Source organism: Battus philenor, unplaced genomic scaffold (genome assembly GCF_028537555.1).
Source record: "Battus philenor isolate CCGP_79_NKW_IND1 unplaced genomic scaffold, ilBatPhil1.0.hap1 SCAF_22, whole genome shotgun sequence".
Classification (NCBI taxonomy): domain Eukaryota; kingdom Metazoa; phylum Arthropoda; class Insecta; order Lepidoptera; family Papilionidae; genus Battus; species Battus philenor.
The window spans coordinates 1,195,490-1,267,578 of NW_027181685.1; the positions used below are offsets into that span (position 1 = coordinate 1,195,490).

The 72,089-nt window shown below is 35.1% G+C and overlaps 1 protein-coding gene and 1 non-coding gene across 2 annotated transcripts; one reads left to right on the forward strand and one right to left on the reverse strand.

The window, feature by feature from the left end:
* Nucleotides 1-12,287: 12,287 nt before the first annotated feature.
* sol (small optic lobes) lies at nucleotides 12,288-45,905 on the reverse strand. The gene is made up of 21 exons (XM_068766865.1): nucleotides 45,571-45,905; nucleotides 40,995-41,126; nucleotides 37,359-37,414; nucleotides 34,933-36,187; nucleotides 33,443-33,601; nucleotides 33,080-33,210; nucleotides 32,026-32,149; nucleotides 31,504-31,625; nucleotides 30,602-30,692; nucleotides 29,318-29,460; nucleotides 27,574-27,686; nucleotides 25,985-26,165; nucleotides 24,524-24,723; nucleotides 23,201-23,297; nucleotides 21,794-21,978; nucleotides 21,023-21,294; nucleotides 18,763-18,927; nucleotides 17,429-17,540; nucleotides 15,208-15,480; nucleotides 13,749-13,891; nucleotides 12,288-13,307 (listed from the first exon to the last, which is right to left on the reverse strand). Exons 1-21 carry the CDS (start codon nucleotides 45,807-45,809, stop codon nucleotides 13,118-13,120), a joined length of 4,383 nt encoding a protein of 1,460 aa, XP_068622966.1. The 5' UTR covers nucleotides 45,810-45,905; the 3' UTR covers nucleotides 12,288-13,117.
* Nucleotides 45,906-47,161: 1,256 nt separating this feature from the next.
* LOC137923875 (U12 minor spliceosomal RNA) lies at nucleotides 47,162-47,309 on the forward strand. The gene has a single exon (XR_011107582.1). It is a non-coding gene; the product is annotated as a U12 minor spliceosomal RNA (small nuclear RNA).
* The last annotated feature ends 24,780 nt before the right edge of the window (nucleotides 47,310-72,089 follow it).

Here is a 72,089-nt window from a genome sequence, read left to right on the forward strand (position 1 = left end):
TATGAGAAATATATCAATTGTCTAACACAGAGTTCCCCAAACTTTTTTGTGTCGTAGACCCCTTGCCATGTTTTTCCGTGTTGGGTAGACCCCCTACTTACCTGATATTGATTTCCTGTAAATTTCTAACTGTAGTGAAGTTTAGTGTTAAAAACTTAAAGTAAAAACACATGTTAATTTATACATTTATTAATTGAATTTAAATTAAAACTACTCAAAATACTACTTCTTGGTACTTTTATAAATAATGTAAATGTTTTGATATTATAGGATAGTATGATGTAAGTAAATAGGTACTATCAGTGTATGTGGACCCCTATTTTCATTTCATGGACCCCCAAATTTTTTTCGCTGACGTAGTCCCCTTGCAGGTTGTCATAGACCCCTAGGGATCGATATAGACCACTTTGGGAATCACTGATCTAATCAATTGTATTTACGAAACATTTTTTGGAGACAGTGGAGTGCTGTAAGGTTTTTAGTAGCTGGTGCTTCCAGGAGTTTTATATCCGTGGTGGTGTTATAGAGGCAAAGGGCACGGAGGCGCGGCGGAGATGATCTGCCGATGAATACGCCGTCTCTACGCGTAGAGTTCCGGTCCCTCAGCGCATCTTCGAAGCGTCTTCAACCACTAGAAACTTCACTTTACATTTACCCTTTATTTTATTTAAAATTTAACAAAGTTCTCCTGAAATTGCTGAATCTCCTGAAAAAATCGTCCTCGCTATCGTTCCAGCCCACAGATGTCAAAAAATATTAATCCTATAGAAAAGTCGTTAGAATTCCACACGTCGATCTAATAGCAAAAGACTATATCTTCTTCACAGCCATTACAATTACTTATTTGATAAAAGAGGTTTTTTATGACCCCCGCTATTGAGGGCCTCTCGTACCCCTAACTTTTTGTGATCAGGGACTTTATTGTTCAATATTTTTTTTCAGTCTTTTCTTTATTTATCAATTTCTTTCACGCGTCACAATATCTTTTGTTTTGCTCTTTTATACCTTCTTTCTTTACTCGCCTTTCTTCCATCATCTTCTTACTCTAAGGTGGCTAGGTACATTTTATATATTTTTGTTTATTTTTATTCTTTAATTTTATCTTACATTAATTTTATCTTTATTTACACATTTATTTTACTTTCTTAATTCTTTATTACACATTTCTTTTTCTATTTCTTATTATTAGTTAACAATTTATTTTGTGCAGAGATTATTAAGTACCTTATTCTCGCCACCCCACGAGCGAAAGGTAGGAATGATGGGCGAAGGTTGTCGTCACCCATCATAACGGCGATGCTCTCTATGTCTATCTTTAGCTTTGTTTAATGAAAGAGGTTGAATATCGTATATACATAAAAAAGCCTTCCATAAATGCCACTAGTAGGAGTGTTGGCGACTGCAGCGTGGTACGTAGATGGCGCTGTTGACCATATTCTGGAAGTTTATTTGTAAGCAGTGGCAACAATAGATAATTATTGCAGTGTTAATTATATATTGGATTGTATCCTGGAAATCGCACACGCAACCTGCGATTGCAAGTTTCAATCCCCTACCACATAGTTACAATTGAATTATATTACAAGTAAATAAATTATTTACATTTTTAAATAAAGATTCCTATAAAATTCTATAACAGTATAAAATATTTTAAGAGGTAAAAAAATCTTGAGAATAAATTGGTGTATTGTAATTAAAGATATTTGTGAAAGAGATCATAAAAAATGAAAATAATCTGGACTGCATTTGTTGCAGGCTCTTTTCAGATAAGGCCACATTTGAAAACTTCGTAGATTAAGTTGAAGGTTGTTGATCCTAAGACATATACAAGTGGTCAGAATAAATGACAGTAGGTGGATAATTTTACAATTAAATAATAAGTTTAGCGCCACGTCCGTCACCGGTGACTGACATCTACCATTCTGTATAGGCCATGTCAGTCATCGTTGATTGACACCTACCAGTCCGTTTAGGCCATGTCAGTCATCAATAACTGACATCTAACAGTCCGTTTAGGCCATGTCAGTCACTGGTAACTGACAGTATAAAATATATAAATAATATATGAATAGTGATATTAAACTATATAAACCTAAGGGATAATTTTAATAAGGTTTAAAGCAGCATGTTTGTATTATCGCCGTCTAATTTAACTATTTAATAATCCAAGGTATGATTTAGTTAGGTGGCCTATATAACTTTCCCCATTATATTGCAAACCAGTTGGAAGTAGCCCTGCATGTTTTTAAATATACAACCTTACTGCTCTTCAGTCTAAAACGGTCGTCTACTATTAATAAGGTTCTATAATAAAAATTTCGAAGAAACACCGATAATGTTAAGTCAGCGTTTCTTTTTGAGATTAAGCAAAAGATGTTAGTTTGACATTTAACTTGATCCGAAGTGAGACGGTTCTTGGAAAACGTCTCTCATGCTTGCGTCAGACAAAAATGACTGACGTCACACTGAGAGATACCTCTTAAACACGAGGGTCTAGAATGTTAAATGTTTCGTTGAAATAGACGATGGTGAGGAATATCTAATAGATTCAGGCGTTACTTTGTGGAAGTCCATACTAAGTAAGAAAAGGACTAATATATAGCTACTTCCGCTATGTATGTGCATGATAAATGCGCATGCGGCAAATAATGCGAAACACAACTACCACCGTCAATTCACACCGTGTTTCAGCCCTCCACGGGGCATCCTCAGGAGTAATGTTACACTGACTAGTGCCAAACACCGAGTGCTTTTTTTACAATGTAAGAAACAACCACACGAATCGGATCATTGTCTTTATGTATTTAAATCTGTATTTAAACTCGGTTTGCCGCACGCGCATTTATTAACGGGCTGGCGGGTGGTGCACTTTATTGCACGGCTACTGCTACATAGCTATGCTAAGCATGCTAAGTAGCTATATATTAGCCCCTTTCTTACTGATGATGAGGAAATTATATCTTCTTAATCGCTTCTTTATGACTGAGGTTCGTGATCAATTATATCTTAATCGCTTCTTCATTCAGGTTTGTGATCAAACATTTCAGACCCCATTACCATTTTGTGAAAGTTTTAGCGTACCGTTAACAGTGATATTGCAAGCTTTTAAAACTGCATCAGTCCACGCGAGATGGTGACCGTCTTCAGCATTTTTAAAAGATTTTTATTTGTTAAAAATTTATTAAAAATAGCGATTTGTATCTTTTAGTTTCTTTTTTCTTCTTGTTAGTTTTTTCTTATTTATGATGTGATAAGAATAGCCATAGTCACTAATGTATATTAAATATTTGCACGTATGTAGTGATAGCGGGCGGCGCATGCACGCTCGTGCAGCAGGTGTTCGTTGGGCTCGATAGGTTCCACAAATCAGTAAACATGGCTTATGGACATTACCAAGGTTGCCGGAAGATTCTAGAAGCTGGCAAAACCTATCATAGTGGAGATATATGGGGGTGGCCTATACCTTACAATGGGCATCTATAGGCTGACATGAAATATTTATATCTACCAAACAAATAAAAGATTTATTAATCACGAACAAGCAAAGTTTTCAATATGATGATGTCGATTTATATTATATTCCGTCATTTATTCTCAGCATTCATAATGTCCAATCAACTTTCGATTGTACAACGCGAAATGCCGGAAGCAATATCCGGGGAATTCCCGGTAACATTGAAATTTCGAAACTTCTTGCTTTAGACGAATGATTACTTTAATCTTTTTGTTTTTCTTCGGAAGTCATTACTTACAAAACCTCTGCTAAAATTAATATATTAATAAAATATTTTTTTTAATTCTATCCACTTTTTATGCTTTTATTGACAACACGATTTTTTTCTTACGTTTAATTTTTTATCCTCCCTTTTTATCATCACAATTTTAATAATACATTCCTCTATTTTTCATCACAATATCCGACATTTCTCTGACTTACTACACTTTATTGCTTCTTCTTCGCTCCTAAAATATCGCAGTACGTTTCCTTTTATATGAAAGTACAATTTAATTTTAGTCTTTAGTTATATACCTCATAGTTGTCTATTTAATTACATTCTTATACAATTTTTATAATTATTTAGTTATTACATTGTTACAAAATACGAGTTACATGTTATGAACATCAGAACCATATAAACAATAAACACGGAACCCTGGGATCAAGAAGTGCCGTAAACACGCGTGCACTTGAAGTTATTTATAAATTTTTGGGTACGGTTCTCGGAAATTCTTACCGTGTACTATCTCGAACTTACTAGAACCTTATCCGTAGTATAAATAAATCTAGTCCCCGTGTCGACAGTTCAGTGTTGTTTTACGAGTTATAATATTAAGATCTACGATTAGTGTTACAAAGTGACTATTTGGTAAGTTATTTGGATAGTGATTTCTTGAGCGATTTGGAAGCGTAATTTGGACTAAGCGAAAGTATACTTTGTGTTAAAGTAGGGTGACCATTTGATTTGTGAATAAAGGACTCCTTGTGAACCAGTGGTGTTTCATTTTTAGTCAGAACTCATAGTACGTAACAAAATATACCCGACCCTTACAGGTTTGTTTTATTTCTCTATTACAACCTGTACGTCCTCTTTGTTGAATTTTAGGAACTAAAGGCTTCGTTTTTCATCACCTACTAAGGAGGTGATGTTTCCTACCTCACATTCTCCTATTTCAATCTTCGACTGCTTTCTCTGTCTTCAATGTTATTTGTTGGAAACTCTGTTGTGATTCTTAAGAAGTAATGAGAAATTTTCTGTTGTAATTGAAATAACACACAGCTGTGTGAAAAACTTCGCATGAATGTTCCATACTAGGAGCCCACGCCCCACAGTAGGGCAATTTGATTGTCAAGGGGGCAATTCGAAAGTGGACTAGACGTGTATTCAGCTCTTTAGGTTTAATATGAATATTATGCATAAAATTTCTGAGTGAAATTGAGTAAACGAATAAAATTTCTGATTTTCAAACATAACACACATTATTATTAATTTCAATTTATATCATACACTAGTTTTATGCGATGTTTATTGATAATATTTTTATTGGTGTAAACGTATATACTTATAAAAGTATTTCGAATGAAGACAACGAAAAGACAAGTGCATTGCACAAAAAAGTTTGTAAAACACTGTACTATACGAAACGCCTTCACGGAATGCTTATTTTGACAGGATCACACGGCTCTTACACAAATACGGGAGTAAAATCATGAAGGGTTCTTCAGATGGATGCTCTATAATCTTTACTGAAAGCATTATACATTTTAGAGGGACCGGAAAGTAATGTCGTTTCTATATTTTACAAAAAACTCGATTGATTTTTACCGCTCCTGCATTGATTTCGTATACCAGATGGCAAAAGGTTGTCGATAACGAAGGTGAATTTATTGTTGATTAGAAATAAAAACTTTGTTAAAAATGTAGTCGCGATAGTTCAACATACATATTGTTCTCTCTTCACTTACTATGTTGTCGATCGTGATTTTAGGGTGTAGTGTGTGGAGGCTATATTGTCTTGGAGTCATGTCGTATGTACCACGATATCTATTATCAATTTTAGTGACCAGTGATATATAGTTATCAGAAAAGTTTGCAGATCTTCGTACTTTATAGATATCTAAGTAAGAAAGAGACTAATGTACAGCTACTTCCGCTATGCAGCAGTAGTCGTGCAATGAAGTACACCGCCCGCCAGCCCGCTGATAAATGCGCGTGTGGCAAACAATGCGAATTACACAACTACCACCGCACACGCATATAGATATAATTTTGTTATTGGCACTTTGTAACACTATTTTTTTAGAAACCTTACTCTTAGTACATTTTTCCCTATGCCTTAATTTTCTTGAATTTTGCAAGTCTTACCTTTTTTATATTCCTAAATCCGCTTTTACTTTTCTTGTTTCCCGCACCACTTTTCTGCAGAATTCTAGAATTGATGGGCGTAGGTTGTCGTCGCCCATGAAGGAGACGATCCTCTCCCTTATTCTCTATCTCAACCTCTAGATCAAGGCGAAGAGAAGACAAGTACAGAGGGAGTTCCTACATAAATCCACTTTAGTGGTCGTCCAATATTTTGGAATACCCACACGCCAGTACCTTTACAATACTACGATAGGAACTTTACAAGGAATAAATAAGGTTTGTTGTACACCAAGCACATAATAAAAAAACACGTTCAAATTTAAATAATTTTAATCCTTATTTATTATAACATGCATCCTCGAGTTAACAAGAAAATAAGCGCTTTTGCTACAAAAAGTTATAACGGCGACACAATAAAATAACGCTGTTATCAAAACACCTCAATTACACAGTGACCGCGTAATATTGAACCTCGACAACGCATTTTTTGATTTATCGAAAAGTATCAAAATTGGTAGTAATTTATTTGTATTAGTAATACGATTTAAAAAACTGTTTGTAAATAATATTTTGTTTTAACAAAACATGGAATCAAAGTTAAAATTAAATAAAAAAAAAACTAATGTAGAGTTTATTTAGGTGATTTCAAAGCTTAGGAATAAAGGGTGTTATGAAAGCGACAAAAAAACTGAGTTTATTGTAGTCTCTTGGGTCATGATGCGTTTAGAACCCTTGTAAGTTGAAGGATACCACAAGAGGGGGGGGGGGGAGCTTTTTCTTGTATTCATGTCATCATTTCAGACTCAAAACGTCCTCTTCGATTGTAAAAGGCTTGTATCTAGGGTCTTTAACAAGCCTATCAGTCTGTACATTTCAAAAATTCAAATTAAAAAGTGACGGTAGACCTAAAAAAAAACATTTGCACCAGAAACGAAAACAATTTTAATACTTATGTAAAACCAACCAATTTTGATACTTATCTACTTAAAATATCACTTACAATTTAAGTATTTACTTGAACTAACTGTTTAGGGACTAGCTTATACTTCATTCAAGCAGTTATTAAATGAATATTAACTTAAAAAATATTGTGATGATTTCAAAGTAGTCAGCTATAACGAAAATGTGGGCTTTTTTAGCTTCGTACAGTGTCGAAACGGCCTGGCGTTAAAAATATCTACTGTTAGCTGTACTTCTCACTGTTGCTATCTCATACATACATGACCAGTTGGAAGAGGCCTGCGTCTATAATCTTCTGTTCTACGCTACGCTTGATCAGTGATGGTCACTGACACCTTGGTGCACTAGTGGCCATCTGTTTTGAGGTTCACCAGCCCATACCTACTTCTATATGCCAATCCCTTGCCCTCCTAATGTGTGATAATTTATTTTATAGAATAATCCCTGGCATATCCCTTTTCATGGCCCGTTGAACAACTGTGAACTTGGATCAAAGTTAGAGAACACGTGTCTTTGACAAATTCATTTCACATATATGAACTTGAAGAACAAATGTAAAAGCAAACCAAGCATATATATTACGAAAATAACTCTGTATCAGGGTGTTAAGAAAGTAATGTAGTTTCTGTCGAAATATTTCACAGAAAAACCGATTGATTTTTAACCGCTCCGGCATTTACATCTTATACTAGATGGCAAAAGGTTGTTGATAACGAAGATGAACATATTGTTGATGAGAAACAAAAACTTTTTCAAAATGTAGTCGTGTGATTTCAACATAAGGAGACATTACTTTCCGGTCCCCCTAATAGAGTACGTACCAAAGAGACAATGTACTTAAATACCAAAAAAATAATAATAGTGATATAACAATTTGGTAGTCAATTAAAATTATTATCACTGGGTTAGCAAGAAGCGCCATCTCGTGTCTCAACTTGAAACTAAACACGTTCTAAACATTTGTTCCAATTTTAAACAGAGCAAAAATTCCTTTAATTTCATAGCCTATTTTCAAATAAAACATTCTGTATACAGGATGATTAGTTATGTTAGTGACCACTCTGAAATAAGTTACATGATTTATTTTAATTTAATTCGACAAGCCTTCTGGCGGGAAAACCCGCAGGGACAGATAATAAACAAAAATCAATTTTTATATATGGCAATCCGAATTAGTTTAGAAAACAAAAATTTTTGTTAGGATATATATGTTGACAGCAAATGAGTTATACATTCACCACAAACTTTTACATTATCAATTATCCTGTATTAGATGATTTATAAAAGGATTTTTTCTTCTTGTGAAGGTAGTCCTAAAATCAAATAATAAATATATTTTTTAATTATGGCACGATATAAATAATAGTTATATTCACGTTCTTGTCTATGGTTTTCATATTTTTTTTTATTTATGTTAGTCTTGTGATAAAATGATATAATATATCAAAGCGTCGAACAAAACTAGATGTGATGCCTACATAATTATACATACTCGTGTCGTACCGAGATATCAGATATATAACACTACAAAGATTATATGTTAATTGTACAATTATAATAAAACATCGTGTGCCGACATTGTGCATCCAAAATATAATATCAAATAAGTATCTTAGAATGTTGTTCCTTATTTAAAATATTGCACGACAATAGGCCACTATGTACAATAACCGGCGATAAATATTGCACATCGATCTTTGGAAAGAGACAATCGGCTAATTTCGCTTTCGTAGAGCGTTATCTCTGTCGCACATAATATAACGAATGATTGACGAGAAATTAGCAGATTGTCTCTTTCCAAAGGTCGATGTGCAATATTAATCGCCGGGTACTGTATTGACATATCAAACACTTAAACGTCGTTGTAAAAAATAATTTAAATGGCAAGATTCGAGTTATAAACAAATAATCACAATAAAGAGTATTAATATATTAAAAAAAAACATTGTCATTTCAAAAATATGTCTTTTATACCCCCCCCCCCCCCCTCCTCACATTACATTGCACATCGACTCAAGTGTCTAGACATTTAATTATCAAATATAGAGAAACACGCGCCTAAATGCTACAAATTAATATATATACAATACCTAATTGCGAACCTACGGTATTAAAACAATTCATACATACATTGCTTCGTAAAATACATTCGATACTAACTTTCATTGGTAGTTAAAGAAGTTATACGGGAGGTCTCTGCAGGCTTCCCGGCGTGGTTCTAGCGGACCTCCAGGGGTCCAGGAGACACTCGGCTTCAGACAGTTCGCAATCAGAAACGCAGTAATGGTAATTTGTGTATGTTCAATTGCCTGGTTTGTTATATGGTCTTTACTCCTACTCTGGACGTATAGCCTACTAACCTATTAACTGCCACTTTGACCTGCCAATAGCATATAACCTCCCGCACCCCGAATCTAACTACCAATTAAAATTAACGACTCACGTATTTTTATTACGTATAGTAAAAAATGCCGAAAAGAACGTATTAAATATATCACGATCGATATCATAGCCTTCAAAACACTGCCTGTAAATTTTAGCTTTCAAAATTACATTATCTTGACACTGTCACAATGACATTAGCTGTCATATTGACATTAGCTGTCATAATGACACTAGCAGTCATAAAGTTAGCTGTCACAATGACGTTAGGTGTCATAATGACATTAGCTGTCATCACGATGAAATAAAGATTCATTATCAAATAAAATTAAACCCCCTAACTGTTATGATTTCTATTAAGAAATATACAACCTCTAACTACATATCTTATACACCACGCATTATTTCACTTCGACTAACATTAGTATAATTTTACATAGAAAATGATTTCAACACTGCGATCTACACAGTAATGTCGGGCTACGTGTTACACTCGGATGTGTGATCTTATATTTAAATTTCGAAAAATATCATCGCGAATCTTCACAGACGAAATCGGATCGCGGAAGCTAATAGACACTACGTAATATGTATACCACGCTTAGTCCGCCATCTTGAATTTGGCTGTAGAAAAAATACCGTTATTCTTTTAAGGATTATTTCACTAATTTTTTTTATTATATTTAAAAAACGAACTCTATAACTAGGGTAGATTTAATATTTACGAAATATACATGTCTAATTGAACCATGCGGATTCGTCTTAACACGGATTCCTATAAAAAAGTTTCGCTTTCAAAATAGCGCATCGAAAACTGTTTTAAATTTGACATGTCTGAGAGAAAACGCATGCGTAGTCAAATCCTGTCTTATATGGATTTTATTTTTGTCTATTACCAAAATGTCATTAAACAGAGCCTATCTCAAAATATGTGAAAAAAAAAATTGCAGTAGAAAAAAAAAATTATCTCATAGACGCCCACTGCAAGGCATTCGGTCCACCTAGTGGGGAAACTACCCACGCTGCATCTACCTGGTGGTCACCACTCGAGAACCTTACCCCAACAGTGCCACTAGCGATGTATATACATTTAATATACAGACAGAATGTAAATAAAAGTTATAGAGGGTAAGATATTACGATCGAAAAAAAAAAAACAGAATGGAAGAAAAATTAAAAATAAAATACTAAAAAAAATATTTCGTAAGCAAAGCCCCTGTCATAGATGGGGGAATAAAAGGCCCCTAAAAAGGGGGGAGGGACTTAGAATAAAAAAACTAAGTATAACTAATAAAATTTCCTTTTAAGTTGTTATGTAGGTAGATGAAAATGTAAATTGAGCTTAGTGTGTCACTGGGATATAAAAACCGTATTGTGGGTAGACCGACAATAGACCTATGTCCATCAGTGGGCTACTATCGGACATCAATATTACTATACAAAATTCCCACGAAGGACATATTTATATATAACATAGTATGACAACATTAAACGCTTATTCGACAGCTTTTGAACCATTGCACATATAGTGCAGTTTGGATATACAGGTTGTCATATAAATCAACTTCAAGCTGAAATAATAAATCAATAGCCCTAGTAATATAATTTAAAAAATCAAGAATATTTGAAAAATAATAATTTACACTGTAATGAACTATATATTCAAAATTAGAGGTTCTGACGTTGATTTATGGGACAACCTGTATACACCCGCGTGCAAGATTAATGACAAGATTTAATGAAGAAATTCTTAGTGATAGGCGGTAAACGCTTATGCTTCTCCCGTGTAAATGTGCCCAGACGTATTTTGTGCCGACTCATGAGATTTAACGTGAAACATTGTATACATACGAATACATTCAACTTTCAGCCTTAAGCCTTACCTAATAAGTGCGTTTATCCATTACAACTAAACATATCACCTCATTTTACCTTTACACTCACGTATCTTACCCTACCTGACAAGCTGCTCACGCTATTACATAATTAATCCAATTACACGATTATACACTCTAACTTTAATGTAATAGAGGCGTTTATTTATCGCTGTACAACGCTATTGCCTTCAACAATAGCTTTACAATCTTATCCGCTATTGATTCAAACTAAAAAATAATTGAGTACATTCTTAAGTTCTATGCAATAAGATCGACATCTCCAACATTTCAACTCTCCATACAATCCCATACAAAATGTATGGCTCTTCTAAATTTAAATTTAAGCTAGAAACTACGAAATAATATAAAATTAAATGCATCGTTTATCGATGTATCTTCATTTTCAACCATATAACTAGCCGTTAGTTTTTTAATGAGACCGATTTAAAGCGGCCTTCATTCATCTGTACACCTGACATCAGAAACTATAAGGTTATCTTTTCTGCGCTACATGGCCTGTCACTTCAACCGTTGGGCTATATCGGTTATTTTGAGTCAAAATACTTGTTCAATTAATCATTTGGTCATCTGTCGACTTCCTATAAATCAATTCATGCCTTAACATATTGTCATATGGACAGAAAGTGTAATTAATAATATAAAATTTAAAGCTCCTAGATCAGGGCTTCTTAAACTATGGGTCGCGACCCCAAATGGCGTCGCGTGGCAAAATTCTGGGGTCGAGGGATTTTAATGTCAAACTAATATACATACAATTTTATAATTTTTTGTGCAATTTTTAATTTTAGATTTTTGTATGTTTTAAAACGAATTCTAAAACTGTATATTTTCATATGTATATGCATATTGTTACCTAGTAAATAAATCATCAAAAATATAATTTTTTTTATGTTTGTATGGGGTCGTTAAGAAACTCGCAATCATAAATGGGGTCGTGAATGACAAAAGTTTAAGAAGCCCTGTCCTAGATGAATGGGTTACCACGACACAAGTCTTTCACTGTGGAAATGAATTTCCATTTAACTGAGGGTCGTGGACATAGACTTCTCCAACAAATCACCAACTTTATCATGGACTTTGTTCCACTATGACAGTTGACATCCTGCGCTGCACTTGCAGTAAAGCCTGGAGGCTTTTTATATCTGTTATATAAGCAGGTATGCGATTTCGACTCGTTAACTGATTTAACTTTACCCAAATATCCTTTTCAATACGCAATCCCATTCAAATCCATACAACTAGCGTATGCACAAAGGAGCAAATCAAACGTCAACCAATCAGAGCTCGAGGAGTCGTGCGATAGTGACAGGTAGCTGTGTGAAAGAGATATCCGACAAATCAGTTCAAATGTCTCAAAATAACTTGTAACACCCTTAAAAGATCAAATATTAAAAGAAAAGGATATCATTTTATGCGAAATTCATTTCGTATATATTCCATAATGATATCTTTATATTTTGTGCAATTAATTTCATATCTTTTACATCTTCCGACCCATACAGAGTTCATACAATTTTGATAGTTTTAAACGTTAATATAAGTGTTTTTATTTAGACCTTCATTGATTATTGCGATCTTTTGCGCTGTAGTTGGCAATACTGATTTCATACAAAGTCATACATTATCTCATACAAACTCTAACAAGTTCACAAAAACCCGGAAAACTATTAAAACAATAATAGATTAAGAAAATTAACGATAAAATCGTAATATAGACGAAAACGTTAAATGCGTTATTAATTGTCATTTATACAGTTCATTAGTTTTCCACCGCTGGGAAACATGACTCTTTGAGTAAAGCTCATCACGCGAGAACAACGCGGACTGTTTATCTTACGTATATCCGTTAGTTTTAAGATAAACCTCAATATAGCCATTCAATACACACTCATACATTTTCATACAAAATACCCGAATAACCTCAAAAATAAATGAGAATTTTTGACGCACGGGACGGTTGTCTATGGTTAGGTTGATTGTCAGGGTGATGACCCTGGGTGGACATGTGAGGGTTTAGGTGATGAGACGTGGGGCGTGGAGGCCGTAGAGACGGCGGGCCAGTGGTGGCCTGTGTTGAGGCTCGTCGTCAGCATGCGGGGCCCAGTCCTGGAGACGAGCTCCGCCTGCCAGGCGATGGGTAAGCCGGTGAGCGATGGAAAAACCACCGCTGCCTTCCAACTGGGTGAGGACTATTATCACTTGTCTGAAAACGTGTAAAGTTTATTATTTTTATATTAACCTCATAGCCTACTTCGTATAATTTTATACGTCAACAGTCTACGTTGTTTTACGTTTGTAGTTGGAGGTTCTCAAGGGCTACACGAAATCTGCTTTCGATGATGAAAAACAATAATGTCGATATCAAGGTATGAAAAGGAATGAAAGAGAATGTGATGTTCAAGAGAACTTGTATATGACTATATATAGTATATAACTAGTATCTCTATAGAGAGAGAAGGAATATGTTGGCTTGACTTCACTTGTCAATGTTGACAGGTAACATTAAAAAAACACAGCGACATATTTCAAATTTGGTCCTCTATGGTAAAAATGCTGGGTGACCACTGGAATCAGTTAAATTTGGAAGTGGTCTTTTGTTAAAACAATCCGAGAACTTTAGAGATAGCTTCATCATCACCCTTACCTGTGCAATGGAGGAACCGAGTCGATGGTCTTCAGTTCACCTCTGGTGGAGACTACATTGTAGCTCTCCTGGCAGTCACATTTCACATGAATCCATTTGTCGGTGTGCCGATTTTCCACCATCACCACCAGGCCCGCCCAACCCTTGGAATGCAACCAATACTTTATATATAGGATTCTCTTTCTAAAGCATGCACACTCGTGAAGCACTTTTGAATCCTTAATCAACATAAAATGTAGGCATTGTTATCCCTACAAGAAGCTACCGCTCGGAAGGCAGTTCTGCTAAGAGCCGACGAGAAACTCAACAGTTGCTCTTTACAAATATAGTTTTATAAAGAGCGCGCGACAATAATTAGCTTCCTGAGTGAGTATTAACATTAAATTCCACGCATTAAAATCAGTATAGTATTTTTGGATAGAATAATATACTTTTTCTGATAATATCGGTTTTAAATATCACCAGAGGCAGATATGAAATTGAACTGATTAAAACTAGCAGTATATATCCTATTTTTATTCGTTGTATCAACACCGTATCTAACACTGTTTTCTATGTTTTTGCGGACAAATGAAACACTATTACAGAAATTGCGACGCAACCGTAAGAAAAAACTTCTGAGAATATCGAGCCCCGTGTAATAAATGGCTAATACTTTTTCAATACGTTTTGTGCTACGGCAATTTCTGAAGATTTCTCACCCAGGCCGCGTGGAGCATATACGACCCACACTTTAAAAATTAATAAAAGTCATTCAAGACAATTTTTCAATACCGCAAAGCTATAATTAGCGGGAAAATTTATAAATTTCAATATGCATCACGTACGCGCATGCGTGATGTGAAATTATCTATATTCAACTCTACAAATCTTTTCTTAGGAATCCATTGTTCTTCAAGGAGAGCTGCAGATGTCTTGAACGGAAAATTCAGCGGGGGTGGTACACGCACGTTCTCATGGCATGGAATGTGTTAATAAATGCCCCCCCCCTCCCTTTTTTTGGGATCTCTAGTCACCCTATCCTAAATCCATGACTGAATGAATTTCAGCAATTTTTTTTACTAACGTTCTCTTATGTTATCCTTCACAAGTTCTTTTACTTCTTTTTCTTTCTTCGGATTCTTCTTTTCTTCCTTGAAATCTTTAAATATTGTATTATTTCTAGATAAATCGACTTCGGGTGAAGAGGTGAGGTAAAGAAACATTATAGCCACCTAAAGGAGAAACCTCTCTTAAAGTCAATAATATATTTTAACTCTACCAGGAGGTAGAGCTCAGCTGGTAAGCTGCTGTGAAAGTTGTAATAAAGCGAGAGGTACAATAGAGCTTGCATAAGTCTATTGTCTTACCTACACCTTTGTAATGGGCCGTCAGCCGTCTCTTTTGTGCGAGATATTTAAACGGTTGTCACAATTTTTAAGTTTCGTGAATAATTTAAAAACAACATTAGTAAAACTACCTTAGTAAGATAATACGCGGTCATTCCCTGTCGTCCCTCGTGCCTCTGTCCTCTGGCAAGTGTGAGGCCTATGATGGCGTCTGCCAGTATATGTGGGTGAAGCGAAGGTCTCTCAACAGCCAGGGGCTTCGAGGAATGCACGGCGAGCACGTGACGGGGCCAGCCAGAGCTGTCTGCCAACTCCAAACCCGTGTGCCAGTGGTTGAATGCCAGACACACGACGAGATAGAAGCCCTTCTCCAACATCTTGTGACAGCCGACGAAACCCCTCACCTGGGACAATAATAACAGATCATTATCAAAACAAAATCCTATTTGATGTATTTGAATTTGTGGAGTGGGTAAGCCCGAAGACATATTTAAGTCACTGTTGGCCGGTCATCGTGGTGATCTTCGTCAGAGGCATATGCCTTGCTGAGGTGAAGATGAAGACTCCTGTGAGATTGATTAATTGGGCTGATTTTAATTTTTTTTAAAATAAGAACACTTTCGTAACTTAAACGCAAGAGCACTTCCAAAAGATCTATTCATATTCATATTCTTGAATTATATAGTTCAGTACACTTCTGGCAATACGAAGTCTGCAGGGACAAATAGTAAACTATAATTAATTTTTATATATACTAATCCTAATAAGTATATATATATACACACATATGTATACAGGATGTCCGGGAATGAATGGATAACCTTGAAATGTCTTATAGTACAACTTATGTCCGTTTTGAAAAAAATACGAAACATAATATATCACTAGTAGTACCTTTAATATATTTTTTTTAAAGAAAAGTCGATTTTTTTCTATCTTATTTTACTGTCTTGAACACTATGTCCAAAAATGAATGATTTCTATTGGTTTTTGTTATTTTATAATTATACACTAACTGTGCTAATAGATAAAAAGTAAACAGTATGAGTAGCTTTTGCAGTTTTTATTTAAAAAAATTCGCAAATTAATTTATTTCTGAAAAACATGCAAAAAATATTATTTAAGCGAAGTTCAAACCTCTTGGGTATGAAAAAAATGTATGAATGTATGGGTGGCCAATAATTTTAAAATAATGTCGGTTTCATGTAGATTTTATAATGGTACAATTCATAAATGTATCTTCCATAAATAGTGACTTATTGCCATTAATGTAGAAAAGGAGAAAATTTGACTAAGTAACAAAATTTGTAATATGGAAACATTTTTTAATTTGTCTCTGATCATTGGGGATTAATAAAAAACGACTTTTCTTTAAAAAAAATATATCAAAGGTACTACTTGTGATACATTATGTTTCGTATTTTTTTCAAAACGGACATAAGTTGTACTATAAGACATTTCAAGGTTATCCATTCATTACCGGACACCCTATATATGTATATAAATACATATATATGTATATATATATATATATCACTATTTTTGTTTTTCCATTATGTACACCCTAAACTACCCTCTCTTTCATGTCTCTCATCTCCATCCAAAGGTTGTCTAGTAGAGCTGGCTTCGAGCGATAAGACCGCCTCTTGTACCTGTACATAGTTTCTTTTTTTGTAGTTATTATCTATGATACTTAGTTAAATTTATTAATAGTTTTGGTGTTCAATAAAGTGCAAATAATGAAATAAAAATAACACGAATTTTGAGAAGAATGATTACCATATTATAATTACGTAACTAATTATTTTTGAAACCATTGTTTTTTAAAAAAATCTGTACCATACACCAAAAAAACTGTTAATTCAACCCTTTAAAGCAGGGGTTCTTAAACTATGAGTCGCGACCCCAAATGGGGTCGCGTAGCAAAATCCTGGGGTCGAGAGATTTTAATGTCATATATTTATATATACCATTTTATAACATCACTAGAGTTGGCGGAATACAATGGACTTGCAGCGTCTAGACACGTGCATTTGTTGAAGGTTTTAAACTAATATAAATACAATTTAATAATTTTTTGTGCAATTTTTAATTATAGATTTTTGTATGTTTAAAAACGAATTCTAAAAGTATATAATTATATTTATATATATGTATATTGTTACCTAATAAAAAAATCATCAAAAAATGTTAATTTTTTTATACTTGTATGGGGTCGTCAAGAATCTCGCAATCATAAATGGGGTCGTGAATGACAAAAGTTTAAGAAGCCCTGCTTTAAAGATTTAGTCTTATAACTAATCATCCTGTATATCTAAATAAAGTTGTATATTTATCCTTCTCACAACGCACCTGCCTTTTGCTGTGCGCCACCAGTTTGCCCACTTGTGCGCTTGGTCCAGACTTTGTTCTGAACACCACTACGCACAAATCCAGTTGAGAGCGCTGACTTTTCGCTGAATTCCTAAAAAATATAATTTGATTTTAAAAAATTTCCAGCTGTCGGGCAAAATCCTCTTACGATACACAAACACACACACACACACACACACACACATATATATATATATATATATATATATATATATATATATATATATATATATGCCGTTATCGAGTCCTCTTTGTTAATGTCGATTTTACCGCGCGGTGCACCTTTTATACGTTTATAATTGAATATTATTAGCGCCCTCTCTCGACACCTCGAGCAGAGTTCGGACATACATAATAATAATATACAGTAATACCCCGCTTTACTAACTTTTTTAATAACGCGAATTGCAAATTTCGCGCTCAAATGCCTCGAATTACGCGAAAGAGTGCATATAATTATAATGTAGTCATCAACTTCTCTATGGTGTCTTGACCATCTGTCAAACAATTAAAAACAATGTTGGGTCTTATGAACGTATTTTACAAGAACGTAAACAAAACGTTACCCAAAAGACAATAGATGTATTTTTCCGTTAAAAATAAGAGTATGTGTTGCATAAAGTGTACCTAGAATTAAAGTGATTGATTAAAATGATTTGTATTTTTTTGTAATAATTTTTGACTATGTTTAAACATAAACCTCGTTATACGCGAATTTCAGTTAACGCGATATTTTTGGAACGTATCCCTCGCGTAAAGCGGGGTTACTGTATATATATATATATATATATATATATATATATATATATATAAAACCCCTAACATTTGATTAACATAGTTAAAAATCGAAATTAACATAATATAGATTACGCTTTTAAAGTCTCAAGTGACAGTGGTCAGGGCATATTGCTAGTGCATCACCGGTAGCTGTTAGGGGGTGAAATGTTTTCAAGTGGCGATCATCAGCCAGTAGACGCGGCGTGGACAAGTCCAGCCCCACTAGGTGGACAAACGACACAGTTACTATATCGGTAAGTCGCTGATCTTTGGGAATCAATACCTTGCAGTGATAAAAGAAGACGCCATTGAAAATGCTTATTTTGGCCTATTAAGATTTAAAATTATTTTTTTATTAATGGCCTTCTCATGTTTATAATCCTGTATAATATAGTTTTGTATCAAGAACATTCAGACGCCTTCCACCCCACCCCTCTTTTGGATCCCAAAAATTTTATCTGATCTAACACAACCAGAGATACTTGAACCAAGACAATTGTCATATAATACCAAGAATTAAAGTGACCTCAACTCACCTCTGACCCTCTTGAAACAGCGTGAAGTCAACCTCCGTGGGCTGCGTGGCGGTGAGAAGTAGGCAGGTGAGATGGCGCGTGGACGACATGGGGGGTAGGATTCCAGCCAACCTCACCTCATGCCAGCCGACGCGTACTTTGCAGATATCGATGCAGTCAAAGTATCTGACATATAAAAATGTTTATCTAAAGTAGGCATATATTCGTCCTAGGTGATGGTGCACTCTCTAAGTAAGGTCCTTACTCTGAGGAGAATACTACAAAACAAATACCCAGTACCTTAAACTTAAGCCGATAAAAATCTCACTAGCCAAGGGTACAGATCAAAGACAAGTTCAAAGACACTATCACCAAAGGTCCTTGTTCTGAGAAGAATATCAAATCAAACTCCCTGAACCTTAATCCTAAGCCGATAAAAATCTCCCTATCCTAGGGTACAGTTCAGAGACAGTTTCAAAGACACTATCACCAAAGGTCCTTGCTCTGAGGAGAATATTACAAAACAAACACCCTGTACCTTACACCCAGACCAATAATGATCTCACTAGCCAAGAGTACAGATCAAAGACAGGTTCAAAGACGCCATCACCAAGTCTCAGGGGCTAAAGATCGAGTCTGTCTTCTTGTTCATATAACAACAGGACACCCTCGGGCACGTCACACGAACGAAACTTGCGATGCGAATACGGCAACCGCACAGATACTGGCGCACAACCTGATGATGCCAATATGGAGTAGGGATGAGGAAGTGGTCTCACGAAACGTAATTTTAAAAACCGAACATTGTTAGAGCGCCGTTTAAAATAAACAAGACAACAATGATTTTCACATGATCTGTCACGTGACTTTTGAGTAGTGGGGTAGGGGGTAGCATATAAATGGAAGGGCGGGACACTGGTCAGTGTAACATCTGAAGATGCCCCGTGAAGGGGTGAAACACGTGTAGAGTGAATTAACGGTTGTAGTTGTTTCTCATTGTTTACCGCACGCGTATTTATCAGCGAAGAAGTGCAGCTTCTTCGGTGCGACCTTTGAGGGAGGCGTATACCTTGCAGTGGGCGTCTATCAGCTGATAAGAAGAAGAAGAATTTTTAAATTAAAAAGCTCGCTCTGTATTTTTAATTTCGACCTTTTTAATGTTTAAATATGATTATATACAGCAGTAGTCGAAACACAACTACCACTGTCAATTCACTCAACACGTATTTCACCCCTCCACTGGGCATCCCCGGGTGTAATTTTACACCGACTAGTGCCAAACACCGAGTGTCCAAACGTTTTGAGCTGCCTGCATTGTTTACCGCACGCCCATTTATCAGCGGACTGACGGGCGGTGCACTTTATTGCACGACTACTGCTGCATAGCGGAAGTAGCTATATATTAGTCCCTTTCTTAGTTAGGATAGACTTCAAAGTAAAGCCTGAATCTATTAGATAACAATGATTTAAAATACATTAGTTCACTTCAATAAAAATCTAATTAGAAATGGGATGATCCGCAGAGGAACCAAGATCACTGACGTAACTTAAATAGTTGCTCATCTGAAATGGCAACGGGAGGGGACATCGCTCTGCAACCAATGACCGCTGGAGCCGAAGTTTTCTGAAATAGCGACCACAAGCAGGTAGACTTAGCGTGAGTAGGTGCCCACTGTCTAGACCGACGACATAGAAATCGAAGGAAATCTTTTCAGGGAGGCCTATATCTTGCAGTGGACTGAAAGAGCTCTATCAGCTGAAAGAAGAGTTAAACATATTTTAAGTAAGAAAAGGACCAATATTTAGCCACAGAGATTGACTCTGTGATTTGACTCTGTGTTTGGCACTAATCGGTATAACATAACTCCTGAAGATGCCCCGTGGAGGGGTGAAACACGTGTTGAGTAATTTGACGGTGGCGGTTGTGTGATTCGCATTGTTTGGTGCATTTCAATGCACGACTACCACTGCATGCGCGGAAGTGGCTAAATATTGGTCCTTTTCTTACTTAAGATGGACTTCCGCGAGGTAACGCCTGATTTCATTAAAACATATTTTAACATGAAGACCACGGTGTTCGACATCACGGAAATCTATGAGCCATTAAAAAAAAAACTCATCTAATTTTATTTTGTGCACTTCACCGATCAGGTCCCATTTAGAAACATCAAATTTTTAATTTAATACCATTATAAAATCATTTTTTCTTCTGACATTCATCTTTTGTATACAATTGTACAGTATAATTTAAAATGGATAGTAAACGAAGGTGGGAACTGACTTGAGAACATCATCGAAGCCGATCCAGAAGACTCCATGGTCGCGATCATCTGGCGCTGCGTGTGGGGCAACAGCACGGCGTAGGGCTTCGCTCCAGCGCGGGCACGCATGCGCCCATGCGCCTCGCCACGTGTAATGACCCCATGGGTTGCGCAGGCGCACGAGACGCAATGGTTCACCCCCGCCACCACCCCCGCACAGTTCCACGACGTCCAACACAGAGTACGCGTGTCGGGGTCGCAGTCCCAGTCTTTGGTATTCCTCTTCATCCACCTGTAAAGTTCAACAGATTAACTCCTGTTGGCAACTTTTTTACACTACAATGTCAAAGTCAAAATAGTTTTATTATATGAGATCATTATTCATTTATAATTGTCGTAGCACGCCATCTACCGAGAAAAACTAACAACTTGGTGGGGTTGTAACTATTTTGACAACTGTTTTAAAAAAATCCGTTTATTTTAAATTTAGAACAATTCATATTTCCAAATATATTCATCGTGAACAGACTCTGAAATACAATAGAGTAATATGCCTTTAAGTATAGCCTTTGTTTAATAATAATAATAATAATAATCTCTTTAATTTATTACGAGACAAATATATACACCGTTCTTGAGTTTAGTATTTATTTCAATTAGACATTTCAGTATCTGTTTTACTTCATCTTTTCTTACTATTATTTCAATTTAAGCTATATTATGGCAGGAGAAATAAGGTTTTATTTATAAAATATGTTCTTTCAATATGTGATAATAAATTTTCGTTGTACCTTCATATTCCCTCCACCACAACTGGCACCCATAAGAAAACAAGCCTGCCGTGAAGACAGCAGTTGTGCCCACACGAGATCTCGGTCCAGCTGTTCCAGCGGGGCTCCGCCCCCTGTACCGCCTCCAGCCCCGCCCGCTTGCAGAGACACCGACTCGCATGGTGCTCCAGTCAAGGTGCAAAGACCTGGAATATGTATAGTTGAGATAATAGTATTTGTCTGTAGAAAGAGAAAGATACAACTGACAATAATAACATATACACACAGACACTACATGTAACAATGCTTCTTCTTAGACGTATATCTTCATTGTTGAAGATCGTGCTTTGGTCAAGGATTCAACGAGTCGGCTCCTCAGGTCTCTATGACCTGGTTTCCTGAGTGCTTTTGTTATTGAGACGCCCATCACCACCCATAGTCTGCCCACCAGGTTGATCATCGCCATCTTAGTCACATTTCTTCTGCTTTTACTACGACAACCAGCTTATCTAGACTTTCTTGTTGCCTCCGTACTGAGTCGAAGCAGCCTAGAATCTGCTTGCAGCAGATGGTGGAGAGCCTGGTATTTTAGTCCGGAACACATTTCATAAGCGTCAAGTTACTATTTATTTTGTTATCTTTTTTATTTTTTACTTCTGCTTCGCACAGTATTATAATCGTGGAGGAAATGCAGGAAGAAACGTAGATTTTCGTAATAAAATACTATATAATATTAAATTTTTTCCAACGTTTCTAAACACTATGTATAGGTATTTCTATTCAAAATTTCGTTCCCGTTTTTTCATCTCAATAATAACGTTTTAACCGGTTTTAAATAATATTTTTAAACAGAGAAAAGAAAATACAAAGACTTATGAGTGATCAGCGAGAGAAAGGGAGCGAATATGAAATGCATATATATATATATATATATGTATATATATATATACATGTATGTATGTGTATATATATGTATGTATGTGTATATATAAAATTCAATTTATCTCAACATGATTGTAAATTACTTTTGTAATTCATAAATGAATTTATAATTCTCGTTTTTATGGAAATAAATAATAAGTAATAGAGGATATAACAATCGCCTCTTGACTGGCGGGTCGATCGCATTGTGATAGTATGGTACGCAGAGGAAGCTGGTGTCCATCTTCTGTAAACTTGTTTTTGGGCAGTGACGATACTATATAATTAATGCACAAAGTGTGAATTACGCTAGATTGTTTTCCGGGAATCAAACTCGCGTCCCACGATCGCAAGGCACAATCCTCTACCGCTGGTCTATATCATCATACTTTGTAGTAATAAATACCGACGAAAAATTAAAGACAAAAAAAGTAGTACCATGGCGATGTTTGAATGAGGTCTATGCCCAGCAGTGGGCATCTATTCGCTGAAAAAAAGAATAATTACCTTCAATAGCTCTGCCCGACACGAGGGCCTCGTAGCATCCGTGCAGCTTTGCTACAGCCTTTTCTATTAACGGCACCCATAGCTGCTTCCTTTTCGCCTGTTACAACATGTTCATCAAATGTTACAAAATATATATTGCTGAAAATCCTTATAGCAAAGCTGAAGATCACACAAGGACCAAGAAAAGAAGGGATAAGATCAGAATTCATCAGCTGGGACATTCCATACAATCATACATCCACCCATACAATCATACATCTACCCATACATACATAATGAGCGTAATGTTTATTACAGTGCATATATACGTATATTAGCTATATCTCTGATAAGAGCAAACGACTAATAAAATAAGGCACTACATTAATCCGTTTGAGCAGTGATTCCCAAAGTGGTCTATATCGACCCCAAGAGGTCTATGACAACCTGCAAGGGGTCTACGTCAGCGAAAAATAATTTGGGGGTCCATGAAATGAAAATAGTGGTCCACGATAGTGAATCTCAACACATACACTGATTTTACTAACCTAACCTAACCTATTTACTTACATCATACTATCTTATAATATCAAAACATTTACATTATTTATAAAAATACCTATGAAGTAAAAAAATTATTGCCTATGTTATTTTATTTATAGTTTATTTTATGTTTATTTTATGTTACATATATTTTACATAACAGATACAAAATTTTTATTTTGAGTAGTTTTAATATAAATTCAATTAATAAATGTATAAATTAACATGTGATTTTACTTTAAGTTTTTAACACTAAACTTCACTACAGTTAGAAATTTATAGGAAATCAATATCAGGTAAGAAGGGGGTCTACCCAACACGGAAAAACATGGCAAGGGGTCTACGACACAAAAAAGTTTGGGGAACTCTGTATTAGAGAAAGTCACGACCTATCTATAACTGAATACAACCTTCTCATACATGCACTCTTGTCATAGTGGTCGTGGTCATATTCCAGCCGGTTCTGCTGCCCATGCTGCTCTAACCGTCGCCAAGCAACTTTATATTTGGTAGAGTAAGACAATTCATTTCCTGACAGTTTTGATTTGACCACAAGATCGCTTGCCTTCCACATTCCCTTGCACCATGCATGTTCCATTGAGTCCTCATCACTGGTCATATGTCCAAAGGACTTGAGTCTTAACGGATCCTTTGTACTACTTGCCCAACATTGGGCCACAGACTTATAAAAACTCCTGCACTCTAAATTAAATATTTGATGACCTGACCTCTCATTCCGACGTACAACGTCACTCGCCATTTCTAAAACACCCTGTATCATCCACAATATTATCATGTTACCTGCGAATAAACGAGCTGGCCCTTCTTATTGCAAGGAAGCAGGTCATCGACGGTGACGGTTAGCCAACGACCGTCCTTACAAAGACGAAGCTGGTAAGCACCTCGAGCAGGCTCTCCTCGCACCAGGACACCCCGAACCAGAGCTGACCGCTCCGCCAACACTGCAAGTGCTGACAGTAGCCAGCAGTTACCTAGCACACCTGGAAAAGGAACATAGATTCATAGCAACTTACAGTTATAATGAAACTAATGCCTATTTATGATGGATTAATACTTTATACCTAACCTGATGCCTATTATTGACCGATTCCTACTTTATACCGAAACTGATGCCAACTCGTGAAGGATTACTAATTTATACCGAAACTGATGCCTACTCGTGTAGCATTACTACTTTATACCGAAACTGATGCCTACTCGTGTAGCATTACTACTTTATACCGAAACTGATGCTTACTCGTGAAGGATTACTACTCTATACCGAAACTGATGCTTACTCGTGAAGGATTACTACTCTATACCGAAACTGATGCTTACTCGTGAAGGATTACTATTTTATACCGAAACTGATGCCTACTCGTGTAGCATTACTACTTTATACCGAAACTGATGCCTACTCGTGTAGCATTACTACTTTATACCGAAACTGATGCCTACTCGTGTAGCATTACTACTTTATACCGAAACTGATGCCTACTCGTGTAGCATTACTACTTTATACCGAAACTGATGCTTACTCGTGAAGGATTACTACTCTATACCGAAACTGATGCCTACTCGTGTAGGATTATTACTTTATACCGAAACTGATGCCTACTCGTGAAGGATTACTACTTTATACCGAAACTGATACCTACTCTTGTAGGATTACTACTTTATACCGAAACTGAAGCTTACTCGTGAAGGATTACTTCTGTATACCGAAACTGATGCCTACTCGTGAAGGATTACTACTTTATACCGAAACTGATGCCTACTCGTGTAGGATTACTACTTTATACCAAAACTGATGCCTAGTCGTGTAGGATTACTACTTTATACCGAAACTGATGCCTACTCATGTAGGATTACTACTTTATACCGAAACTGATGCCTACTCGTGTAGGATTACTACTTTATACCGAAACTGATGCCTACTCGTGTAGGATTACTACTTTATACCGAAACTGATGCCTACTCGTGTAGGATTACTACTTTATACCGAAACTGATGCCTACTCATGAAGGATAACTACTTTATACCAAAACTAATGACTACTCGTGTAGGATTACTACCTTATACCGAAACTGATGCCTACTCGTGTAGGATTTCTATTTCATACCGAAACTGATGCCTAATCGTGAAGGATTACTAATTTATACCGAAATGATGCCTATTTGTAAAGCATGACTACTTAAACACGGCTTATAACTATAGAGCTGCCAACAATATATTACATATCGTAATTTTAAATAAATTTACCTTGTGAGATATCGGAGGGCCGAGGTTCACGGAAGACGACCCATGGCAGCCGAGGGTCCGCGTCCACGTGTATCTGGTGTGGTCGCAGCCAGCGGGCTGCAGCCCCTCCTTCACCAGCGCCTCCGTAGTACAAAGACCGCGCCGCTGCAGGAAATGACTCGTCTACGTACGGTTCGCCCGTCTGTGAAAACAATCGTAAGTCATCACCACGACTTCATAATTTCCGTCGTACGACATCCACTGGTGGAAATAGGCCCCTCCCGTAGATCACCCGAAACTAACCTAACCAATCACCGACGACAAACGACCTATCTCACGAATTTAACCTAACGTTGATTTATCGGAAATGCTTTGAAATGTTAAGAATCATCATTCCTATCATTTCATTCAAATGACGTCCACTGCTGCACATAGGCCGTTCCTATAGATTTGTAATAAGACCTGTTGGCAACGACCTGCACCTATAATCCGAAACTAATCTAACGTTGATTTATGGGAAATCCTTTGAAATGTTAAATATCATTTCAGTCGTAAGACGCCTATTGCTGAATATAGCTCTTCCCTATATTTTTGTGATAAGACCGTTTAGAAGCGATCTGCAGGCAGTATTTTCTTTGTCTGTCATTTATGTAAGTTATAAACAGCAAGAAAACATTAACAACAGAGTGGTACACAAATATATTTTTGCGTTTAGTTTTTAGAAAAGGTTTAAGAACTAGTCCTCTATAGTAGGTCAAACCACAAAGTGGACAGAAAATGTTTTTACCACATAAAGGTCGTCATAAAACGCTGAATGCAGACCACTTCCAATCTGTCTTATTTTGGTCCCCGCTATTGGAAATCTGTCATACAATTCACATTCACAGGGACAGTTTTTACTCAATCATTTATTCACATTCTTCGTATATCCTTCTTCCTAGTATCTCTGAATTATTCTCCTTATGTCATATCTTTCATTCCTTCCCTCTTATTCTTCACCGTCCTCCCGAATTGCTATTTTAAACAACAAGGTTCACCGACCCTGGCGGTTTGTGGTCTCCTCCCGAAGCTATCGCACGAATTAAATTTAACGTTGATTTATGGGACATTCTCTTATATGCTAATTGTCATCATCATTTCACCTGCAAGATGTCCACAGCTGGATGTAGGCTTTGATACATTTCTAAGACCAATTGGAATCGGGCTGCATCCGGTCTTTCAACAATTTTAAGGTTATAGATATAGATGGATTTCCTTCGCTACTTTTGCTGGTCAATAATTTCCACTTTAGAACCTTAAGGCTTTTTTCGGTCTGGCTTCTGCCACTTTAACTTTTCAATCCAACGTTATGCGACCTAGTAAGCCTATATGCTTACTCATCACATTTTCCTCTCCAAGACAACGTCCTTCATCACCTCCAACACAGCTATACTGCAGATCATCACCAATACGCCATGTATATCCTACTATACATAAGTTCATCAATAATCTAAGTTATATACGGGTTAAACGACTGCACAATTCCCTGTTTACCTTTACGTTATTTTAAACCTAAATTATTATTTCATGTAAACAATTCCTTATAACAACGGGTTTCAATTTATTCTTACCGCAGAACACTGAGCGAGGACTTCCTGCCACTGCGTCCACGCGTGACTCTCTTCTCGCAGCCGTAGTATCTCCATGGGTGTGCTCTCTTGACGTTCAGCATCAGATCCGTCCGCTGGGGAATCCAAGGGTTAACTTTTACATGTTTTACATCTCGTTATTGGGGATCGCGACCCTTTTATAATAATTTTTCGTACGATCTGTAAATGGAATGGGTGTCCACTCGCCTTATCACCTAATGCCCAAATGCAAAAAGGAAAAGCTATGATAACTTGGAAAAACTATTGATCGACGTCGATCACGAGGCTGCAGCCGCATGGGGTGGTCGGATAACGACCAAACCACGATCACTACCACAGTACCTCAAGCAATATCTAAGTAGCGAAGATCATCACAGATGACGAAACATACCCCGGAATAGCTATATTTTGCTTAAGATTTTTCTTAAATTTTGTCTAAAAAGTTCTATGACGAACAGTCCCACTACGTCGGACTGTCCTGTCCGCGGCGGCAACATGCGCGCCCTAGCGCATTGACGTAAGCCAGCGGCCCGGATCCCCGGTCGCTCGGCGCGCGCGTCTCGCTCACTCTCGGTCCGGCCGCACATCAGCGCACGCGCAAGCGCGCCGCAATAAACTCTCGTTCCGACACGCCTACCTTTGTATAGTGGTTGTGTGAACAATAAATTAGGATTTTCTAAATTGCATCCGTTTATTTCATTACACCACCACAGTTCCTACTTTTCTCTCTCATCCCTCCTCTCTCTCTATATATATATTTCTTTCCCATGATGAGTCATTTTTAAATCACCTTTACCAATTGCAAATAAAGCTTCTCTAGAACTTTTTTAATCCATATATGTCTGCTTTTTTATAATAGAACACTTAAGTCTTGTCAAGATATTAAACACTTGTTGTGTGATTCGCATTGATTGCCGCATACGCATTTATCAGCGGGCTGGCGGGCGGTGCACTTTGTTGCACGACTACCACTGCATGTGCGGAAGTGGCTAAATATTGGTCCTTTTCTTACTTAGGATAGACTTCCGCAAGGTAACGCCTGATTTCATTAAATATATATTAAACACTGTTCTTTACGTGAAAACCAATTTAAAATATATGTGAGACTAAAAACACTAAAAGCTATAAATTAACAATTTAATTTGTATAATTTTCCAGTCGCAATTAAATGTTGTCTCTTTCGAACTGAATATAACTCTTTTACTCGTATTAGATAACGTAATTTATATTGGTTTAATGTACTTGTAACATTACTTTGTATGCTGTCGAATAATCTCACTGCCAGAGGTACGTACAAAACTAGCCTATTTTGGACAGCCACAGTACTTTTGTTGGCACAAATCTATCAATAATATTTTTTATTTATTTATTTATTTTATTTAATATTCTTTATTGTACACGATAAGATACATAATATACAGATACAATAATATACAGAAAAGTACAATGGGCGATCTTATCACTCAAGGCAATCTCTTACAGACAACCATAGTATGGAAAAGATAATATTACTTATAAAGGGTAGTTCACGTGTACAAAAAAAATACATATTCACTAACAAATGAACATAAATATACATAAACATACACAGACATACATACATACGTATATAACATATATACTTATAATAAAAAAGGTTTGATACTAATAATATTTATGTATTTTTATATCACTGTTATATGCATTTCTGTACTTCGATAAATAAATAAATTATTATTTGGCTTACGGGAGTCGTCATCGTCGAGACATGGCTGATCAGGAGCGGCTGGCAGCAGGCGGCTACGCGGCGACTGGCACATATCACACGCAGCTGCGCTTGCGCAGTTAACGAACGTGCACTCCGAACACGCCCACTCACCTGTATCCCCCCTGAAATTAAGCACTCAACTATATATCTGTCCTTTTCTAACTCGCATATTTCAATATGTGTGCGTTTATCTCCTTTCTTCTATCGGAGAACAAGACGCACCGATTTACAATCGAAATCCCTTTTTATAAGGCTTTTATAAGGTGAAAAGCCAAGAAGTGGAACAACCAAGTCAATAATGAATAGGCTTCTTCTAGGTAAGCAAGTAACATCGTAGACCATGGCATAGCATAAGGAAGAGTCATAAGTCAAATGCTTTACCTATTTTCGATATATATTAAAGATTTTTGATTTTAAAGGGAATCCCCGTATTTTAATAGGATGACGCAATTATAAACAAAAGTGTTGCCATCATTTGTAAAAAAAAAGAGAAAATTTAAAATTAATTAAAGACTCGCACCCAAAACAATGCAACCTCGAAAATCTAATGACGCACAGTTAAAAATAATACTTATTAAATTCAAAAACGCAAAGCGAAGTATTGATGTATCTCTTAACTCATATATCTAATATATAAAATTCTCGTGTAACGGTGTTCGAACTTGAACTCCTCCGAAACGGCTTGACCGATTTTTACCAAATTTTACATGCGTATTCAGTAGGTCTGAGAATCGGCTACTATCTATTTTCCATACCCCTTAGTGATAAGGGTGGTCCACTCCTAAATTTTATTTTTAATTTTTTAGACAATTTTTTTGGTTTTTATTTTATTATGATACAGCATACAAAAATACATACAAACCTAAATTTTCACCCCTCTACGATCAACCCTTATCTTACATTTGTTATTTAAAAACTTTATTTTTTTTGCAAAACAACGTTTGCGGGATCAGCTAGTATATATATATATATATATATATATACTATACATACATATATATATATATATATATATATATATATATATATATATATATATATATATATGGCACACGTCTTGAGCAATACATAAAGTCGGGTAAATATCTTCAGCAACAGGGAGCCCCAAGGGTCTCAATTGAACGCCTTGTTTCTCCTATTTTTAAATAATTTAAACACGACTTCAAAATGTTAATATAAAATGTATGAATATGATTTAAAATTGTACCAGAGGATTTCAACTGATACTAAAATAGACAGAAAAATATATAAATATAAACTCACTTTGGTTCCGGTGGTGGCGTTTTGTGTCTGGAACCACGACGAGGTAAGGCGGGCGTGTGGCGAGTACTTCGTCTTGGCGACGGACTGCGACCTTTGGGTTTAAAGTCACCTTAGTAATTTAATCACTTTATTAATTTATTTAAACTCTTTTATATACCATAGACAATAACTAAAAACAGAACTCATATAGAGACACGCGGTATCTACCAGACAACCTTTGGATTGAGATGAGAGACATAAAGGAGAAGGCAGTTTAGGGTGTACATAAATAAACATACAAATACATACATTACTATGCACACATACATATATATAAGAATACTCATATATACAAATATTTAAGACAAAAAATTGTACTAAATGTAGTAATCTTATAATTGTTGAACGGAGTGTAAGATGATTTCAAAACGACGCCTGTATGAAAGGGATGGATGAATGCGGAAGTATAGCTGTCTCTCTCTCACGATGACACCGCCATTGTGTAAGACGCATTAAGATTTTCTATCGATTAAAATCAGTTATAATACTAAATTATCGACTATCACTAAGACCCACCCCCACTTATATACACATTGCATATATATACATATATATGTATACGTATAAACGATTAAATAACTGATGCTACATAATATCCTATTTTAGAGGCCAAAGAAGTGCTTACACTCTTACAACATACATCCACGATGTGGTCAGGTAACCATGTTAAGCATGCTCGAAGACGTTGGATGCATGTGGCTTCCAACCCAGTCTTATAAATCTGGGCAACCCCCCCCCCTTGCCTTACGTTCAGCAGTGGGCGTCCTATAGCAAACTATGATGATAACTTTAAAAGAATTAATTCAACTTCATGTATGACATTTTCATACAAATCATACAAAATCAACTTGATATCACTATACCGGTTGTGTGATTGGGGTCGGCAGAGGAGCTCGGCACGCCGTGCTTCGGAACTGGAGGCGTCTTGCAGGCCAGGCACAGGGTTGCCGACAGCGGATTTCTCAGAGTACAAGAGCTGCAAGACCTGCAATATATTTTAATTATAACATTTAAAACGTTCTATTAAAATGTTCACGAGTAGCTCTCATACAAATATACATGCATTTAACTCTCACATTTAAGAAACAAGCGCCTTAATATATTGTAATTAAAACAAATATTTATTGACTCCATTAAGCTTTACTTAGCACTTTTGATAAGTCAATATATTGACGTTAGTCTAAATATATTTGAATACATAAACATACAAAGTTCGAAATGTCGATTATATCGAGAAGAATCTGAAAACTGTGATTGGTTACTTTTTCCTTTTATAAATACATATATTACTTTCGCTCCGATGAAGCTATAAAAGCCCATGAACTAACAGCATCAACTTCAACTAAAACCAAGTATTAACAGCTGGAATGGTGTGTATAACTCACCAGTGCGCATTCGGAGCGGGTCTGGAACCTGCGCATGCGGCGCATGCGACGGCAGATGGCTCGTTGACCAGCGTACAGCGCGTACACGACCACGCCCCTCCTGTACCGCCCTCCGTGCCCGAAACTAATTAAAAACAAGAGCAATATACAGTCAACATTACATTTGAACATAGAAACTGTATAATAGTGAAATACATATAAACATACCAAATAAATTATATCTAGTTGATGTATGCGACTAATCTTTCAATGTCGTCATAATTCATGCTTCATCATTATTATTATTTCAACCATAAGACCTCCACTGTTGAACATACTCTTTACATTTCTAATAGAGCTAGATCAGTGATTCCCAAAGTTGTCTATATCGACCCCTCGAGGTCTATGACAACCTGCAAGGGGTCTACATCAGCGAAAAAGAATTTGGGGGTCCACGATATTGGATCTCAACACATACACTGATAGTACCTATTTACTTACATCATACTATCTTATAATATCAAAACATTTAAATTTTTTATAAAAGTACCTATGAAGTAAAAATTTTATTATATATGTTAATAAATTTAAGTAAGTTGTAGGATGTTGGCTTTGTGGTCGCAATACATATTGAACTTGTAAAAACCTGAGTCGCAGTCTGAGAGCTTCGCTACCTTGCACTGACTTGTTCAATTCGTCACTCTATAAATACGAATGTGGGACAAATACGTTTATTCGTTTCCCGAATCTTCAAAAGGAAAGTGCTAAGAAAATATTTTAAAAAATACAAACAGAGTATATCATACAAATGTATAAATTAACATGTTTCTACTTTAAGTTTTTAACACTAAACTTCACTACAGTTAGAAATTTACAGGAAATCTATATCAGGTAAGTAGGGGGTCTACCCAACACGGAATAAAAAAGTTTAGGGAACTCTGATCTAGATGAAAGTCACATTTAGCGTTTTACGTCAACCGACAAGGTTCACCAACGTCCTATTGTGTTTCACAGTATAAAAATAATTTCATTACATTATAAACCTTATTTCAATGTAATAAGGTACAATACTAACCGACAGCAAAAAGCAATTCATCACTATTTAGGTCGTGATCCAGCGAAGCGATAGGCACCTGCAACTTCTTGGCAGGTTCATTTCGATTTGGTTCCTTTCCACCACTAGCTTCAGATACATTCGGTCTTGGGCTGTAAAGATTATTAATAAAATAATATTATTTATTTTAAGAAGATTCCATTAAATGTTCAAAATATACGGCACGTTTTAATATGGTTATATTATACATTGTCACTCTTGTCGTATTTTACTACTATTAAAATTTAACGCATATTTTAAATAAGACGTTTATTCCTTAAAAAAAAAAAGAAAAAAAAAACAAACTAAATTTTGAAGAAATAAAAATCCGGTCTCAAATCATACCTTGCACGTTGGTCTCTATCCCGGTCCCGGTCTCGATCCCGGTCCGCAGCTGCGGCGAGAGTGACAGCGTGCGGCGGTCTCGCGCTTCGGCACACGTCACAACGAGCGCCCCACGCGTTATAAGCGAACCAACATTCACTGCATTGCCACATACGCGCGCTGTGTGAGATAGAACATACATTTCATTATGGGCGCGAGCGGGACGGGTAGTATTTTAACAAGTATCACGATTCCTTAACCCTTTCCTTACCGCAGTTCCACCGAAGTGACGCTACTGAACCGGGCATGTGCGCCCATTGCATGACGGTAAGCTGATGTTCGAATTTTCTCATTTGTGTTACATATTTAAATATTTTACTGGTATATTAATTAAAAATTAAGTTAGAATAATTCTTAGTAATGCATTTGGCTGTGATAAATCTTAAAACAGGGATCTACACATAAGCCTACATTACAGTTTAAACGTTCATATTCAGATTGCTGTCTTTTGCAATTTGCACTGAAAACAACGCACATTCTACTTCTATTTATTCATACTGATCTATAAATTGTAAGTAAAACGTATTTTAGTCAACCTTAGTAGATTATTATTCCGGTGACATTTTCTATATATTTTACATTTTAGTTTCTAAACACATGCTACACTTTGGAAGAATTGTTTTTGAGTAAAGGCATTCAATAACATGATTGTACATTTAGACTCAATAACAATGCAATATAAGGAACGGCAAACAGATGCTACCTAACTCAGGCGCTGGTAACGAAAGGGTTAGTGAAAGATAAAGATAGAAGCATGAAATAGATAGAATATATATATAAGACAAACCATATTTATTGTATAATATAAAACTATATTCATCATTATCAACATCACAAACAGGCTTTTCTTTCTTTTTCCTTCTTCAGTTTTTTTATTATCAAATTAAAATGTTCTTTATTTGAATGTTACAAGCACCTTCAATCAATCAACATAAAATGTCAACATTGTTGTCCCTACAGAAAGTTACCACCGGAAGGCAGCTCTGCTAAACCGGCTAGAAACTCAATAGTTGTTCTATACAAATATAGTTTTATAAAGAGTACTTGACAATAATTAGCTTCTCAATTTACTATCAAAATAATTCAAAACCATATCTCTACATTTTTAAACCACTACATTATATAATTTTCATTTCACACTACTAGGTATGAACTTCTATCTATATTGATATAAATTAGGCTGGTTGGCAGACTGCGTCTAGAAGATAAAATAAAATGTGAAGAATAAAAGGAGAGTAATGTAGATGGTGAAGAACAGAAAAGGAGAGAGATGAGAAAACTCAAACCGAATAAAAATATTATAAATAGAATTGATCCTTGTCCTATCATAAAAGGGGGTATGACAGGCCCCAAAAACGGGGCCAATAAACCAGATATATATTTATATATATATATATATATATATATATATATATACACACACATATATATATGCAATCGAATATACTCACGTGGGTTGTGTAGAAGGCACTTTCGACAGCTCCCGTGGATTGTGCGACACTTTTCCAACACTTGGCAGCATATTAAACACTTTACCACTAGGTTCTTTAACATGTGAAGTTCTTAAATTGTTCTGATGCTCACTCACTGGTGATATGCAGTTCTCCGCTCCTAGAAGTTCATCTATCCTCGCGTAGTCACCGTCGTTGATGTCGTTAGAATAGAGAACTTCATTTTGAGAGTTGCTCATGACTGTTTTTGTATCTTGAACGGAGACATAAGAATATCTAGTACCATTATTATTCACTTGCAGTTGGAGATTCAGGTCCTTGTATTTGCCTTTATTTGGGAGAGCGTATATCACACCTTCAGCATTGGTATCCCAACTACACTCTTTATCTATCAACTCTATGTTCCCTTCTTCTATCTTCTTCTCTGCAACATCTTGCTTCTGTTCTACCTTCGCTTCTATGGATTTGTGGTAGTCGCTTAAACTGCGTCTGCTTGATATGACTTTTCCAACTGGTCTGTTCTCGGTATGCTCTGAGAAAGAGCGTCTGTATGTCGGTCTGATCTCAGGGGAGTTCTGAGCTGATATAGACCTTCGGAATGATTCGCCCAAACTCGTACCGGTCTGAGGCCAGTCTGGAACTGTTATCATAACACCTCCAGAAGTTGGTAGAGAAGTTGCACCATCTCTACTGACTGTTTCATGTCTACCAAGAGTTGTGACACTCAAACCTCTCGTGTTGGAGATCCTGGATAGTGGTGACACCCTCGGGGATAGGCAAGCCTCGCAGTGGGTTCTGATTCCTGAATTTTCGAGGGTACATTTGCTGCAAGCCCATTTCTTAAGGTACAATGCCTTGCTCTGTTCTCTCTGGTAATCCTTGACGTAATTCAGCTCCCAGTTCGACTTGCTTTCGTTGCATTTCTTAGGTTTCCTTGTCACGGAGTGCAGGCTACGGAGGAATGACTCCCGTGGGTTATTCTGGGTGGTGTTGAAGCCATATCTCTCTGACACCATAAGACTCGTCGGTCTGTTTATGGTACCCCTAGTTTCTTCAATGTTCCACCACTTTTGCTGGGAGTTGATCACAGATCCATGCGACAGTGATCTGGTGACGCCATGAGCTTGGTCCGTGAGCTGGGTGGGTGAAAGGCGTAATGATTGAAGATCTAGATTTAGGCGGCGACCATCTGCGTAACTCGATGATGGTCTGTATGAAGGAACTGCCAGGGTGTTGGACCTGATCATGGTGTTGTCTGAAATTAAACACGAATAATGTAATAATGTTGTCATGGGTATTCCCCTACAGGTGGACGTGGTCAAGATCGCAGGAAATTCGTTGGATTCGAGGCCTTGATCTTGCAGTGGACCTCTATGGGCTTAAAATGAAGACATCTATACAATATCTGTTACACATACTATTCCTACATAACTTCACCTATATTTTAGCTACAGGACGCCCAGGTCTGGACAAAGGCAACTCACATATTTTTTGGATAGATATGAATTACATCAACCTTCCGGACTTCCTTCGATACCACCTGTCAATCTATGGTCTCCAACCCAAGCTACTTGTACATAAAATCTAATATTAACAGAAACTGAACATTTGCATGCATGACATTGAAAATATCTGTCTAGTATCAGCAAATGCTATAGAAAACTGTGAGCTTGAGGAAGGAAGAAGGATGGAGAGTGACATCATCTCCTCTCTAATGAAAGACAAAGAGTTTCGCCAGAATTTCAGAATTTCAGAGGTATTGCCGAATAATTATAAAGGAGGTAAATATAGTAATAACATAACGAAGGTGTAAGAGAAGAAATTAAAAAAAAATTAAAATTGAAACTGTACTGTGATTTGAAGTGGTGTGGCGAAGGAAGAGACGCAAGGTATGAATAAATTGTAGGTAAATAGTAAGAGATTGATAGGAATGTGAGAAGAATGGTAGAAGAGTAATAGAGCCTGATGAATGGATGAGGATAGTGATAAGAAAACACCAATATAAAAGTCCTTGTCCACAGTATGAGTATGGGAGTGCACAAAAAGGGCACACACATATATATATACATGTATATAAATATGAGGGTAGTTCATTAAATGTTATATAATCTGTAGGTGTACCAAGTTAATATAATAAAACAAGAAAAATAAAATAAAAAAGTAAAATCTAATTCAAAAGAAAGAGAGTTATATATGTTACATAAAAACACCGTACATGAACATACTTATGGCTACATATATGTGTGTGTGTGGGTGTGTGCGTGTGGGTGTGTGCGTGTGGGTGTGTGTGTGCGCGCGTGCGTGTACGTGTGTGTGCGTGCATGTGCGAGTGTCTTGTGCGTGCGTGTGTGTGTGCATTTGTGTGCGTGTGCGTGCGTGCGTGCGTGCGTGCGTGCGGCTGGGTGTGTGTGTGTTCATAGCGATACCTTGAGCTGCTTTTTCCTTGTCAGTCATCCCTGAAGCTTCCTCGTCGTCAGAAAGTCTGAAAATTTAATTAATTCTATATTAATGACATTACAATTATTATTAAATGCTCTAATATTCTTCACACTGTCATGTTATCATGACATCATGGTTCGATTGCCGGAATACAATTTTATATAGTTCACACTTTATTCATAAATGATATAGGAATGCATATGCTCACAAATAAGATTTCCACAGAATGGTTGTTGTTTGAGCATAGGTTGCATGTTCGATTCCCGGGATAAAATCTTGTATAATTCATACTTTCAGCATTAACAGATTGACAAGTTTCCAGAGGATAGACAGCAGCCTTCTCTGTGTACCATAATACCACACTACGATCGTCAACCCGCTGTCCTGGGTTGGTGGTGATGGTATATCTCCTCAGAGATATCTTCGGGGGAGACCTATGCCTTGCATTGGGCGTCTATCGACAGGCATGGTGATAATGAATGAACACGATGTTTTTATTTCACATCCATTATCATCCCCACCATCTAGGAAAGGTGTTTTAACCCTTAATAACCTAGAGTTTCAATTTTGATACCAATCTTTTAAAACGAATGTTCACATTACTATTAGTTTTTTTTATAAGTTGGCTGTACGTATTTTACTGTTGTATAATATTTCTTCCAACGAAATTAAAAAAAAAAAAATCTATTTTTCCCTTCATCTAGACCCTCAAGCAAACACAAAATCACTTTCGTAAATCAGGCTACTAAGGGTTATGTTATCAGGATAATATTACAGGATTTTTTTTCTTTTGTTTTAAATATAGAATTAAAAGTATTTTTTTATGAATCTTATAATAGCATTCAAGAGTTTTTACTTGATCTAAATACGTGGAACTTGGACCATATCAGCCAAGCGGACGAAATAAATTTATGGTATTCATTTTTAATCACTTTACCCTTTAGGGCACGCTGGTATTAAAAATGTCCCACCTTTTTGATGCGTAATAACGCATGGTGGGAGATTTTTCGACTCACATGGAAATAGTTGAATAGTTGCGCGCTCATACATTTTTTTCTGAACTTTACTATTTAATGTAATTAGCAACACCATTAGCAATTGTTAAAAATATACTCGATTGCGCTGGCAAGGTTTATCATCATATGACAGGTTCATCAAGTGTTAAAACCGAAAATTTTTAGTAGTTAATAACAGAATTAAATTTTTATTTTTTATATCATTGTGTATCCTTATTAATAATAACAAAGCAATTTTGTTAAATTTTGAACGAAATAAAATTTCTGTGCAACATGGGTATTTTTATTTTCTAAAATTCCGTGCCTCAAAGGGTTAAATAAAAATGATCATATTTTGATGTATCACTCGTGATATCGCAATTTAATTATACAGGATGATTCGTTATAGATGTAGAAAGTTTGAAAAGGGTTTATGTATAGCTTTATTTGCCGCCAAATAATGTTTAGTACACAGTATATAAAAAACGTAATATGCAAAAAAAGTTTTTTCTCTTTTTTAAAATTCGAATCACATTAAAAAAATATATCTACTATCTATCCCTGAAAACTGTACTGCGTGAAGTTACTGGTAAATAATGTAACATATATAAACACAATTAAATATTATCTGTCGACATATTTCACAGAAAAACCGATTGATTTGTTACCGCTCCGGCGTTGATTTTGTATACTAGATAGCAAAAGGTTGTCGATAACGAAGGTGAATATATTGTTGATTAGAAATAAAAACTTTTTAAAAATGCAATCGTGTGAATTTAACTTAAGAAAGCGACATTACTTTCCATCTAATTAGCATACAATAAATACAGTAATTTTACTTATGATAGAAAAACCAAAACTATATTCAAATTTAAAATATGTTTAATCAAGCAGGTATTTAGTTTTTCTTTAAAATGAAATTTAAAAACATTTGTAAAGATGTGTACATGTATATATATGTGAAAAATAGAAACAAGTGAGATAAATTGACACGGACTAAAGAAGAGTAAGGAAGGTATAATAGAATCTGAATAAATTATTTATTAATTTTGTATCTGTAAAGGCAGTGATTGTAGAAAGGCACCTAAAAATGAGGTCCATATATCAATATGTATCGTCTTTAGCAATTTTTATTTTTGATAACTTTTTCAATATTTTTTATCTATCATTAAATTTAATTTATAATTCTCGAATTAAATATTATCTGTGCTAATTACCCTTATGTTATACTTATAATACTCAAATTTTAATAATTTGTTTTTATGGCTCCCTTTTTTGAGGACAAGTTTTTCGCCCATCCCAAGCATTCCTAGGTAAATAAAATAAAACTGAAAACTGCTATAAATTGTGATAATTCTTAATAAATTATCATATTAAATAAGAAAGTAATATAGCACATAACAACATGGACAAGATTTCACATTCTTTAATGATCACTTTCAAATACTTTTCCTTTTATTTCTATACTCTTCTATCATTCTTCGTATCATCTATCTTTCCTCTACTTTCATTCTACTGCTCCCTTTCATACTAATTTCCATTCATTCATCTCCTCACTTCCTTCGCCTTATGACATCGTGCAACTGGAATGCGTCTGTCCAGCTTATGATTTGTTTTTAAGTTCACGGACCCTTCCGCTCTGTAACTTAGTTCTGATGAAGCTATAAAAGCCTCCGGGCTAACAGCATCAACTTCTACCTAGAATAATTATTCCTTCACCTAGCTCTTCAAGTATCAAAGTTATTATCAAATTTTATCTGCGTTAATTTTTATTTATTTAATGGAATCAGGCGTTACCTTACGGAAGTCCATCCTAAGTAAGAAAAGAACCAATATTTAGCCACTTCCGCACATGCATTGGTAGTCGTGCAACAAAGTGCACCGCCCGCCAGCCCGCTAATAAATGCGTATGCGGCAAACAATGCGAATCACACAACCGCCACCGCCAAATCACTCAACACGTGTTTCACCCCTCCACGGGGCATCTTCAGGAGTTATGTTACACCGATTAGTGCCAAACACAGATTCTCTCATCTCTCTTAGATCTGTGATATTGATCCTTTTCTTAATTTTTAATTATTTATGCTATTTTTATTCTTTTTTATTCTTATTTAAAATGCTTGTTTATAACACGATATCACAATTTCAGTTTTTATTATTTACATAATATTATTTTGTGTTTTTATTATTTCTTCCTAGTTCGTTTTAACTCCATTCTTATAGTAATACTAGCTGATCCCGCAAACGTTGTTTTGCAAAAAAAAATTAATATTTTTATTTACAAATAAAAAATAAGGGTTGATCGTAGAGGGGTGAAAATTTATGGTTGTATGTATTCTTGTATGCTGTATCATAAAAAATAAAAACAAAAAAATTCGTTAAAAAAATAAAAAAATTTTTTTAAGTGTGAACAACCTTTATCACTTAGGGGTATAGAAAATAGATAGTAGCCGATTCTCAGACCTACTGAATACGCATATTAAATTTGGTAAAAATCAGTCAAGCCGTTTCAGAGGAGTTCAAGTTCGAACACCGTGACACGAGAATTTTATATATTAGATTAGACCTCCTACAGCGTACCCTCTACCATACCATTGACCAAAGGACTAGTAAATGATATTTTCTTACTTGTAAACAGGTGCATGCGGGGCGAGTGCGTCGCAGGCCGTGCAGCGCCACGCTGCGGACACGTTGCGGAGCCCGCAGCCGCAGCGCCACGCGCGCCGAGCCAGGGGCGCAGACCCCACGCACGACCATCCGCTGCAAAATACACAAACATCTTCACAACACACAATACAGTCACCACGTTCTACGTTACGAGATCTAAAAGACCTCTAAACTTCTGTTTTATGCGACAAAATCCATGAAATATTTAAAGTTACTTATGTATGACTGAGACAAAAATACATATATTCTTCCTACTTTTAATTTAATTCTATGGCATAATAAGCACAACCTGGAGACTTATTAGATCTCATATTACGTCAGATCTTACATTAAATTTAGTCTTTACTCGAAACAACAAACTCATAGTTCTTTGGAAATATCAACGCAACTAGTGTATTAACATACCTTTCTTTACAAATTCCAAGATCAACTCTATAATCATTTTAGATTCAAATTTAAAATATCTCTATTCAAGTTGGCATTTACATGTTTGAATTGAGAATTATTTTAAAAATATATTTAATAAGCTACCATCGAGGATAATAAGGGTTGGTTTGAATAAGGCTTACCCTAATTCTAAATGAACACAGCAACACTTGGTTACGGAAACCAGACCACAGACAAGACAATGCCTTCTAATACAATTGTCCAATAGAATCTATCAGAAACTGACTATATTTACAGTCTTCCCAAAACCTTAACAAGCTTTGTCCATCTCTAAATTCAAAATTTAATCATATTTTGTATCATATATTATTTTAAAATATAAATAGGAAGCTATTGCTGACTTGAAACACTGATCTGTAGAGAAAAGCCAAACTCAACAGTTTCTCTTTTTAAATAAAATTCAATATTGTCTGATGTGTACATTATAATATCAACCAACTAAATGAATCAACAAACGAAGTACACTCATTTCAATTAATATAAATAACAGCCTTTCTAAAATTCTTATGTCCCATATGTAACATATATATATCTATATATAACTTGTGTCTACTTTAGAATTGCCCCCTTGACAATCAAATTACCCCTCTGTAGGGTGGGCCCCATGTTGGGTAACACTGCTATAATATTCATTTAATTTTAGTTTTAAAACTTAGTAATGGAAGGTCTAAGATATCTACACCTATGGAGTTATTATTAAATTTTTGAAGATTTCATTCTGCATATGCTGGTCTTTGTCTCTAGAATCTTAAGGCTTCAACTTCAACAACCATTTTAACTTACCAATCGTCTAGTTCATTTAAGTTACTTTCGTTTCTCTATTACATATTTACATATATACTCTGCATAACTGGTAACTTTTCTTTCTCCTTTGATATATTCAATCAGAGATATGTTGGACAAAAAGCTGTTAGAGTAAATCCTTTATTGGGAATATCTCTGAATGTAACCAATTTGGTACGGTGTTCCTCTGTCAAAAAGCTGCACCCATAGCCGAGTGTCGACTAGTCATCAACCAAGAAACTTTAACAAACCTCTGGAAGTACAGTTTATTATAATTATGTTAGGTAAACATCATGTGTGGCCTTGGCGATGGATTCGGGGTGATCCGCTATAAGTATGTCCAGGCCGAGAGATGTCAATCTAAATCTTGAGTATTTATGATTGGTGAGGGACTGCAGCTCTAGTCTAAGGAATTTAAGCCACTGAGGCACTGCCATTGCACAGTTTCAACAACAGGCGTTGAAGAAGACTATGGAATTTTAGCTGATAGGAGTCCAGAATAAGCCTTTCGTTACCCCTGCAGAGGAGTATTTCATTAAGGATTTATCCACGAAAAAAAAAAGTAAACATCATGTGTTGAATCAGAAAGTGTTATGTATAAAACTTTACATAAATAATATAAACCAACTAAATCAAGTTAAATTTTCAAATATTTCAGTCATAAAAAAAAAATCACAATATCGATACACTAAAATGAAAACATAAGCTGTCTTAATTACATTACAAGTACTATCTGCTTAACATAAAACACTCTTATCACGAATGTGTTAAATAGCAAGGGGTCGGTGTCTCTTTCTTCAGCCAGTTGTTTTGGGTGATTTTATAAACATTTTAATAAAGTAACTTAACATTATTCTACTTCTAGAGGGAGATGATAAAGAAATTAAAATATAACAAATTTAAACTTTTATACATATGTTAAAAGCTTAAATTTTATTACAATAATTACAAATTTAATTATTGCTTTAATTACAGGAAAACAGATTGCGATGGAATGGCCACATTCAACGAAAACCAGATGACCATGTGGTAAAAACTGCCTTAAGCCTCCCAGAATTCCCAAGAGGGAGAGGGCGTCCAAAAGCTATGTGGTGGTCTAATATCAGAAAGGAACTGGAAACCTTTCAACTTGATGCAGAGACAACCCATAATAGAGTGGCCTGGCACAAATTGACAAGGAGACCCGACCCCAAATAAAGGGAAAAGGGAAGGAAGAAGAAGAAAACATATGTTATATATATGTTAAAAGCTTCTTTTGATGAACATTTTATGGGACATTGTCTTACGATTTGTTTTAATGAAACTAGGATAGTTGACATTGACATAAATAATGTAATACATAGCATATATGTGGTTTAGATTATATTTTATTTAAGCATATGGTAACTTTTGGTTGAAGATGACAATAGAGTGTAAAAAAAAGTTGAAGAACAGTATAACATGTCTATGTCTAAATTTAATAAATATTTAAATGAGATTTGGGTCGAATTTTGTTTTCAAATCACATCTCAAATATATTTAAATCCACAATAAAATACAACAGATTGATATTTCCAATGTTTCTAGTTTCCAGGTTGTATGTCTTCGAGTAGGGCACTTGAAGGTGTGGTGTTCAATTGTAATGTTCAATAATAAATGGGTGAGAAAGTCACCATATTATTTTTGACATTAACAACAATGAAACCTTTTCACAAAGCCCATTAATTTTTAATAACTCTCAGGTTTTATGTCATGGTAAGTTTTTGAACAATAATAAACATGCAATTGTACATATTTTTATAATTAAATTGAAATTACAATAGATAGATATAAAATGAGCAGTTTATTGGAGAATAATTTGCGAACTAGGTAATAAATTATATCTATTTCCAAGACATTATTTGCCAAATAAGCTGTCTGCAAAACTAAGTAAACATCCGACATCCTTTCCACAAAACTCAAGAATGTGAGGGTCATCAGACGGTCACAGCATGACTTTTGGGTTAGGCTCCAAGAGAATCGCTGCTGACCAGAGTACTATCTCAGACTTACAGACTCCCGAAATCAACTCTTAGATAAGTCAATAGAATAAGAAATATATTCTTGTATTACTTTTTTAAAAAGTCTCAGATTTATAAAACTTGACTAGTTAGTGTTTTATGTATGTATTTATATGCCAAATTCTAGATAAATAAGCAGAAAGAACTTTTTTTCCACTTATACATAAGAATAATCAAATGTCTCTTTTGGCAACATATAACATTTGACTCCATATACAGAACATAGTGATCTTATCATTATCTTCATATCAGCTGTATGATGTCCACTGCTAGATATGGGACTCTGCTATGGATTTTTTCAAAATCATAATATTCTTTATTCAAATAGCGTATCATCATCTTTTAAATCAATCATCATAAAATATTGGTATGGTTGTCTTCGCAAAAAGCTACTACTAGCTTGGAAAGCAGTTCTGCTAAGAGACAGTGAGAAACTGCAATTTCCAATAGGACCACATTCCGCTTGGTAGACCGTAGTCTTGCCCCCAGAAGTTTAAGGTTCCAGCATACATCTGTTCTATGTGCTGTAGTATGGTGGTTACTAATCTTGTCAATATATTCAAAATGACTAAATTTTAAAAATGTGTATATAGCTGATATTTTGACAACTATTATATTATAATAGATCACCCTTAAAGAGAAATCAACTGTTACATACATATTAGGGGGACCAGAAAGTAATGTCATTTCTGTTGTCATATTTTACAGAAAAACCGATTTTTACCACTCTGGCATTGAAAATTTTATATTATTTTAATTGAAGCAGAATATACTGTTGATTAGAAAAAAAACTTGTTAAAAATGTAGTCATGTGAATTTAACTTTAGAAAGCGACATTACTTTTCGTTCCCCCAAAAATAAATGCTACTCTATCGAAAGTATAATTAGATTTATTTATTATATAGTAACTATATGAAACGAGAATTAATTGTGATGAAAAAGATCTGGATATATAAATAAACTTCAGTTTATAATGAAGTAAATAAAAACTAAATAAATATGATAAAAATGAAAGTAAATAACAATGTATAAGGAACAGCGTATCGCTACATACCTACAATCATAGTGTACCTAAAACATCGCTAGCAGTGAATGAATAATAACATACGTCCATTACAATAACAATTTCAATCGATAATTATGATAATAAACTAATATTAAATGAATCTATTATCACAATAGGGCGAAGTTTATAACCTAAATATAGGCGGAGAAAAATCGATATCTTCTGACATTTCTAACAATGGTTGTAATGCAAAATTGCGCACCTATTGAAGTTGCTCGTGGTGGGTATGACGATGTTCTCTGACCCTGGTGTGGTGCCGCCGCTTTTGGTCCTCGAGGCGTACTCCGACGAGGAATCCCCAGTAAAATAACGCTTCTGCGATCCACTGTCATGACTCGAAACTCTCTTTGTACCACATTTTAAACATTTCACACTCTCCGTTGGGTTGATCTGACCGCACGCCTGACAATGCCACTGCAGCACCGACGCGATGGAGCCCATCTTAATCCACACATGGCTATTTAACCATACGGAGCTTCGTTTATACAAACAATTCACTGCTCGAGAAAAATGAAAACAGCTGATCCACCATGTTGTTTGTATATAACTCTTTTTCACAGAGGTTGCTATTTAAAAAAATCAATCGATGTTTATTGGCATCCAATATTCAAATATTAACAGTTACTCCATTCACTTTAATTAATTAAACATATGATTAACTGATAAAATTGAAACATTCATTGCATAATAACAAACTGATCAAAAATGCGATTATAGTACCCTGTCATCTATTGATAATTTATGTGAAACTTCAACAAAATAATAATGGAATTCCTACGAAAGTGTTTGTTTTATTCAAAACAATTAAGAGATCAAAAACAATATAGTTTTAAAGGTAAAATATAATTTTTGATATATATAGCTTTGATTTATATATCGAATATCATACTCTAATTTAAATTTTAACTGCAGTGTACAACGTTAACATTAGAGGGCATGATTATAATTTTATACAAAAGTTTTTCGCATAAAAATTTTAATGAATCTATTGAGTTTTATATTTAACAAAATGAAACATTAGATAAATTAAATTAACATTAGATACATTAAATAAATTCTCCGTATTTTATATTCTTTTCTTTTGCAACACAACAATCGAGTCTTTTCGGCAATGAAACGTAAGGTAACGTTTACTATTGTTGCTTTGACAACTTTTTATTATAATTGTAACTAATCATCTCAAACAGTTGATACATAAAAAATAACACAATAAATATATATACTTAAATGTCACATCGAAATACATTGGTGGTATTTTTCATAACACTGTGTTACATATTGTCAAACTTGTCGCTAAAAAGTACAGAGGCTAAAATCAATAACTATTTTGATTTAATTTAATATTGTTTAATAAACACGCTAGAAAAAATATAAATAGTTGCATAATAGTAAATAAAAGAGTAAAATAAGCTGTCTTATCACACGAGGCCATTTATTGCAGACAACCATGGGAAGGAAACAGTAGACAGTCAACGTCTACATATAGATAAAATAGACATATATATTCCCACATGGGTTTAGCAAATATGTTTTAAATATACATAAAAACATCAAAATTATTTGTCTCAAAAAGAATAAAGAAACAGATAATGAAAATGATAGATAATCATTGGTCTAGTTACTTTTACCTACACAAAACGTATTTAGATAGGTCAATTTAAAATTAGAATCCAATAAATTAATTTTAATAATGTTTAATTTGACGATACTAGATGGCGCTGTACGAAGTTGCATCACGCTATGGTTATGCCGTTGGCGCAGAATGACCACGCCGTTAATGTCTAGTTGTATTCGTGCCTCAATCTATTGAGTAAGGAAATTATTGGGCCTTGGTAACGCTTGGCAATGTCCTTTTAGGGCGACCGAATTTTTATAGGGTACAGGTCGTCCCGTGAGTCGCTTGCCTACTTTGCGAGCGATTCCGGTGAAGCGATTTACCCTGACTTTCTAATTACACATTCAGAAGAAGAATGAAGAATTTCTAACTGTAGTGAAGTTTAGTGTTAAAAACAAAAGTAAAAACACATGTTAATTTATACATTTATTAATTGAATTTATATTAAAACTACTCAAAATAAAATTTTGTATCTGTTATGTAAGATATACGTAACATATTGAGAATTTTTTATTTCATAGGTACTTTTATAAATAATGTAAATATTTTGATATTATAAGATAGTATGATGTAAGTAAATAGGTACTATCAGTGTATGTGTTGAGATCCACTATCGTGGACCCCAATTTTCATTTCATGGACCCCCAAATTTTTTTTCGCTGACGTAGACCCCTTGTAGGTTGTCGTAGACCCCTAGGGGTCGATATAGACCACTTTGGGAATCATTGCACTAAATGATAGTGTGAATGCGGCCTTCCAATTTAATAAAGCTGGCTTCTTAAACTTTTATCATTCACGACCCAATTTATGATTGCGAGTTTCTTGACGACCCCCTACAAATATAAAAGAAAAACAAATTTATATTTGTTGATGATTTATTTATTAGGTAAAAATATACATAGAAAATATTTAGTTTTAGAATTCGTTTTGAAACATACAAAAATCTAAAATTAAAAAATTGCTTAAAAAATTATAAAATTGTATTTATATTAGTATATTAGTTTATTATTTATTAACCTTCAACAAATGCGCGTGTCTAGACGCTGCAAGTCCACTGTATTCCGCTAACTCTAGTGATATTATGAAATGGTATATATATATATATATATATATACATATATATATATATATATATATAAATATTTGACATAAAATCTCTCGACCCCAGAATTTTGCTACGCGACCCTAAAATATAGTATATACTATTAATTTATTTTATCGACTTTAGCAAATATCACCTTTTTTTTCTATTTCTGAGTTTGTTTTTTTTTTTTGCAGTCTGCATCTCTTTTCTGTCGAATTTTAGGAATGATAGGCGCAGGTTGTTGTCGCCCATAAAAGAAATACTCCTTTCTTTACCTTTTTTCTAACTCAACCTTGAGGTCAAGATGGAGTTGATAGCCGGCGAACTATTTATATTGTTTTAGAGTGATTGTAACTTAAGAAACTACCTGTTTTATTTCTTCGATTAAATTTTACAAATTATGTCAATGTGTAGGGTTGGACATAAACATAGCTTTGAATAAACCTACTATCTTTCTCCATTGAACATATTTCCCTCGTGTGTCGTGAGCAATATTTATCAGTACAGTATTGGTTTAGTACTGTACATAAATTTAAATTTTCATGTCTCCATGAGTGGAAACACGTGGTTGCATGTCGCACGAATATCTTTCAATGCGTTCTACATTCGATCGTATATGCACTTTTATATTTTATTATACAGTATAATACGTTTTACACTCAACATTTTACACTTATTTACAAACATTTGGTATAATAATTTTTTTTCTAATAGAATGGGACTGGCCAATTACTTCTATCACTGCAAATTCTGCAAGGACAGATAATAAACTAAAATAAATTGTGATATCTTGTAATTCGAATTTTATAAACACTTTTTCTTACATATTTAATGGATTCAGGCGTTAGTTTGCGGAAGTCCATCCTAAGTAAGAAAAGGACTAATATATAGCTACTTCCGCTGTATGTTACTCGGTGGTTGGCACTAATTGGTGGAACATTACTCCTGATGATGCCCCGTGGTGGGGTGAAACACGTGTTGAGTGGTTCAGCTGTGTGTAATTTGTAGTCGTGTAATTTGCATTGTTAACCGCATGCACATTTATCAGCGGGCTGGCGAGCGGTGCATTTTATTGCACGACTACTGCTACATAGCGGAAGTAGCTATATATTAGTCCTTTTCTTACTTTTTGTTACTATATTATTATTACGTTATTTAACATTTCTAAAATAATTTATTTTCACGATTGCTTTTACTTGTATAGAACAAGGTTATTGTACAGTGAATTTCTATATAAATTGGTCACAATGGTTCAAAGGCTGAGACACATATGCCGCAGACGTTTGCAATATAACGATGCTTTTGCTTGCAGAAATTTCAGTTTTGAAGTTACTAAGGTGACAGGTGACAGCTATATTTATTATATATATATATATATATATATATAGTATATATATAATTATATATATATATATATATATATATATATATATATATATATATATAGTCAGATGAACGAAGTTTATTTATTTATGTATATTGTTACATTTCAGGATAGAGCTCAAATTAAAATGCAACCTGTACCATGGATACATACCGATTATTCGCGAAACATTACTTAACTCCACGAACACAGCTTATCTTCCATGCCTGGTGATGTACCGACTATCACTTTTTATCGCTTCCTATCGCTGACGCGGCATTAGAAGACCAACTCTCGACTTTTTTTAAGATCGGTCCTGAAATACTGCTGGCAGATAATATCTAGACGGTCTGACGCTGTGTGGGTAGTTAAGATAGTCCGTATTTTATTTCACGTCTCCACTTGCCAGCAGCATTCAAAGTTACAATAAATCGAGAGAAACTACTCTACCTGCACAGTTTTAATTCGCGCCGTCAGCCCCGATTGGCTCGTTAGTGGAGTTCGTCCTATGCTCCCGGCGGTCTTCTTCGTTTATGATATTTAATCTGTCGTCACAATATAATGATCTGTTTTGATGTTTATTGTATTAGCAATAGTATGTCCCAAAAATAATACGATTTGATTGAAAATAGTGTTAACGTGAGTTATTCTTTAATTATCTTTTACAAATATTATTAATATACTAGTTATAGTAATTAATTTCAAAGCAAGGAACAATGGAGAGGACTACATATGGAGTTTAACCGCGAGGTCGTATCGGACGTAGCTCGAAGAATTTTTGTCCGAAGTGGCAGTGGGGGGCGTTGGTCGTGAAGTTGACGGCTCTTGGAGCTGAAAGGTTCTCGAACGATCACGAGCCGATTGACGCGTGTGGATATGCCCTCCACTAGATCAGCCGACAACATAGTTTAGGTCGCGGGAGGTCACTTGGGCGATCCGTGGTTGGATCCGGATCCCACTTCGGCTCGCCTGTGGTCCACGCTGCCATCCTAACCCGCAAGCACACTCCAGCAACACACCCCGTCAAAGCTCTACCGCGAAGAGCCTTAATAACATGCGAGCGTCCCCGCGCAACTGGTAGGCGCCTCCCCAGCTTTTAGTTTCTAATTTAAATCTAGTTCACTGACCCTTCCGCTCCGTGAACTCAGTACCGATGAAGCTGTAAAAGCTTTCGGGCTAACAGCATTAACATCTTCAGAAATAATAGAATAGAGAGGGCATTGAATATGGGCAGCGCATGATCGATTATGGATTCTATCTTTGGGGGAAGCCTATTCCATGCTCTGGACATTAAAAGACTTTAAAGAAGAAGTTATAAAAAGCCTTTATTCGTGGTCGCCGAAATTACCGCTGCCATTTCAGACGAGCAATACTTCTAGCTACATTGTATTTGGTATACAGAATTAAAATCTTTTATTAGATATCTTACCTTCAAAGGTAATCATTTGATGACGTCACTAGAGAAGGTACCTCAATATAAACTTTTTTCAGAGGGATTTCGTGTAATGGAAAAAATATCCCCTGTGACGTATGGGAAAAGTTTGTTTTTCGATCACTTAGTTATCCCGTAAAACTCTAGAGTTACATGTGAAAGTAAATTTTGGGTCTTTGTTTTACTGTAGATAATTTTATTTTCATGTGTATTGAATATATAAAGATATGTTATAATAATATAAGAGTTTAAATAAAGACATTGATATATATATATGACTTGTTTTTGTTAACACAACACCTAAGTAATTAATAATAATTGGTTTAAGTTGTAAAAACTTTAAAGTGCTGAAAATATAAATCATTTTCTATCAATTCATTTATGTAAAACTATATATAAAAATCAGTGGTTTAATATATAATAAACAATGTAATGTACTTTATATTAATAATAATTGTTTACTATTTGTCTTTGTATAATTTGTACTGCCAGAATTTATTAGCATCTCGCAAATTAATAGCAAAAAATATTAATGTGACATATTTCAGAGTGATCACTTATTACTTTTTACCTACTTCTACTAAAATTTCTCACAGTCAATACTTCTTCCCATATGTGATTATTGTAAATGTCAGCTATCTAGACCTCACTAAAAACTAATTAAATATCTAATAGATTCAGGCGTTACTTTGCGGAAGTCCATCCAAAGTAAGAAAGGGACTAATATATAGCTACTTCCGCTATATAGCAGTAGTCGTGCAATAAAGTGCACCGCCCGCCAGCCCGCTGATAAATGCGCGTGCGGTAAACAATTCGAAACACAACTACCATTGTTAAATCACTCAACACGTGTTTCAGCCCTCCACGGGAGATCCTCAAGAGTCGTCACACCGACCAGTGTCAAACGGTGTTTGGCACTAACTCGCATTGTTTGCACGACTACTGCTACATAGCGGAAGTAGCTATTCCTTTTCTTACTAACTAAATAAACTTGAGCGCCTTCAAAACTTCTGTATTCTTTTCATGTTTGGACTCCGAAATATGATCATTTTTCCGAATTTCGCGTTAAGCTCAATTGGTTACCCATAAGGCTTCACCGAAATGTTCACATTCTTTATCTACTCTGTAATATTCTTTTCAATTTGCTCACTCCAACTTATTAAGGTTTCATTTTATTTCCGCGATCTCAATTACGCCGCATCTAGCGTCTCTTGGCATTTATAGTATTATCAAACAAATAAAATAAACAAATATAATAAAAGACTTCACTGAACGGCTTTCTATGAAGGTCTAGTTTTTACTTAGTTCGTCGAATAGATGGAGAACTTTTTGCGACACACTTTGATTAATAGGATAGCTCGGAGCTTTCCATTTGGCTATTACTAGGTCCTCTTCAATTAAAGGCTCCGGTCGCTTTTAAGCTACGGAACGAAAGCCTCGGGATTAGATTTTTGTTGCTCTCTACTTCATAGTAGCACTTTTATTTAATTTTAAATGGAAATTCACTGAATATATGAAAATTTTACTTTTTCTTCTACATTAATATTAAAAAAGAATGCCCACTGATGGACATAAGGCTCTCTCATACAAGGGTGGCTTAACCTATAGTGCAGGGTGTGCAATGCACACGGGCGCCGCCTTTAAGAGCAACGTCTTGGAATCTATCGCGGTTCGCCGCTTAGTTTCGCAACAGAGATGTGCTACAGGCATAAAAACAATGAGTGTTATTCTGCCGTCATAAGAAGAAAGGCTGTAACTAATACCATACATAGCTATACCTACTTATAAAATAGCTTGTTGGAATATGAAAAAAACTTTCTAGTTACGACGACAATGTTAATAGTTATAGCCGGGAGGGGGGGTCAGGCCTAGGGGGCCGCCAGGGTTTCATTGCACACGGGCGCTACACGAGCTAAAGCCGCTCCTGCCGATATATTTCTAATATGCTTGAAGCTGTAAACAGTATTACTCTACTGTAGAATAAGACAGTTCAAAACAGTTCAACAGATGGCGCTGTACCGGCTGAACTATCAGCGGCTACTTAAAAGAGATTAGTACTCAACGGCGTCATATTCCTGTAATGTTTTTTTTTAATAAATTTTAAGGACCTGTCATTTCCCTGTCATGTTTTGGGACAGGGATTTTGATTTCGATCCACAAGATTTTTAAAGTGTTTTAGTTAAGTGAAAGTTGCGATCGTATGTCGCGGTTTTGATTATATATACATACATACACACACAATCACACACACACACACACACACACATATATATGTATATATATATATATATATATATATAACTCAATGGGAACTTTTAATGGTGGAAAGGAGTTTTAATAATTAGTTAGTGACTTTAGGCGGCTTTATATGTATATATAAATATATATATATATATATATATATATATATATATATGTATGTATGTATATAAGTGTGTGTATGTGTGTGTGTGTATATATATTTATAAGCATATAAATATTTAGCTACTAAATAAGTTATAGAACAGTTTTATCTCCCATCTACCAAAACCGTACCGCATAAATTCACTAACCAATTATTAAAACTCCTTTCCACCATTAAAATTTCCCATTGAATTTCCACCCACATGCATTAGCTCTCAATTGCAAACAATGTTTACAGTTCCCATAGAAAAGCATCTCCCTTCCTTATTTTCCATTTAACTGTACATTATTAATGTTAACTGCTTGAAACACTCTAGAGGAGACGATAGAAAAATGTTGTACTCGTCTCATATAAAGAGGAAAAACGAAAATAAATGTGTGAAGTTTCATATAGATTATATACTGTAAATAGAAGAAGATTAATTGAATCTAATTTAAATAGAAGAAAATTAATTGAATGTAATAAGAGCAATTAGAGCAATAATAGCTTAGCGGTAGAAGACTGTGACTTGCAATTGTGGGTCGCGGGTTCGATTTTAGAGAACTATATAGAATTGTCACTGCTCACAAAAATATTTTCATGATTTAGGTAACACCTTTCTCTGCATACCATATACCACGCTGCGATCACCAACCCATCTGCCAGGCGTGGTGATTATGATATATAACCTATTTATATATAGCGTGATCTATGTCTAGTTTATAAGTTTTTACGACTGTTATCACTCTGTAACATGTTACATTGATCTATTATTCATATTTAAATGCGACATGCCAATAACATCTCGCAGAACAAAGATTTTCATATATTAAACATATAGTAATTAGAATTATGAAAAGTCTTTTTTAATGTTATATATTATACAGTGGCGTAGCTAGGGGGTGGCGAGCGGGGCGGCCGCACCAGGCACCACAAGCAGGGGGGGCACCAAAGTTGAAAATAATTTTTTGGAATTTTTTTTTTATTATTTTGAACCAAAAAAAATATTTTAACTACTTTCTGAATAACTAAGTTCTGAATTTTGAAATTATTTAGACTCTTTAGGGGGGGGGGGACCCAGCCCCAAACTGCCCTAGGCCCCAAATACCATAGCTACGCCACTGATATTTTACTTCTGAAATTATTGATTTTAAGGTAATAGGAAAAATATTCAAAAGTATAAATAAATAAATGAATAATAAAGATAATAAACAAGCCGTGATATCATTAATGTAAATTAGAAGCAGTACAGATAATAGTTAATAAGCCTTTCGACGATTCTTATGAATGGTTCTGTCTTATTTCAAAATAAAGTAGGAAAGGAATAAAATCCAATATCCTAAATGTAACGCTTTATAAAGTACATAGTTAGAATTTATTAGTCTAGACTCCAGTTGTCCAGTGTAAATGAAACAACTGAGATGTTTACGATACCTTCTCTTGCAGCTGTTTGTAAAGTCAATACAAGTATTTAGATCGCATAGAATTTCACTTCTATCTGTGTTATGTTTCCCTGGTATATAAAAATCAAAACATCTAATAATTATGTGCTACAATAATAATGAAATGTAAAAGAAAACTAAAGTAGACAATTAGGCTTTTTTTAGATCATAAATATCAATCACAAGTGTATGTAATAAAAAGGAATGACAGAAAAAAAATAATAATTAAAAGCAAATAGCTGCCAGCAATATCCGCAGAAGAATAAAAGTCTCAGAAGTAGTTCAAAGAAATGCATGGATTTATTTACCGTATCTAATAGATTCAGGCGTTACCTCGCAAAAGTCCATCTTAACTAAGAAAGGGACTAATATATAGCTACTTCCGCTATGTATCAGTAGTCGTGCAATGGAATGCACCGCCCGCAAGCCCGCTGGTAAATGCGCGTGCGGTAAACAATGCGAAACACAACTACCACCGTTAATCTACTCTACACGCGTTTCACTCCTCCACGGGGCATCCTCAGGAGATGTTAGAATGAATGTACTATAGGCGGAGTAGGTATACAAAGAGGATACAGGTCAGCACACTCTTGAGGAGTGCTTTGGAAAAGCTGCGCCGAGAATTCACTGACACTGTGGAGAATGATCTCTCGTTACCAGGCTACCATAAGGCAGAAGAACGGACAGTCATGGAGCGCTGGTATAACATAACTTTCTGCGATGTGATATAAAATAAAAATAAAGAAATTGTAATAGTTAAGGTATGAGGAGAAGAAAGAATGGTATCGAATAAAAAGGTAAAAGGTAAAATGAATAAGAAATGGTAAAATAGAAGAATTGTAGAAAGAAAGAAAATAAAGGAATGAAAGATCATAGGAGGAACGATAGAAGAGTGCGGAAATAAAATCATTACATGAAGAAATAATTAAATAAAAACAAAGTCCCTGTCTCAAAATGGATAGGGGTACGAGAGGTCATAGCAAGGGCCATAAAAAAACCTTCTGCGAAAAAATTATGTTGCAGAAGGAGGCTGCAGAGAGAGAGAGAGACAGAGAGAGAGATAACGTCTGAAATCCCCATCTGCAGATAGAGACCTGGACGTCGGAAGGTGTTATACCGCTCCTTTCTGTAACCCCTTAACATGGCAATGTTGATATTCTGGGTAATCCGCCGCAAGTAAGGAGTTGAGACACTAGGCCACCGCCGTTGAACCCTTTATTTATTAAGAAAGGGACTAATATACAGCTACTTTTGCTATGTAGCAGTAGTCAAAATTACGGTGTTTGGTACAGGTCGGTTTAACATATCCTGATGATGCCCTAAACACGTATAGAGTGAATTAACGGTGGTAGTTATGTTTCGCATTGTTTACCGCACGCGCATTTATCAGCGGGCTGGCGGGCGGTGCACTTCATTGCACGACTACTGCTACATAGCGGAAGTAGCTATATATTAGTCCCTTTCTTAGTTAGAATGAACTTCCGCAAGGAACGCCTGATTCTATTAAACCTTTATTTATTTTTTATAACTTTTAAATTTTATTCTGGTAGAGTCTATCTCAGTTACAACGATGACGGTTGCACTTAGAGATACTGGTGTAGTATTGTGTATGTTTGCGAAGCGAGGACTACTCAATGGTCACACTAGCCATATTCTATTGATATGCACTGTCAGCCGTTGCTTTTATAGCTTCTTCGAACACAGACCTTGAGGATCTGAAATCCGTGAGTTAATAAATAAAACAATCTACTTCAGATATCTCACCTGATGTATCGCATTGACTGATAAATCTCTTCTCTGTTTTCAGAGAAAAGTGTGAACCTTTTCTCCGAATATATTTTTGCTGAATCGATATTGTAGTTGGTAGTGTATTGGTTTGAGTCGCTGGTGTGTGACGTCATGCAAGCGATGGCAAATTTGACGATGGGAAAACACTGGACGCAGGTAAAGCTATACCGTTAATGGTGTCGATCATTACATGAAACTTATACCTTGCACTAATATCAAATAGAATTTTTAATACGTTGTACAAAAATTAAAAATTCTCATTTTAAGAACGTAAATAGATTATGGTTGTCTGTAAGAGATTGCCATGTGTGATAAGACCACCCATTGTACTTTTCTGTATATCATTGTATCTGTATATTATGTATCTTATCGTGTACAATAAAGAATATTAAAATAACTAAAATAGATTGTACCTGAAATATTAATTTCGTAGCGCTCCGTTGCGACGAAGCCGTGAAAAGGTAAAGTTTTTTATTAAATTTTTACAAAGCCTTCATTAGTCAGGTAAATTACGTTTTATCTTATAAATATATGTAACACACCAGCTTATATGTAATAAAGGTTAGTGTAAATGTAGTGTGTATGTAGTAAAAGTTTTTATAATACTTTATATAAGAAGTATATATACTTAAATAACACTTAACCCCTAATATCTTTTATTTATTTTATATTTTTACTGTATAAAAGACATTTGTAGATATTCCCAGGATTTAACTAGTAAAAAAGTGTACGAAAAATATTCAGCTAAATCATTTATTTCCCAGAAACTATTTTCGTTTCTCCGAATCCCGGAGAGAGGCTTAAACTTTCTATTTGCCGACAACTTGTTGCTTATTTGCTGACTAAGCAGAGCTTTCACTTCAAACGTTTTAATTCCAAGAGCTTTCGCCTTACGAATCTGTTTGTTATATTGAATTTACTTCTTATCACTTTATTATGAAACTATATCACACAAACATATTCCTCATCATATTATTCTACCATTAGATCATAACAACAGGCGAGACAGAGGTTAAGAGGTTAAAGTTTTTAACTTAATATTATTTAGTTTCGTTAGATTAGTTATTAACTGTTATAATATGTTATATATTCCGCTCTCATTCCGAGATCGAGGCAGATAAGAGGACTGAAGAAGGCAGCATTGCCTCCCTCTTGGGCGACACTACATATTGTCCTATATTTCTAGAAATTTCCAAAAAAAGTAGTACATTGAGTGTGTCAAATGGGACTAGAGATGCGATCGCAAGATTCGTCGAAGTGGCCAATACGGCAACCACACAGACACTGGCACACAACCTGAGGCTGGTAATATGAAGTAAGGTTGAGAAAGTAAGATGGAATTGTAGAATGATAGAAGGAGGAATAAATACACTTAAAAAACTTTTAGGTTAAACGGTTTTTTGGTACCCATATTGTTGTGGTTGTGGAAAAATATGTACCTAGTCCGCCATATTGGAACGGCATCCATCTTGAATTTTAAATTTTGATATAATCATCGTGTTTTACTAGTGTAGCCCTTTCATTTGATACCCATATTGAGTGGGTTAAGGAAAAATATGTAATCCGCCATTTTGTATCGGCGGCCATCTTAGATTTATAATGTTATTGATTTATTTTATTGTATTGTCAGATCAATCTGACAACGGGAAGGTGCTTAAATTTCAATTTCTAATTTTGACCCAAATAAATTCCGTACGGATCGAACTAAATGAAACCGTTTAAAAAAAGATATTGTGTACTATGGAAGATGAGAACGAAATTAAAAATTCAAGTAAAAAAATTATTAAGAAATACAAAACCCTGTTCCCAATTAAATAGGGGGCAGAAGGAAAGGTCCTCAATAGCGGGAGCCATTTAAAAAAAATAGGGAGTAAGGATAAGAAAGTAGTCGCACGAAACGCAATTTTAAAAACTGGACCTTGTTAGGGTGTTGTTAAAATAGATTCTAAAATTCGAGTAAGTTAAGTGTTAATGTTAAAACAACGGCACGAACGCTAATGTCATAAAATAAAGATACTTAAAAAAAAAGTAGAAAATACAATTGAAAATAATAAGACTAGAACCGAGTCGAAAAAGGTCGAGAAAGATCCCAAGCTAGTCATGAGTAAAGCAATATAGGTTTATTAAGATCGAAAAATTGAGTCAAAACTGTGACAATGTAGCAGACTGTGGTCTAGGAACGAAGATAAGGGAAGCAAGGTGATGAACGGCAGACGACTTGAATGTGAAGAAGGATAGAGAAATAAAAATTAAGGGAGTTTCCTTGGTGAAGATAACGCATATATCATATAGCCCTGACCTTTTACTTTCAGATTACCTGTTTAGGTATCTACAATTATTTAAACAGTGTCATATTATATCAAAAGAAAACGAAAGTACTTAAAAGAAAGTAAAAAAATATATCTTTATTACAGACAAATCCGGATCACCGGATGAAATTTACTCGAATTTTATCAATGTCTAATCAAATCTTTATATCTCTTACTCTTAAAGGTAATCCATTAGATAGAATGTAACTTCACCGGGGGAATACATCAATTGTAACTTAATTTCAAATCAAGTTATACTACCTTCAGGCCGTGGTCTACAGAAAAGGTTGCTTCCTTAATACATTTACTGTTTAATAGATATTTTATTAAACATTCGACTCGACTAGTTTCTATCAAATTGGAATTTACTTCATCTTAACCCTTAATAGCCTACAGTTTCAATATTGAAACCAATCTTTTAAACCGAATGTCCACATTACTATTAGTTTTTTTTATAGGTTGGCTGTACGAATTTTACTGTTGTATAATACTCTTTCCAACGAAATAAAAAAAAAATCAATTTTTCCCTTCATCTAGACCCTCAAGCAAACACAGTAATATTAAAAAAAATTGCTTTCGTAAATCAGGCTATTAATGGTTAAACAAGCGATCACTATAATGTTATTATTCACTATCATCACTTATTCCTTACCCCAAGATGGGGCAGAGGGCGTCCACAGTACATCACCATCCCGAGCGGTCTTGAGCCTCGCGCTTTATTCCACGTTATTCCAACTGCCTTCACTTCTGCAGTGATCATCCGCCAGGTTTGCAGGTGGCCATGTCTTCGCTTACCTTGAGGATTTCATTCTAGGGCTTGCCTCGGTACGTGATCAGGGTTCCTTCAGAACGTCTGGCCTATCTAGAACCACCTGCAGCGTTTGATCTGCTGGTCGATCGGCGAAGTAAACCGCGAAGCTCGAGACCGCTCGGGATGGCGACGTACTATGGACGCCCTCTGCCCCATCTTGGGTGACATAGAAATAAATGATATAAAATAAATAATTTGTATCCAGTAAAATTTGATAAACTTGAACTAAAAACTACCGCATTGAACTTTTAAGAGATTGAAATTTAAAGAAGTGAATTTTTGGCAGAACATCCTATTTATATGATTGATTCTTTGATTCGGAACCATACATTAGCTTATGAGAGAAACTAGATATGCTAATAGATTGGATCGTAGAAAAGTGTACTTGAAAATTAACACAGTGGAGTAATTGCTTCCATTACATTGTTTTTATATACATTCTTGAATGACTTATATCTTTATATAAATATATTAGGGGGACAGGAAAGTAATTTCGCTTTCCTAAGTTAAATAATAAACAAGTTTTTATTCCTAATCAACAATATATTCACCTCCATAATCAACAACCTTTTGCCATCTAGTATACAAAATCAATGCCGGAGCGGTAAAAATTAATCGGTTTTTCTGTGAAATATGTCGGCAGTAACGACAGTACTTTTCTGTCCTACTAATATATAATTTTTATTATAAATTACCATCATTTCAGACCTAATATGTCTTTTTATTATATATGATTCATATTTCTCAGACATTACCCTCCATTCATTTGTTTTACAAATACATTTATATACATACAACATGTACTTATACATTATCTAACCGACTTAAGTTAGATAAGTTATTCTAGAACGTATAATCTACTATTTTGTGATTCTTCCGATCTCTTTAGGTTTGCATTTTGAGATTTTTTTTATTATAGAATCTATATTTCACAGACATTAGCGTCTGTGGCTTTGTTTTTAATATTACATTTAACATTTCCGAAAAAATAAATTTGTTCACGGTTTTGCTTGTTACATTATTTATTAAGTATCTTAATCTATTTACTAGCTTAAACCGTAAATCATTTTAAACTAAATTGAAGACAGCTAATTACTTTTTTTTAAATCGTTCTTGTTTTTTTGTTCACAACACCTTAAAAATGTCCGGTTTATTATTACCATCGTCTTCACCAGCAACATAATTATCAACATCATCTCCATCGTCAACATGATCATCATCATCATCGCGATCACCACCTTCACCATCATCATCTATATATATAGCACCTGTGCCTTTGTTTTACATTTACGTTTAATATTTTCGAAATTTTTTTTGCTAACTTTTTACATGTTACAGTATTTAAGTAAGAAAGTACTTCTCTTAATCTATTTTAACGACACATTCTATCACTTTCTCATCCCTACTCCATATTGTCATCATCAGTTTGTGCACCAGTATCTGTGCGGTTGAAGTATTCGCCATATCGACGAATCTTGCGATCGCATCTTGATGTATGTACATCTACTGCTTTATGTATATGTCTCCACTATAGATTTCCAATAGGATAGGTTTTTTATTATTAGATAACTACCGCTATTGGGGGCCTTTCGTTCCTCTATCTTATTTATGGGACAGGGACGTTTTTATCTTATTTAGTGGATAGGTCCCCCACTGGGTCGATTGATACCATAGTCAAAGTCACGAGAATTCGCCTAGCCTGTATCTAGAGGCAGCGCAGGACATCGTGGCTATTTTGGGAGACCTACACCTTGCAGTGATCATCCACCAGCTAAAAAGATAAGTGGTATCTCTGCAATAGAGGACTAATACTTTCGATACACTTCATGCATTCATTGCAGGTAACTTTTATCTTAGAAAAATAATTTAACGAAATAAAAACTAAACGTTTAATGGAATCAGGCGTTACCTCGCGGAAGTCCATCCTAAGTAAGAAAAGGACCAATATTTAGCCACTTTCGCACATGCAGTGGTAGTCGTGTTACAAAGTACACCGCCCGCCAGCCCGCTGATAAATGCGTATGCGGCAAACAATGCGAATCACACAACCGCCACCGCCAAATTACTCAACACGTGTTTCATCATCATGTCATTGTGGCTATTTTGGGAGGCCTATACCTTGCAGATCATCCACCGGCTAAAATGATGAGTGGTATCTCAGCAATAGAGGACTAATACTTGCGATACACTTCATGCATTCATTGCAGGTAACTTTTATTTTAGAAAAATAATTTAAAGAAATAAAAACTAAATGTTTAATGGAATCAGGCGTTACCTCGCGGAAGTCCATCCTAAGTAAGAAAAGGACCAATATCTAGCCACTTCCGTACATGCAGTGGTAGTCGTGTTACAAAGTACCCCGCCCGCCAGCCCGCTGATAAATGCGTAAGCGACCAACAATGCGAATCACACAACCGCCACCGCCAAATTACTCAACACGTGTTTCATCATCATGTCATCGTGGCTATTTTGGAAAGCCTATACCTTGCAGATCATCCACCGGCTAAAAATATGAGTGGTATCTCAGCAATAGAAGACTAATACTTACAATACACTTCATGCATTCATTGCAGGTTGCAGGTGCCCATTAATAAGTTTCCAGAGCATGGGCTTCAGCGAACTTTACGTACTCTACACTGAGATCGCCAATTCACCTGTCAAGCTTGGCGATTATGGCGATAAAAGAAATCTTTATTTTACTAAATATAATTTTTCCGTAAATATATTTAGCAATCCGTTTAAATGTCACTCAAAAGTCAAATATTTGTCAGCAGTATACTTCTGTATAATTAACGAGGTAGTAAATTAGTGAAATGCAATTAAATGATAATTGCATATGTTACTGCAACTAATCAGATTGTCGCGTATATTTTCTAAATTATATGTACAAACGTAAATTATATATATAGACTAGCTGATCCCGCAAACGTTGTTTTGCAAAAAAATTGATATTTTAATTTACAAATAAAAAATAGGGGTTGATCGTAGAAGGGTGAAAATTTATGGTTGTATGTATTCTTGTATGCTGTATCATAAAAAAATAAAAACAAAAAATTTCGTTAAAAAAAAAAATTAAGTGTGAACAACATTTATCACTTAGGGGTACAGAAAATAGATAGTAGCCGATTCTCAGACCTACTGAATACGCATATTAAATTTGGTAAAAATCAGTCAAGCCCTTTCAGAGGAGTTCAAGTTCGAACACCGTGACACGAGAATTTTATATATTAGATATACAGATAGCAAACAGTATGTTAATATATATATATATATTAGTTGACCTGAAAAACTTTATTTTGAAATCGTTTTGCTATGCCAAAGAAGTCTATAACTTATAACAGCAGAAAATACCTTGAACGACAACGGAATATAAAAATGACAAAACGCTAAACATATTTTCTTATTTATTATAATGTATACATTAAAAGTTTATATAACTCAATTCTTGTGTACGTGGTAAATGTTTATTCGATCGCCAAGAATAGAAGCTTATTGAAGTACTAATATTACAATTGAAAATATGGGTTGATAGTAGAAAGGTGAAAAAAAAAAACAAAAAACGAATACTAAATTGGGGTAGTTCACTAGGAAATGACCTGCGACACCAAATTTTAGTCCTCTACAGCTGGGCTACGAATGTTCATATTTTATTAAATTGAAAGAATGATATATGTCTAAACTATTGTCACGAAGGCAGGAAACGTCAATATAGCTGTCACACACAAAATGTTTAGAAAAGATTCAAGAACTTTGTATGAATAAAATCCATTAGAACGAGTATCCAAATTGTAGTTTTGTGACGACTACAGAGGTTTTATATTGCAGCTGGCTAGCAAGAAAATTGACAATGTCATTTTTAAACTTTCGAATATCAAAATTGTTATATACAAGAATGCCTCAATATTGAATGATTCAATATTGTTGACGACTATAAAAGCCTATAATGGGGGCATTCTAAGTCAGTCTACATCCTGAAGAGAATTGAAGAATAAGTGTGCGTGTTTGCGTGTGTCTCTCTGTGTGTGTGTGTGTGTGTGCGCGCTCGTGTGTGTGCGTGTTCGTGAGTATCTGTGTGCGTGTTCGTGAGTGTCTGTGTGCGCGTGTGCATGTTTGCGTCTGCGCGTGTGTGTGCGTGTGTGTGTGTGTATGTGAGAACAGTAGGGAAAGTGCAGCTGTGGGCAAAATCGCTGCCAATTTCGTTGCCCAAACTCTAGAACATTAAAAGGCGTATTTTTATTGAGTCTGCCTTTCTCTATCCCCAACTAAAGTCGTGACTCTATCAAGGTTGATGCTATTTAGCAACCACAGTAGAGTATAACCTGTATCTAGTTCAGATTAATTCGTTACCTCAACCTGTCTCACAACACGGGCGGGCACGCGCGAAACGCGGCATCAATAATTCATGTCATGTTATATTTTCCTTCATTACCCACATCTCCAGACATAGATTAATATCGCTACAATATTCTTTCTATATCTCATCTTATTTAGGTCGCAAGGTATGAGATAGATCGATCACAATAGACATTGTTTTAATATTGGATCCTAAAATAGCTGTGTAGGGGTTGTAGGTAAGTTAAATGTCAAACTATTGCAGAAATAATAACACTGACCACTGAGTTAAGTCCTTGTATTGAAATCAGAAGAAATAGAAGGCACATTTCACAGCAATAGATAAGCGAAAAGATCACAGCAAAGAAATATAGATGATAGGTAACAGCACGTAAACTAACGTAAGCTAAATGTCTATTCTCGCAGCAAGGAAAAACTTTTCACTTCACGACATCGACACGACAACGAAACGATCGAGAGTAAAAATCATCATGACCTGGTAAATAATGGTTAGATAGTTTTTATATGTTTTTAATGGAATCTTTAATGGAATCAGGCGTTACCTTGCGGAAGTCCATCCTAAGTAAGAAAAGGATCAATATTTAGCCACTTCCGCACATGCAGTGGTAGTCGTGCAACAAAGTGCACCGCTCGCTAGCCCGCTGATAAATACGTATGCGGCAAACAATGCGAATAACACAACCGCCGCCGTCAAATCACTCAACACGTGTTTTGCTCCACCACGGGGCATCTTTAGGAGTTATGTTACACCGATTAGTGCCAAACACAGGGTCTTGTGTATTTAAATATATATAATATTATCTTAAGATAATGTGGCTACGCTATAATTGTGATATTAGAAATGTAAACAAGTTAACGTAGATATTAAGAAAATAAATAATAATTAGGAACAAAAATAAATGATAAAAATAATAAACGTAAATTAGCTTCGAAAGGAAGTTAGGCGATGTATGGAAGGTAATTGTAGGATTCTTCCTAGGACCAGTAGGTCTTAAGAGGTAATAACAAAACGAAGTCCGAAGTAGAAGTGTGTATATTAATCAAGCTTAGGTCATATATATACAGATTTAAAACTAAGAAAACAATCTTCAACTAATATAAATCATCAACCAATCAAGTCGAGAAATATTGTACAGCGCTCTCTTTCGCCCGATGTATATAAACTATTATATTTCTAAACACAGATGACTCTGTGTTTGACACTAATCGGTGTAACATAACTCCTGAAGATGCCCCGTGGAGGTGTGAAGCACGTGTTGAGTGATTTAACGGTGGCATTTGTGTAACTCGCATCGTTTGCCGCGGGGTGACGGGCGGTGCACTTTGTTGCACGACTACCACTGCATGTGCGGAAGTGGCTAAACATTTTTCCTTTTCTTAATTATATTTCTGTGGAATTTCTCTATTTTATACGCCGCTGATGTAATGTAGCTCCTGAATATTGAAAGACATTTTGAAGAAAATGATGATGAAAGTGATCACCGGCTGTCTCTTATTTAACGCGGAATACCAGTCTTGGTTAGCAGAGAGGATAGAGAAGAAGAACATCACCTGATTGAGTAAAGTGGAGTGTTAAAGACCTTTTTGGAGTTATTGAAAATTGTGATAGGAACAACAATTAAGAAAAATAAGTAAAAGGACAAGAATAATAAAAATAATAAACATGAACGATAAAATATCTGTGCGATGTAGATAGTAAGAAACTAAATAAGAATTTATAATAAATAAATTGTTAAACAAATGATAAAATTTTAGAACTCTGAAGGCGAAGGAAGTGAGATGTTTTATGTAAAGGAATGAAAGATATTGTAAAGAAAATTAGAGAAAAGAATGAATGAAATTGAGTAGGACTAAATATGAGAATGGGAATGATTATTTATTACCTAACATATTATGGATGTATATTAATAAGTTTCAACTTAGTAAACATAACAACAGTTTATCTAACTAAGCTGCATCAAGTTAATGAACCTGTGTTACGTATCCAGTGGACACAAAGCCTGAGTTCATCATTCAGATAAATCCTCTGTCAGTGTTGGAATAACCAACGGAAGTAATACGAATATGAATTTATTCTCTTTGTGTTACGTTTATTAAGTGTTTTACAGAGATGAATCTGTTGACAACTCTCAATGGACCTGTTGTATGGTTTAATAATGATAATATAACTTGTTAATTATGATAATTAATAAATAAAAACGTTTCATTATCTATCAATGAAATAATGAAAGGCTAGTCTACCGAAACCAGATGTTGATAAAGGCATTTATAGCAACCTAACATTATTTCATTGCACACGTACGCTAGCGAAAAGGTGCTGTTTTTTATTTCTTTATGTATCCCATTTTTGGGACCACTCGTTCTACCCCTATTTATGTGGGAATATTTTTTATTCTCTTTTATCATTTACTTTCTCATCTTTCATTGCTCACAATATCTATCTTTTATTGTACAATTCGTTCTCTTTTTCTCTTCCACTCTAATTACCTTTCATTTATTCTCATTCACTGCAGTTAGGTCTATTTACAATTTGTAATATAACGGATTTTTTATTTGATTTTCCTCTTATATATATGTATCACAGTTTGTTTCATTTATCACAGTTAAAACATTATTATCATTTACATCTAGTTTGACATGAAGACGATCGTAATGTGACTGATTGAAATATTTATAAATGGAATAAATGGAGTCTGTAGCTAATTTAGTTGTTGTGGAGATATTTAGTTACTACACTATTAGTAATAAAGTTATCTAATCTAACGACATAGAAATATATTGGTGGGCGGAAAGATGAATGGTATGTCGGCAAAACGATGACGTAAGGGGGCTAGAGTTATGTGGATCATTTGTTGTTGAACCGGACGCTTGAGAGCTCTGATAATACCAAGTGACATATTACTCTGGATTGTTTTTAGTGCTGTAATGTTGTCACTACTGTATCCTAACCTCTTAGACGGTTGGTACAATTGATAATTGCATTAAGATTGTATTTTGATTTAACCTCCTTACAGTCAACCTTATGTAATTCAAATTGAAATTCGAACAAAAATTTTTAAAGTAACTTTTTTGTTATAATTTAAATCAACTACAATTTTATTTTTTAAACACTTTTATTTAGTTCGACCCGTACGGAATTTATTTTGTTCAAAATTAGAATTGTTTATATTGTAATTTATATTGTTTTTAATTTGCTCAAAATAATACAAAACAATTTTATATACTATATATTTATTATATCACTTTGTTTCTATTTAACATATTATATTTTATCAATGTTAAAGGCTTTTTTAAACGGTTTTATTTAGTTCGACCCGTACGGAATTTGTTTATACAAATAAAAAATATATAAAATTACAAATTGAAATTTAAGCACCTTCCCGTTGTCAGATTGATCTGAAATCTGGAACACACATTTAATATAGATGACAACACAATATAATAAATCAATAACATTATAAATCTAAGATGGCCGCCGATACAAAATGGCGGATTACGTATTTTTCCTTAACCCCCTCAATATGGGTATCAAATGAAAGGGCTACACTAGTAAAACACGATGATTATGTCAAAATTTAAAATTCAAGATGGACGCCGTTCCAATATGGCGGACTAGGTACATATTTTTCCACAACCACCACAATATGGGTATCAAATAAAACCGTTTAAAAAACCGTTTAACTTAAAAGTTTTTTTTACCGAATTTTATTGAAAGTGCTTACAGAAACATATCTCTATATCGTTTAGCTCACAGACAGTGTGGAAAATTATCTTTTAAAGATATCTTTCGTGGCTCTTTCTTTTATTTATTTACTTTATTGGAGATAAACAGTTACAAAAGGCAGTAAGATAGTACAAACTTAGAAACTTAGAAATATTAAAAAAGTTACAATTGTTACCTTATAACTATCTCACTAAGAACATTTAATGATTTAAAGTTAAACAATGACAAAACAAAAAAAAATTCTAAACAGGGATCAAAGATCCAGCGCATTCAGCAGAACACACCGTAATAATTACGAGTCACAGCAAGCCGTCACGTTCCAATGAGGTTTAAATTGTATTGGTTGTATTCAATAATTTCGAATGAAATTGTCTTTTAAATGATACGAGAGAGCACGAGAATATATCAATATCACTAATATATGAATTGCGGAGGTCACACATCTTGTATAAGGGTGCACGTTTACCGATATTTGTCTTAGCCGTTGATAAAAATAAGAGAGATCTAGAACGCGTTCTTGCTGCAGGAATTCGAAAGTTTACCTCGGACAACAGTTCCAAACGGTTAACATGGCCAGCACAAATGTTTTTAAGTGTAGTGGCGTCCATTAGAGAACGTCGATCTTTCAATGATAACATTCGATATCTGTTTAAAAATATTTTTATTAGAGTCTTATAGACTCTTTAGAAATCATCTTAATAATTCACTGTATACATAAGAGATTTTAATTTTAATTATTTGTCTAAGAAAAGGACTAATATATAGCTACTTCCGCTATGTACTACAGTCGTGCAATAAATTGTACTGCCCGCCAGCCCGCTTATAAATGTGCACGCAGCAAACAATGCAAATTACACAACACACGTGATCGGTCACGTGGCTTTGAGTGGTAGGAGGTGGCATATAAATAACAGAGCGGTGACGGACTGAGCTCACTCAGCGTTAGGCACTAATCGGTGTAACATTACTCCTGAGGATGCCCCGTGGAGGGGCGAAACACGTGTCGAGTGATTTAACTGTGGTAGTTGTGTAATTCGCATTGTTTGCCGCATACGCATTTATCAGCAGGCTGGCGGGCGGTGCACTTTGTTGACTACCACTGCATGTGCGGAAGTGGCTAAATATTGGTCCTTTTCTTACTTAGGATGGACTTCCGCAAGGTAACGCCCGATTCCATTAAATATTTAATTTCAAGCTGACGATGTATCATGTCATTTATCTTTTTTAATTTATTTATGTTTATATGTCATATTGCTAATTTTGTAGGTTATAATTTAAAAGCGAAATAAAATATAAAAGATACTCTTAAATTAGAGTGATTTTCATCCATGTCCTCACCTAAACGATGTTATCCTCGTTACGATATAAATGTGTCCAATAACTCAAACCGAGTTTTATCACTTGACATTTCCGCTTGTCACCTGGGAGACGTTTATTTATATCTTACACTTCATTTATACATTTGTATCTTCTTTCTGTGACGTTAATAAAAAGTAATTGGCGTAATTTCGTTGAAATTTCGAAGTGATTTAATTATTATTTGATTAGCTATATAATAAGGGATTTATTTGAGTTACAGTGATTTCTTTGAGTAGTGATAGCCTAGGGGTAAGGGCTGAGGTATTTGACTGTAGGTTGTGAGGTTGAATTCCGGTATAGAATCTTATATTATTAAAAAAATGTGTAATAATTATATATATAATCTACTCAGCAGCTTCCTGTCCTATAATACCACACTGCAATCGCCAACAAGCCTACCAATCGTGGCGATTACGGTATATCGCCCTATAGATATCTTTGTTGGAGACCTATGCGTGGCAGTGGGTGGAAACGTCGACTAAAATAATAATAATACAAAGTATAAAACTTAGTGCACATACATAACATATATATATATATATATATATATATATATATATATATATACCGAGTATATATATGATATTTCACAAAAATCGTTCAAGTACTGTTTTCAAGCCGTACTAGCTGCGCCTGTGACTTCGAATGCGTGAAATTTAACAAGAAAATATTTAGATTGTTCAGTTTTTATACCGTCAAAGATTTTTTTAAAAATAAAATTAAATTTGTATATATATATATATATATATATATATATATATATATACTATGTACCTTTATCATTCCGCAACGTTAAGAATTTCATTATTTTTTTTAATGTTTGCGAATACTTTGGATAAGGTTATTATTAAAAAAAATCGAAGATATTGGAAAAAAAATTCAGGTAAAAATGTTGGGTATTCTAAATAGTTATTGCACAGTGGTAGCACAGCGGTAGGATAGGTAGCAGCTTCCTCTACGTACTATATCACCACAATGCGATCAACAACCCGCTTACCAAGCATGGTGCACGTGGTGCATTATGCAAAGTGATCGTGGTATATTACCTCATTGATATCTTTGAGGAAAGGTCTGTCTTGCAAAAGGTGTTTGTGCTGATATGATAAAAGTAGAAAGTTGTTAAGCTATAATTTGTGGCGTGTGAGCATTGTTTTGCATGTCTACTCTGATAATAACTGAACTAGAATTGGATTCAATGCTTAACAGTGTAGTAGTGAATTGTTTGAGTTTATGAAATTTTAAAGTCATCGGCATCTTAGCGAGTTTTATGTGAGTCAGGACAAAATGTTTTTTTTTCAACGTAAACTATTAAAATCTATTTTAAGGTTCTACGGGTTTTAATATGCCATATACGCTGGACATACCAGCTAAATTTGCATTGTGTACCAGATTTGATATTAAATAATAATATATGATATAAGTAAATAAACCATTATCATCTATCACACTCGGATCCGAGTATTTGGCATCCAGGCAAGCTTTTTGCCGAGCACTCGGATCCGAAAAATGTTTTTTTTTTAATTAAAATTTTAATAATAAAATTTTACAGTAATAAATATTGTTAAACATTAATGTATATATGTAATATATTATTAGTAATTTATAAAAAAATTTCAGCCACGGTTATTTTGTTAAAAAAATTATAGTAAGAAGAGGACCAATATTTAGCTACTTCCGCACATGCAGTGGTAGTCGTGCAACAAAGTGCACCGCCCGCCAGTGCCAAACACAGAGTAACATAACTCCTGAAGATGCCCCGTGGAGAGTTGAAACACGTGTTGAGTGATTTGACGGTGGCGGTTGTGTAGTTTGCATTGTTTGCCGCATACGCATTTGTGAGCGGGCTGACGGGCGGTGCACTTTGTTGCACGACTACCACTGCATGTGCGGAAGTAGCTAAATATTGGTCCTTTTTTACTTTTTCTTACTATATTATTATTACGTTATTTAACATTTCTAAAATAATTAATTTTCACGATTGATTTTACTTGTGTAGAACAAGGTCATTGTACAGTGAATTTCAATATAAATTGGTCACAATGGTTCAAAGGCTGTGACACATACGTCGCAGACGTTTGCAATAGAACGATGCTTTTGATTGCAGAAATTTCAGTTTCGTAGTTACTAAGGTGACAGGTGACTGCTATGCTTTTAGTATATATATACTTTCGCAAGGTAATGCCTGATTCCATTAAAAATTATAGCACTGTATGTATTAAAGCATGTGAACCGGTTTAAACTGGAAACTCATGTAGCAGCAATTAATTTTGTTATGTCAAGGATTTACAAAGGACACTAATTGGTCCTTCATTAGGTTTTAAATCTGCGGAATGTCTCCTGGACGTTGGATTAAAATCCTTCGCTCAATTTATTACTGAACGCCGCTCGAGTTGTCTCGGAATCAAGTTAATGCCGTCTCAAAGGCTCGAGTTGAGAAATAAATTGCATTAAACTCATTTAGCGTTGCGGAAGAGGTTTTTAAGGAATGTACTTCGTCGTAGTTCGTGACGGACTTATTAATCTTTTGAAAATAGAATTATTTTTTTCACATCTTACAGGACAAGGGAGTAGTTAATTTTACCGTGCACTTGCGATCGGAGGTCTCAGGTTTGTTTCCCGGGATACAACCTAATATAATTCAAGTAAGAAACGGGCCAATATTTAGCCACTTCCGCACATGCAACAGTCGTGCAACAAAGTGCACCGCCCGCCAGCCTGCTGATAAATGCGTATGCGGCAAACAATGTGAATTACACAACCGCCATCGTTAAACCACTCAACACGTGCTTCACCCCTCCACGGGGTATCTTCAGGAGTTGTTGTATGTTACACCGATTAGTGCTAAACACAGAGTCAATAACTTCTAGCCGCGCAAAGTCTGTCGGGAGTGTAAGTAATTAAAAAAAATTAAGTAAAGTGAATTAACCCTCGATAATTATTTATTCGCTTATGAGAAAGAGGTCATATTGATAGACACTTCAATGGAATTTCTAAAATCTTTAAATATATTATCACAAATAAAAACCATTACAATGTAATGAGGTTTCGTTCCCCGGTA

Bases quoted from the DNA above. Each gene is read 5' to 3' on its own strand.
- sol (XM_068766865.1), bottom strand. From the start codon at position 45,809: ATGGGCTCCATCGCGTCGGTGCTGCAGTGGCATTGTCAGGCGTGCGGT. The intron at 33,602-34,932 runs GTGAGTATATTC...TATCTCACACAG, and splicing joins GTGCCTTCTACACAACCCAC to CGCGCGTATGTGGCAATGCA. The intron at 17,541-18,762 runs GTGAGTTGAGGT...TATATTTTTTAG, and splicing joins CTGTTTCAAGAGGGTCAGAG to GAATTCAGCGAAAAGTCAGC.